This window comes from Portunus trituberculatus, chromosome 2, assembly GCF_017591435.1.
Source record: "Portunus trituberculatus isolate SZX2019 chromosome 2, ASM1759143v1, whole genome shotgun sequence".
NCBI classification, from domain to species: domain Eukaryota; kingdom Metazoa; phylum Arthropoda; class Malacostraca; order Decapoda; family Portunidae; genus Portunus; species Portunus trituberculatus.
In genome coordinates, this window is record NC_059256.1 from 387,951 (window position 1) to 446,419 (window position 58,469).

General features: G+C 40.6%; 2 protein-coding genes across 3 annotated transcripts in view; both read right to left on the reverse strand.

Annotated features, from left to right (window-relative positions):
- Window positions 1-6,270: 6,270 nt before the first annotated feature.
- LOC123507148 lies at window positions 6,271-24,658 on the reverse strand. Of its 2 annotated transcripts, none has more exons than XM_045259788.1 (4): window positions 24,530-24,658; window positions 21,174-21,443; window positions 13,501-13,908; window positions 6,271-8,338 (listed from the first exon to the last, which is right to left on the reverse strand). In XM_045259788.1, exons 2-4 carry the CDS (start codon window positions 21,195-21,197, stop codon window positions 6,557-6,559), a joined length of 2,214 nt encoding a protein of 737 aa, XP_045115723.1. In that variant the 5' UTR covers window positions 21,198-21,443; window positions 24,530-24,658; the 3' UTR covers window positions 6,271-6,556. The 2 variants fall into 2 exon arrangements, with proteins under 2 accessions (XP_045115723.1, XP_045115712.1); XM_045259777.1 differs by having other exon boundaries at window positions 6,271-8,341.
- A 33,112-nt stretch (window positions 24,659-57,770) lies between these two features.
- Window positions 57,771-58,469, reverse strand: part of LOC123501168 (kinesin-like protein KIF28P) — a 5,991-nt gene continuing 5,292 nt past the window's right edge. The window contains exon 5 of the mRNA XM_045249810.1: window positions 57,771-57,923. Within this exon, the coding sequence (XP_045105745.1) occupies window positions 57,771-57,923 (153 nt within the window). The remainder of the gene's footprint in view (window positions 57,924-58,469) is intronic.

The following is a 58,469-nucleotide window of genomic DNA, read 5'->3' on the forward strand; positions in this document are numbered from 1 at the left end:
TTTTGGTAACAGAGACATTAATACAGTAGGGAAAAGTTTATCTAATGTATAATAAATCAAGGTAAACTCAAACATCTTGGTCCTCACTTTCCTACCTTTTTCAGTCACAAATCATCTACAAATCCAGATGAATTTTTTTTTTCAAATAAACATCACTTCTTGAACTGTATCAGTGAGCCAGGAAACTTAACAACTTCTGATCACCTTCCAATAATATTTAAGCTCTCCACTACGCCTTTTATAACTGAGAAACAAAAAGTCTATAAGATAAGCAAAGCTGATTGGGATTTGTTTCACCAAAAATTAGACTCTCTAATAAATGTTACAAACTTACAGGATAATAACGTTGATCAACTCAAGATTGCAACATTAGACTAGATAAAAGCGGTTAAAAGTACCATGGACATCGCCATCCCTAACTCTTCTCATCAATTAAAAATTACTCCAGAAATTAAAAACTTAGAAATTCAATTCAATAATTTAAAACAATTCGCTTCAGCAAACGGCTGGACTTTATAAATATACAGAGAATACCAAAGAATTAAAACAGAATTAAAAGAGATGCAAAGAAGCTTACAACAAATCTTGGGAGGATAAAATAAATAACATTTCAGAAGATAGTAAAAACAGCAAACAATTTTGGAATAAGATTAAGATATTAAAAGGTAAGAAGGCAGTTCATACTAATTACATAAAAGACTCTGAAGGAAAAAAATATTTCTCAGATAAAGAAAAATATAGATTAATGGAGAAAACTTGGAGAGATATCTTTAGGATCACAGACGAGGAAGAAAACAATTTTGACCAGCAACTCTGATCATGTGAACGGGTTCATCAATGTAAATCACAATAGAGTTAACTCATTTCCAACTGTTGACCTAAGTAGACTAAATACCGAAGACTATCACACTAGAGAAATAACCTTGGACGAAATAAAATCATATATTTGCAGATCAAAAAAGAAAGCACCCGGGTCAACTAAGATGAATATTCAAATATTACAGAATTGCACTCAAAAGACGTTAGAACAACTACAAAACATATTTAATGCGTGCTTGTCAATAGGATACTTCCCTAATATACGTAAAGAAGCAATAATCAAATTTATCTTTAAAAAGATAAAAGTCCCGTAAATCCTATAAATTACCGCCCTATTTCATTGCTAGAAGTGCCGGGTAAGATCTTTGAAAGACTTATATTAGGCCAGACTAAACACCTTTTTATCGGAAAATAATATCATAAAAGAACGACAACACGGCTTCAGGATATATAAAGGCACTCATACTGCAATTACATCAACCTATGAAACAATCGCCAACTCTTTAGCTGACAAAAAGCAAGTTTACATGGTTTTAAGGGATGTCGCATAAGCCTTCGATAAAGTCTGGCATAACGGGTTAAAATATAAAATATTAAGATTCGGACTTCCTGATAACCTAGAGAAAATATTGTGCAATTTTTTAGATAACAGAAAAACCAACATTGGTAATGACTATAGCAAACGATCTTCCTCGAGCTGAATTTGGATGTACATGGACACCATGTACGCAAATGACATTACACAAATTATTATAACACAAAGTAAGTCAAAATTAATGATTAAAGGTTGAACGGGAAATCAAGAATAAACAAATTTGAAAGACTGGAAAATAAAAACAAATTAAGAGAAATTTAAAATTATACCAATTCCACAACGTAAAACTAAAAAATATACAGTAAATGGAAAAGAAATTGAGACGTGTAACAATGGGAAACTGCTTGGTCTTAATATTGTCTCTACTGGATTTATTGGCCACATCACAAAAAAACATTCATAAAGATAGAGGAATCTCAACTCCGAAGATTCAGTAGTTTAACACCTACTTTAAAAAAAACATTCTAATAAAAACTTTACTAGTACCAATTTTTACATACCCTTCAATACCGATATGTATGTCCTCATTAACTCAAAAGAAAAAGATACAACGTATCCTAAACAAAGCTGTCCGATTTATACACTGCAACGAAGAAGAACAATTGAATACGAAAGAATTACATCTAAGATACAAAATCATTCCATTGAATATTTTCAATCATCAAAAAGCTCAGAAAACATGGGAGACCATAAGATTAAATGAAAATGCGCTATATGAAGAACTCGTGGCAGATAGGAACAGGTCACATACATGGTTCCCCAAATGTAGTGCGATAATTAATATGGAGGAACCCGAGGCAATTTTCACGTGACAAATTTAATTTTTCTTCTAATTTTCACAGATTGATTCCTGCCGCAAGGACCACACCATGATTAACGGGCGCACCGATACAAGATGGAGCTACCTTACTTAATGTCCTTTTTCCTTCCATAAATACACAATGTATCACACCCTAACCTTACATCCTATCCACCATATCCTGCTATCCTATTCCCACCAACAAATTTAACCTTTTCTACAACTAATTACTAACTAACTACCCACCCTACCTATTCATACATTAAACCACATAAATCTGTTATTTTATTACTCACAACAAATAACTTTATTTATAATAAAAAAAAAAATAAATAAATAGACAGAATTGAAAGCTAACTCACTTTGAATAATACAATAAATGTTTGCCTGAAAAGAAAGTCAGAATTTGAATGGAGACAACTCTAACTCTGCTCAATGCTGTGCATGTACATGTGCATATGCATTTGTGCATGTGCATGTGTATGTGTGTATATGCGTGTGAATGGAGTCGGACCGTTGTAAATAACTCAAGGTCACAGCACAGGACAGTCATTACTACTAGGGTCTTAGTTGTGTCTCTCTCGGGGAGGGCTGTCACATAAAGTTACGCACATGGGTTACTGCACCAAAAAAAAAAAAAAAAAATACTCTCTCTCTCTCTCTCTCTCTCTCTCTCTCTCCCCAGCAGTGTGACAGGCGTTCCTTCCCCGAGAGTCTGTTGTTATAGGGAAAGCTGGGTTCTGCCTGAGCATTTGTGACCATTGAGTGTGTGTGTGTGTGTGTGTGTGTGTGTGTGTGTGTGTGTGTGTGTATGTGTGTGTGAATGGAGGCGTGTGTCTGACGGTTATGATAAAAAATAAATAAATAAATAAGCAAAAAAAATTATAATAATAATAGCAAAGTGGTCAAGCCCACTACCTATTCTCTCTTCTACTTTATTTCACTCCTCTTCCCACCCACTTTCTCTTTAGCTTGGCTTTCGTATTTTCACCATACTTAAAAAAAGGAAAAAAAAAAAGGCTTCCCTGTCCCCACCACCAGAAAAGCTCTCATGAAGTTCTTAGGGATGGCTGGTTTCTACAGACAATTCTGTAGAAACTTCTCCACTCTGGCCGCCCCCCTGACGGACCTTATCAGCACTTCCGTCCCCTTCCACTGGACCCCGACCTGCGACCAAGCCTTCCAACATCTCAAGGTGTTCCTCTTTTCGGAGCCAGTGGTCTGGACGCCAGATCACTCCCGCCCCTTCCATCTACAAGTGGACGCAAGTGGAGTTGGAGTGGGTGCTGTCCTCCTACAAGCGGACCCCACAAGCGGCATCCTCCATCCCATCGCCTATCACTCCGCTAAACTGAAGAAATACCATCTCAACTACTCCACCATCGAGAAGGAGGCTCTGGCACTCGTCCTGGCGCTCCAACGTTTTGAGTGCTACCTTCATTCTGGTCCTCAAACTACGAAGGTCTTCACTGATCACAACCCTCTGGCCTTCCTTCACGCCATGAACAACCGAAACCAACGCATTCTTAGGTGGGCCTTGTTAACTCAACCCTTCAACTTGGAAGTCCACCATATCAAGGGGATGGACAACATCATCGCCGACGCCTTATCAAGATCTCCCGTCTCGCCTCCTTCATGAGCCCATTACGGAGGTCTTAGGGGGAGGAAATGTTACGGCCCACCCGTAACATACTCCACTACAATCACCTTCTCCGCTTGTTACCTCGTTCGCCACCTCTCCACCTCCCCTTCCACGTCACCGTCTCATGAACCCTCCACGTCACCGACTCATGAAGCCCCGCTACAGTCCCGAAGTTGGATTCACGCGGCCCTATTCGACTCAAGCGGAAGTGTTAAGCAAGCTCCCGGCTTTCTGGAAGTCAGTCGAGGTCAAGGCCTCAACCAGTGAACACAACGCTTCTTGGACTACTGTGGGATCCACCTCACCCAGCACTTCACCACTGCGACACCTCATAAGTATCACTTCCCCTCGTCCCGTGTTTTCCACATTGCCTCCATATAGGATTACTATTATTGTTAGGTATTAAGTTGGGTTCTTTGTTATATTTATTTATGTGTTATATGTATATGTGTATGTCAGTTTCATGTCTTTCATGTTATATCAATATGTGTATGTCGGTTACATTATTGGGTTATGAAATAGCTTTTTAAGTGCCCCCCTTTGTATATCCTCACCAGTTGAACCTGCAGTTGTTGTTTTTTTATTGTTATTGTTCACCGGCTCCCCGATGCCAATCTTACCCGTTTAACCGGTGAACGTAACATATTGCATTATCAGTGTCATGAAATTCTCGTTTTAGCAAACTTACGTAACCTTGTAACATACTCAGTGGTTTCATCACTTTCATGTTTAATTTGTCTGAACGGCAAGGACTATGCCTTACCTTATGTTAATTAACTTGAGGTGAAAAATTGGTTTCTGAAGCTGCCAGGATTAACTAGGGAGTAAGAGGGTCTGGAAACGTGCTAAGTATCTATATACAATGTCTATTAGGTCTCTACAGTTGTATGTATTTTTGATGTCTTCAGTTGTAGTATGTTTTTCCGACGTCTCCCATTGCCATTTTTATTGGATTTCTATTCAGTTATCGGTTTCCACGGCGAGGACGCCTTAGCTTCGTTTGGCCTTCCAACATGAAGGAAAAGTAAAAGTAGATAGACAAAGTTGGAAGAGTTTGGCCAGGCAAGGTGCAAGCACGGAAGCACAGTTTTCGAGAACAATAGGAGGGACTCCATCGGGAGCATAAGTCTTCCGAGGGTTTAGGCCAGCGAGGGTATGGAAAACATCATTACGAAGAACTTTAATTGAAGGCATGAAATAGTCAGAGGGGGGAGGAGAGGGAGGGACAAGCCCAGAATCATTCAAGGTGGAATTGTTAGCCAAGGTTTGAGAGGAGAGTTCAGTTCAAGAGATAGATGTGATGGTAGTTGTGCCATAAGTAATAAACAATGGAGGGAAAGATGAAGAAGTAAAGTTATTGGCGATGTTTTTGGCAAGATGCCAGAAGTCACGTTGGAGTTGAGTTTAAAAGATTTTGATTTTTTTTTCATTTATGAAGGAAGGTTTAGCAAGTTGAAGAACAGACTTAGCATGAAATAGTGATATTAATGAATTTGGATATTACACAAATATATATAGACGACTTAGGCTTGGATGCTATCGCCCTGCAGGCAAATTTGGATGGGACGAAAGAATGGACAGGTAGATGGCGAATGCAGCCTAACATTAATAATCTAAGGTACTTAGCGTTGATAGAGGAAATTCACACAATAGGTACACAATAAACAACTAAGCCATGAGAGGTTCAGGATATGAGAAGGATTAAGGAGTTATAGTTAGCTCCGATCTTGGTCTAAGGAAAAAATGCATAGAAGCTAGAAACAGGGTACTAGGATTAATTTTCATGTATTAAAAGCAGAAATCAAAAAGTAATATTAAGTTATACTTAGCGCTGATCAGGCCATATCTAGGTACTACTACACGGTCTTGGTCCCAATAATATAGAAAATATGTAGCTCTATTACAATTACTTCAAAGGAGATTGAGAAAGAGAATACAATGCATGAGGAATAAATTTTAAATAGAAAGATTGAAGATGTTAAGATTTTACGTCGTAGGTTAAGAGGGGACCTTATAGAGGTCTTTAGGTTGTATATGGGTTATAACAAAGGGAACATAAACAAAGTTCTTGAATCAGCAGCCAGGATAGAACCAGAAATAATGGGTTCAAGATTGAAAAAAAAAAATGCTTCTCTAATTGTTGAGAATAAAAAAAAAAAAAACAACAACTTAGTAATAATATTTTTAGTGCTAAATCAATAGGGAGCTTTAAAATACGATTAGACAAATACATGGACGCGCATGATAGTGGAAATACGTAAGTGCGTTCATACAGGGGCTGCTGCCACGTGCAGGTCCGATGGCGCTCTTGCAGTTTCCCTAATTTTCTGATATTCGACTGGTATCATTTTATGCTATACTATTAAATTCAGAGGAAATGGGAACCGACCATGGCAATAAAGCAAAAGAAAAAAAATGTGTATATGGCATTTACTTCAACTTGGAGTACTAGATTCTTCAGACTGTGGTATTTTACAAGCTTACAGCTGTATACAGATGAGATCTTATTTTAAGAGTGTCTTCTCTCGCTAGGCGTCTCCATAAAAAATGTAGGTCTTTATATTAGTTTTACAACTAATTGTCTAAATAAACTATCAAACCTTGAAATTGAACATCGATCACTTGTGTTCCTTATTGTATTTCTGGGTAGGGTTTGAAAGTAGGACATAGCTAATGATTACACGGGTTGTATCTTGTGCATCTAATACTTCCCAGCTGAGGCTGAGCCATGACACAACTTTTCCAACTCCTCCTCTAGACACTGCACGATGATGGGTGCTCCATCCCCAGGCTTTCGTCCCTCACATTCCCCTCCGAAGTAGGCGGAGCTGTATTGAGTTGCCAAGTGCTCTCTCGAATCTTCTGAGTTCGCACACATAAGTCTGAACACCTCCACCACAAATCTGGCAGGTTCCCACTCATGGCCCGTGCCGAGCTCATGGGTGGGGTTTCCCTCCCATCCAACCCTCATCTTCTTGACACAGATGCCCTCCTCACATTCCTTGTCGTGATATGCCTCCTGTTCAGTTCCAACTTCCATTTCCTCTCTTCGTCTCCGCTCCAGCCATCGAAGGAATGCGTTCTTAAAGCAGAACCCACTCGGCACTGCGATGTTCCACTCACGTGTGGCAAACCATTTGAAAAAACTCTTTTTGTGCTGAGGCATCCAAGGCTCAGCCTTGAGGCGGGAAAGAAGTACTTTTCCCATAAGCTGTGTCTCACGCTCAGGGGAGCTCAAGGTCTCTAGTACTTTTGCCTCTGTTAAGGCGAAACTGCAGCGCCATGTACCGTCCGAAGCATTGCTGAGTTGCATGGTTGTGGTGTCCTCAGGAGTGAGAAATGGTCTAGAAACTTGTTCCAGCCACGGCACTTCTAGTACCGGCACCAAGTCCACACCGATAAGCAGAAGCGGATATTGTTGCCCCTGCCATGCCAGAGAGAGTGCCACGCCCACCTGTGTGCTTGTAAGGCCTGGTGGCACCAGGCTCAGTCTTTTCTCCTGCAGGATATAGCCAGTTAGGCAGCGGTGTACCTCCTCATACAGATTGGACATAAATTTATTTCCCTCAAGGTGGAGTTTATTTGTCTTTACAGAAATCTGTAATCTGCCTTTCAGTTGGGCTTCCTTCTTCTCTCTCTCAGTAACATTTACTGCTAAGTCATTCTCGTGAATCACTAGGTTTATATCAAATTCGTCAGGGGCGTACAACTTAGAACCGTCCCGAGAACTACCTGTCAGTCTTAGCTCGCCGCGGTAGTTTGGATTAGAGGATGAAACCTTATTCATGATGATGCTTAATTCCTCCATTACTGCCTCCTTTACTTCAAGTGCCTCGTCCTTTGAGAGATCCACAATCATCCGCTGAGCCTTCTCCTGGAGTTCTGGCAGGTCAATGGATTTCACAAGATTTCTTGTGATGCTTTCGGACCCATGACGATCAAATGGTGAATGTAATTTTCTGTTGTACTTATAATACATATTGTGATATATCTTGAAATTTTCCTTTACCTGCGTGGCGGTAGTGCCCGCTCGGCAAGGAGGATCCTGTGTCTCTGCGTGTGACAGGAGTTCATAAGTACTTTTGTGTCCAAACATGGCGGCCAGATGGCGAGGCGTCTGACCGTAGGAGTCGCGCTGCATTATATTTGCTCCATTGTTCAGCAGTAGCGCCACGCAGCCATCCTGGCCATGTGAGGCGGCCTGGTGTAGGGCAGTGGTGCCGCAGGTGTTATCTAATACTTCATCTACGGGGAAGTGACCCTCTTGCAGCATAAGATGAATAAACTGGTTGATTCCTTTGCGAGAGGCCAACAACAAAGCAGCGCGGCCATCAGGTGACAATATATTTTTATTCTCGCCTTTCTTTTGCATCTCAAAAAGAACTTTTTGCATATACAACGCTGCCCGTGCTGCTTTCTTCTCGTGATCTGCCTTCAAGCGGAACTCCATATTTTCCAGTCTCTCACGTTCCTCCTTGAAGAGCTTCTGTGTGTAAGGAGAAAGAGAGCAGTGAATTATATATAAGCATGTGAATAATCTACACCTAAACCTCATCTTTTTCTCACTCCAACATAAATGTCTGAGTCTTAGTAGCTCCTTTTCTCTTTCCTTTTAACTTATCTATCCTCATTTAAGTTCAAAAACTAGATATTGCATAATATATATATATATATATATATATATATATATATATATATATATATATATATATATATATATATATACGCAATGGCTTAACTTCTTCTTGTACCCACGCTCTTGCTAGAATTATTTATATATATATATATATATATATATATATATATATATATATATATATATATATATATATATATATATATATATATATATATATATATATATATATATATATATATATATATATATATATATATATATATATATATATATATATAAGTATTTTTTCTGAATGTGGTGCAAGTTGGAGTTAAAAACCGATTTATTACTGAGCTTAAAAAGACAGATGGTGAAGAGTGAAGAGTGAAGAAATTAATAAAATTAAAGAAAATGTACCGTCCGAAGCATTGCTGAGTTGCATGGTTGTGGTGTCCTCAGGAGTGAGAAATGGTCTAGAAACTTAACTGATTATATATATATATATATATATATATATATATATATATATATATATATATATATATATATATATATATATATAATGGGAACTATAATGTATTAGAAAAAATATATATATATATTTATTGCATTACGCCATGTGTTTATCCATTACCACAGTTTGATACAACAAGCCATGAGTTACAAGTTAGGCAACATAGGAATAAAATCATTCTTCGCAAAAATAAAATGAAAGAAAAGGATAGTAGTGGTAAGAGAGTAATAAGGAAGAACATTATCAAAGATATAATATAAGTCCTGAAGATTATAATAGGCTACTTGTAGACAGAGGCAGAAGAGAATTAATGATAATATATCACTGATGAAGGTTAGGCTACATAGGGACGTCTCTCTCTCTCTATCTCTCTCTCTCTCTCTCTCTCTCTCTCTCTCTCTCTCTCTCTCAATGAGGCCCCGTCGCGACTGCAGGGCTCGGAGGACACAAATGGAGAACCCATCAGCTGCCAAATCAACAGGAGTTCGACTGCAGGGCTCGGAGGACACAAATAGAGAAGCCATCAGCTGCCAAACCAACAGGAGTGGACAGGACAAGCGCAGGAGAGGAGGCATCTGTTGAGGCAGTGGCGAGAAATACCACAAGCTTAGTCAATGTCGGAGGGGCGAAGGACGCGTTCCCTCGATCGGCTGCCCTCCAATACCTCTGGATCCTGCTACTGGAAATGTGGCCAGCTCAGCCACATTTCAGGTGCCTGCTCTCAACATAAGGATCACGTGCAGGAGAGAAACGGGGGTGGGCGTGGCGCAAGGGCCGAACACCAGCCAGCTAGCCCATAGGCCCGCGGAATGTAAACTGCCTTCATACCGCAGCCAGGCCAGTTAAAATGAATGGCGTTTTGGATGGGGCACATAGTCATTGACACCTTCGTGCGGGAGGATGTGGTGTCCATGTAGCCTCTCCCTGGTGCTCAGTGACGGCTCTGTGAAGCTACGGGGCACTATGTGCGGCTGAAGAGCCCAGTGGAAATTAAAGTTGGTGTCGGGAGTGCAGAGGTTTGCCTGCCGGTGTATTTGGCCGACTTGGAAGAACCCTATTTGCTGGGACTTCTACAGAGCAAAGCATGTTTGAACTTTAGGAGCCTGACGTTGAGTGTATAGAGAAGAAATGCCTTTCCTTCTATACGACGCCGATGATAGGTAGTCACTGTTGCGCCAATGTACATCACTACTAGGACAGAGATGTAATTGCGTAGTGGATAAGGTGGTGAGCATAAAATCGGGCAGACGTCCATGCGTAGGTTCGAATTCCACCACTTACAGCCTTAAAAAATGCTATTTGTTAAGTGGTTTAAAGTCACATGTCACCATGATACCCAGGTTCTAGGTGGTTACACCAAAGATGCGTTTGAATGGTGATATGGGTACCACTATAAATATAATTGCCTGTGCCACTAATGGGTGGAAGCTGAACAGTGTGTCCCATACATACTCTTCAAGTACACCTACATGCCATAACATTAAGAAAATAAATAAAGTTTCGATTATCCCAAAAGATGTGGGAAGCAGACAGCATGGTGGAACCCACCAGGGAAGGAGAAGAATTTCTTAACGTACTGGTGGCTAACTTATCAAACGAGACCTATAGCTGGTGCCAAGATTGGCACCTGTGAAAAGTGGACAGCCAGATGGAACAGCTAAAGAACAAGGAGTCCACTGGGCTAACTGCCAAACTGGGACTGCTGTCTGAGCACTTGCAGGATCTGGCACAGAGGAGTACCATTCATATGACCGAACAGAGAGGATGCGGCTAACATTAATCCAGTATGCTGATGCTTTCAGTAGAGACGACAAAGGTCGCACATATTTGGTGAAGCTCAGCATCTATACTGACAACAGCACACCCATAAAACATGTTCCGAGGAGGATCGCACCTGCCAAGATTAGGAAGTTTATAAACGAGCTAGAGGTACGGGGGTCAGTGGAACTTTCTAACAGCTGGTGGTAAGCAACAGCGTCCTGGTGAAGAAGAAGGATGGCATGACATACTTCTGTGTGGAGTACCCGGTTCTGAACAAAGTTATGATAAAAGACTCCCAGCCCTTGCCCAGAATCGAAGACACGCTAGACGCGCGTTAATCAGGGTCACTTGGTTCTCTACTCTGTATCTAAAATCTGCATATCACCAAGTAGAAATGGTTGAGGAAGACAAACCGAAGACCACCACCTCCAAAGGCTGTGGCATTTAAATGCACTTCCTTTCGGTCTCTAACGCCCCCAGCTGCTTCAAGTGCCGTATGGAGAGGGTGTTCGATGGTCTACAATGGAAAACGGCATTGGTTTATATCAATGACGTCATTGTCTTCGGTTGGACCTTCGAGGGGAGAGGTGTTCAAGTGGCTGCGTGAGGCCAATCTTAAACTCAGCCCTAAAAAGTGTTTGCTTTTTCAGCATGAGGTGCTGTTCCTGGGACATGTCGCTGGGCGTAATTAAGTGCGAACTGATCCATGAAAAATACCAGTAGTTCAAGATTGGCCGTTGCCAAGGAATATGGCTATACACCTACTATCGGCGCTTCGTACAGGACTTCGCTACCGTCGCAGGCCCACTCCACCAACTCACAAGGAAGAAAGCAACATTTAAATGGACCGAGGTCTTTCAAGAGGGTTTCTATGGATTGAAGAGAGCACAGACAAAAGCTCAGGTGATGATGCCTTTATCCCGATCCGAGTCGTCCGTATGTGGTTGACACGGATACAATTGCAGAGGGCATCAGAGCTGTATTATTACAGGAGAAAGATGGGCAAGAACATGTGGTTGCTTACTACACCACCAATTTCAATAAAGCATAACACAACTACTGTGTCACGTGGAAGGAACTGTTTTTTTTGTGGCCTATAGCGCCTGTAGATATACTTGAATATGTATAGGAAGCGCTATTCAGCTTCGCAGGCAATTTTATTTACAGTGGTACCCATATCACGGCCTATATCACCACCCAAGCGTATCTTTGGTGTAACCACCTAGATCCTAGGTATCATGGTGACATGTAGGTTACTTTAAACCTCTCAACAAATGGCAGTTTCGTGAAGGTAGGTTGCAGGATTCGAGCCTACACGTAGACGTCTTTCCAATCCCATGCTCACCAACTTATCCACTACTCCACCGCCTCCCTATGCTGACGGTGGTGAAGAGCCTAGAACACTTTCACCCGTACCTATATGAAACAAAGTTCATTGTAAGAACGGACCATGCATCTCTGTGAAATACGACTACAGCATCGAGCACCGTCCAAGCAGGACCCACAACAATGCTGGCAGCTTCAGCAGCCGCCCCTGTGAGCTGGGCTGCACCCACTGTTTAGGGAAGGAACCTGATGCAGTAGTCCGACAACTGAGAATCCTGGGTGATACTGGTGAAACAATAAGTGGAGGAGAGAGCAGCGACAGGACACTGATCTTGTCCACGTAATCCGCTGGATAAACCTCATCTTTTTTTCCTGTTCTATGTGAGGAAAAGAGGTAACAAGAAGGGAATGGTACAAGGAGTGGTTGCAGAAACGAAATAAAATGGAAAGCCATGCAAGCATTTTACAAGAATTTAAAACTGGCTATATGAATCAGACTTCACAAACTATATGCGGATAGATTTAAACACCTTCTACGAGCCTTCCCGCTTTCCATTGGTAATTGGTAACAATGTTTGTCCGTCGAAAATTGTTTGACCGTGCGGACGCAACTTTAGACATATCAAAAGCTTTTGATCGAGTCTGGCACAAAGCTTTGATTTCAAAACTGCCTTCCTACGGTTCCAACCTTTTCTCTGCTACTTTATCTCGAATTGCTTTCTTGCCGTTCTATTAACAGTGGTGTGCATTAGGTGCCTTGTCCTCCACTCTCTTTTTATTATTCATTAAAAACTTTCTTCGCGCTATACATGATACAATCGGTGCTCAAAATAAGTATAGGAGCCTTACATCACCTGAATCTCATGCACTTTATATTTCTGCTCGAAATCATGGTTTGTTCTCCAATTTGCCAAATACTCCTTCATTATTAGAAAACGTCAAAATCTTTTGAAATCCAACTCCACTTCAGGCCAAAAATATCTCTAATAATGTTACTTATTCAGCCTTCCTTCTTTTATATCATTCTGTAGAAAGTATTGCCATCTCAGCTGTTTCTTGAGCTGTACTCTTCTCTTAAATATTCTTGCCCCCTCTTTTCCTCCCTCTGACTATTTCACGCTTTCAATTAAAATTCTTCACAATTAGATTCTCCATGACTTATATGACCGAAACCCTCGGATTGCTAATGAACCTGATGGGGTCTCGTATTTTGTTCTTAAAAACTATGTCTCTGTGCTTGCACTTTGCCTGCCAAAACTGTTTAAATTTTGTCAATCGATTTCTACCTTTCCTTTTCACTGGAAATTTGTCAATATTCAACCTGTTACTAAAAAGGAAGAAAGAGAGAGAGAGAGAGAGAGAGAGAGAGAGAGAGAGAGAGAGAGAGAGTAGGGGAGGGAGAGAGAACACAGATAGACAGCCTCACCTGCTCCAGTTTCTGTCGCTCCCCGTTTGACATCATGTATAGTGGAAGACGACCGTATGCATCTGGAACATAGGGACATACCCCAAAGTCCTTGATCAGCAGTTGTGCCATACCCTGGTGGCCAGCATCAAGGGCAGAATGCAAGGCACTTCCACCTGAAGCCAGATTGAAGACTGGCCATGCTCCTGTTCTATGTAGGAAAGCTGCAGTTACGGGGCAGTTAGCAGCTGCAGCCTTTGCCAAAAGGTCACTCAGAGCTGGCCTGTCAGTTCCTTTCCGCCAACGCCAGGCAGTTAGCCAAGGGGTATTTCCGTCGATGGTTTTTAACAGATTGTTGATGCCCTCAACTAGGGCATCGCTGACCTTTTCCAGGCGACGTCGCTCTGCACGCAGCCGGTAGCAATATGCCTGTATGGGAGGAGTGGTTGCGAAATGAAATACACGTCGAGAGAGAGAGAGAGAGAGAGAGAGAGAGAGAGAGAGAGAGAGAGAGAGAGAGAGAGAGAGACAGACAGACAGACAGACAGACAGACAGACAGACAGATAGATATATATATATATATATATATATATATATATATATATATATATATATATATATATATATATATATATATATATATATATATTATTCTCAATCTTTCATACCATACTCTGTAACTCCCTGCCTACTTATGTATTTCCATCTTCCTACGATTCAGCTTCTTTTAAGAGAGGATTTTGGCTAATCCTTTCACATCTTTAAGGAGAACTGCAATTCTAGTAGGCCATTTTTTTTCTATTATTTTGTTACCTTTGGGAGTTCACTCACTTACATAAAAAAGAGAGGTTGCCCACAAATGGTACTTGAGCCTTCCATCACCTGAATCTCATGCACTTTATATTTCTGCCAGGAATCATGTCAAGTCTGTACTTTAACTTTTTTTTTTATGTTTTGCCATATAGCTCCTGAAGGTCTAATTGAAGAGTATGGGAAGCATTGTCCAACTCCTTCCCATTAGTGGCGCAGGCAATTTTATTTAGGGCCCATATCATCTACCCAAACGCATTTTTGGAGTTAGGCAATTGCATCTCCGCCTAGAACCTGAGTATCATGGTGACATATTGGTAAGTATAAACCACTGTACAAATGATAAAGTTTCAAGGCGCAAGTGTTTAGATTCAAACCTAGGCATAAACGTATCTTACGCTCACCACCTTATCCATTACACCACCGCCATCTACGCTGAATATCCTTGGTCTGTCCTTTACTCATAATCTAAACTGGATACTTCACATCTCACATCTTTGAAGGAGTTGAAGGAGGAGGTTAAGAGGCTTGGGGTGGCAGTGGAAAAAAATTAGGCAGGAGATCAGTGTTAGGCCGAAGGTTGGACCTTCTGAGGGCGACAGGGTGGCTTGGCCCTCTGTCGGGAAGAGCAGAGTGGGGAAGAGGGAGCAGGCGAGCCAGACTGGGAAAGATAGTAGTCAGGATGGGCAGAGATGGCAGGTTGCGAGGGGAAGGAAAGCGGAGGCGGTTAGGGAGGATAGGACTAAACCTGTTGAGTATGAAAATCGGTTTGTTGGAGGGGGAGGAGGAGAGTGAGAGTGAGAGTGGAGTGAATGAAGTGGTTGTGGTGAGTGAAAAGAGAAAGAAGGGGGTAGAGGAGAGGAGGAGGGTTGTGCCTAGCACACCTCAGGTGTGTGTGGTGGGTGACTCAGGTTAGGTACTTAGATAGCACTTTCTGTGGGAAAGACAGGGATAGGAGGATGAACGTGTGTATGCCTGGTGCAGGTGTGAAGGCAGTGAGTGAGGAGGTGCAGAAGAGAGTTGGGGGGATGGAGAGGGAGGGTGTAGTAGTTTTGCACGTAGGTGGGAACGATGTCAGAGCAGGTGGGTCGGAGGAGTTAGTGGCAAGATTTCGGGAAATGTTAGGCAAGATAAGGGAGAGTGGTAGGAGGTGTGTAGTGTCAGGAATCTTGCCTCGTGTGTATGTTAGCAGGGAATGGTTGTCTAGAGCCATTGGTGTGAATGATCGGGTAAAAGGGATGTGTAAGGATGTGGGTGTCAGCTTTGTGGATGTATGGGATAGGTTCTATGGGCGAAGGGATTTGTATGCTAGGGATGGTGTGCATCTGAGTAGGAAGGGTGTGGATGTGCTGAGTGGATGTCTGGAGGGGAGTTGGGATGGAGTGTAGGGGTGAGGTAGCAAATGCATTCCAGAAGAAAGATGTTAGACATAAATTAGATAGGATAAACAGAGATAGTGAAAAGATTAGGAAAGATTTCCAGGTGCAAATAGGAGAGAATAAGATTAGGATTCCAAATAAGGAGACAGCATCTAGGAAGGTAGCAGGACTTAAATGTTTTTATGTAAATGCCAGGAGTCTTAGGAACAAGAAGGACGAGTTATCTAGTTATATAGTTGAGGAGGACTTAGATGTTGTATGTGTCACAGAGGCATGGGTAAATGAGGAAAAGTTTAGGGAAAATAGGAAAGAATATGAAGTAGATGGATACATTATGTATTTACACCAGAGAATTGGTAGGATAGGTGGAGTAGTTATTTATGTAAAAAAATCCTTCATTTCCAGTCAGGTTAATGGTATTAAGGTAGATAACAGAGTAGAGTCCTTATGGCTGGATGTTAGAGTAAACAAAAGTAAGGTTATTAGAGTAGGAGCTTTTTATAGACCACCTAACCAGTCAGCAGATGTAGACAACCTTATGGTAGATGAGATAAATAGGGGGTGTACTAGTCAGACAATTATCTTAGGGATTTTAATCTTAAGTCAGTAAACTGGGAGAGGATGGTAGGAGATGCTAGTGAAAATAAGTTTATGGAAAGTTTTCAGGATAACTATTTAGTGCAGATGGTAGATAAACCTACTAGGGGGAGGAAGGTTTTAGACATAGTACTAACAAATATTGAGCATTGTTTAAAGGAAGTTGAGGTAGGAGAGACTTTAGCAAACAGTGACCATCATATAATTAGATTTATCATTAATTCCAGTAGGGATAATATAGTGAATAAGACTAGAGTCCCAAACTATCAGAAAGGCAATTATGGTAGGTTACGTCAGTTATTAGGAGAGGTAAACTGGGAAGATAGTTTTGGAAATAAAACTGCACAGGAGATGTGGGATATTTTTAAGGTTGTAGTAAAGGGTATAGTGATGCAGTGTATCCCTTACAAAGATATAAGGCAGAGAAACAGGAAGCCATTATGGTGGACTCATGAGATAGGTAGCCAGATCAGAGAGAAGAAGAGGGCATATAGAGAGTTGCAGAAAAGTGGGGAAGATGTAGATTTGATTAGGTACAGACAGGTCAGAGATGATTTGAGTAAGGTTATAAAAAAAGTAAAAGGCAGGCAGAGATAAAACTAGCTAGAGCTGGGAGTAAAGATCCCAAAAAATTATATAGTTATTACAAGGTCAGTGATAAAAGAAATAAGGATAGGATTGGACCACTCAGAAAAGATGGTGTAGTAGTGGATCAAAATGAAGACATAGTAGAATTATTGAATGAACAATTTTCTTCAGTATTTACTAGGAAAGAATAGGAAATCCTGTTACAAACAGTGCGACGAGTAGTTTAAGAGCTTTAGAAAATATTGATATAAAACCGGGAATTATTAGGAAATTTATTCTTGAACTAGACGATAGGAAAGCTAGTGGTCCTGATGAGCTACATGCCAGAGTACTTAGGGAGGGTGTAGACAGTATTTCTGAAGCACTTAAGTTAATCTTTGAAAGATCACTTAGGTTTGCTGAGATACCTCAGGACTGGAAGTTAGCTAATGTTACTCCAATATTTAAAAAGGTAGGAAGGATGATGCGAATAATTATAGACCGATCAGTTTAACTAGTATAGTATGTAAGATACTAGAGAAAATCATTAAGGGTAGTATTTGGGAGCATTTAAATGAGAATAGATTAATTAGAGATACCCAACATGGCTTTAGATCAGGGAGGTCCTGTCTTACAAATTTGCTCGATATCTTAGAATATATTACCAAGGAGTTAGATGATGGAAATAGCATAGATGTTATATATCTAGATTTTAGCAAGGCGTTTGATAAGGTACCGCATAGGAGGCTAGTGTACAAATTGAGACTACATGGGATAGGGGGTAGGTTAGTTGATTGGATTAGTGAATGGCTTTCTGATAGGAAACAGAGAGTAGTATTAAATGGGGCAATGTCTGAGTGGAAGGAAGTGGTTAGTGGGTACCCCAAGGATCAGTGCTAGGACCTCTTCTTTTCTTGGTGTACATTAACGATTTAGATATAGGAATTAGTAGCAAAGTATCAAAGTTTGCAGATGATACTAAGATAGCATGTGCAGTACAGGGTGAAAAGGACAATTACAGAATACAACGAGACCTGGACAGGCTGATAGCATGGGCAGACAGGTGGCAGATGGAGTTTAATTCTAAAAAGTGTCAGGTTATGCATTTAGGTAAAGACAACACAAACTTTAACTATGAGATGGAGGGATGTTGGCTAGAGGCAGTAGAGGAAGGAAAGGATTTAGGAGTAGTGATAGACAGGACTATGAAATTTTCAAAGCAATGTTTAGAAGCAAGAAATAGGGCAAATAGGATCCTGGGTTTTATAAATAGAAATGTTAGTTATAAAAGTAAGGAAGTGGTGCGTAGCTTATATAATTCCTATGTTAGGCCCCATTTAGAGTATTGCATACAGGCCTGGTCACCCCATTATAGGCAGGATATCAACATGTTAGAAGCAGTTCAGAGAAGAGCAACTAGGATGATACCAGCATTAAAGCGCCTGGATTATAGAGATAGATTAAAGGAATTAAACATGTTTTCATTTGAGAGGAGATGTATAAGAGGATATATGATAGAGTTATTTAAAATGTTCTCAGATACAAACTACATAGATGTGAGATCTTTCTTTACCTTAGAGGAGGGAAATAGGACTAGAAATCATGGCAGGAAGATTAGAAAGCAAGGCTGCAGGTTAGGTATAAGGAAATATTTCTTTAGTCATAGGGTGGTAGACTTCTGGAATGCATTGCCAGAGAGGGTTGTAAATAACACTAGTTTGACAATGTTTAAAAACAGATTAGATAAGCACTTAAATTTATTAGATTTATAATTATGTATAGCACTGCATGATAGTTTTTATAAGAAATTTACTATAGTTAAACAAGACATGATCCCCATGCATGCATGTTAATGGGCCAAATATTTAGAATTGGTATATAATGTATTGAGTACTTGTAAGTGTATCTTTAAGTACTGATGACGAGGTCGCTGTGCGACTGATACAGGATAACCTAGATGGGCCCTGGTAGCCCTTTGTTATCCTATTATTTATGTTATGTTATATGTTATGTTACATCTTGCGAAAACAGTCTCTATGAAGTTTTTTTATCACCCCTCTAACTGCTAATAAGAGAACTTGTCAAGCATTCCTTCATAAACAGAAAATGTCAAAATCTCTGAAAACCCAAACCCCCTCGAGAGTTCTAGCATCTGGCGAAAAAAATCTACAATAACTTTACTTCTTCATTTTACCCTACTTTATTTCATCCTGATTTATTCAATCCCGATGGCATAACTGCCATCACATCTGTCTCTAAAGCTGAACGCTTCTCTCAAACATTTGCTATCAACTCCCCCTTAGATGATTCTGGGGGTGTCTCTCCCTCTCCTTCTCCCCTTCACTATTTCATGCCTACAATTAAAATTCGTTGTAATGATGTTTTCCATGCCCTCGTTGGCCTAAACCCTCGGAAGGCTTTTGAATCTGATGGAGTCTCTCCTATTGTTCTCAAAAACTGTGCTTCCGTACTTGTACCTTGCCTGGCCAAACTCTTTTCAATATGTCTGTCGACTTCTACCTATCCTTTATGCTTGAACCTTGCCTACATTCAGCCTGTTTGTTCATAAAATAAGTGACTGGTGTAATCCCTCAAACTACCGCCATATAGCTTACATTTTTTGCTTGCTTAAAGTTTTGGAATCAATCCTTAATATGAAAATTCTCAAATATCTTTCATTTCACCATCTTCTCTCTGATCACCAGTATGGCTTTCGTCAAAGCCTTCGCTTTACTGGTGATCTTTACTTCCTTACTGAGTCTTCGTCTTCCTCTTTTAGTGATATCGGCAAAACTTTTGCTATTGCGTTAAACATATCAAAAACAATTCATAGAGTCATGCACAAAGCTTTGATTTTTAAAACTGCCTTCCTACGGTTTCTATCCTTCGCTTTACTTCTTTATCTGAAGTTTCCTTTAAGACCGTTCGATTGCAGCCGTGGTAAATGGCCATGGTTTTCTAAATTTTATTAACGGTGGTGTTTCTCAGAATCCTCCTTCTATAATCTATTAATGATATTAACCAAACTTCTTGCCGTATTCACTCTTACTTTGATGATACCACCCTACACTTTCCCACGTCTTTTCAGAGACAATTAACCCTTCATATCACACAGGGATGCCACAGAAGGCCTGATTTCTGATGTTTCTAAAATTTCTGATAGGGAGAGAGAAAAAAATAGTAGTGTTCAATGCCTTAAGAACCCAATTCCTCCATATATCAACTCGACACATTCTTCCACACAACTATCCGCTCTTCTCCATTCATTCTCAGCTGGCCTCATCTTCTACGCTGAATATCTTCGGTCTGTCCTTTACGCATAACGTAAGCTGGAACCTTCACATAACATCTTTTACTAAATAAGCTTTTATGAAGTTTACATTTCCACCTGCTAACTCTGTACAGTGCCCTTATCCGTCTTTGTATGGAACACTTTTTATGTTTTGTTACATAGGGTGGAATCAAAGCTTTTCATCTCATGAACTCGAGCTTCTTTCTTACCGCGAATGTTGCTTCTTTTGGATCTCTCTGGAATTGTAAAAAGCGATTGATAGCAACACATTATTAGATGGTCATTTTATGCTTATTGTAATATATGCCCTTCTCACAGGTGTCGTGATGGGTTACGTGAGACGTGGGATTCATTGGCAAAAAGTGCAAGTCATGCTCAATCATGCGGCGTTGGCCTTTCATCGTACTGTGTGGGACGTGGGCTTATGTCCCCGTCAGCACCACCAGAAGTAGCAACATGAAAACACAATTCGACAACAAACGAGAGAGAGAGAGAGAGAGAGAGAGAGAGAGAGAGAGAGATACCATGTGTGTGTGTGTGTGTGTGTGTGTGTGTGTGTGTGTGTGTGTGTGTGTGTGTGTGTGTGTGTGCAGTTAAGCAGCAGAACGTAAACAAAATAATTGTACGGTTGAATTTTTATCTAGTCCGAGAAAAAAAAAGATACATAAAAGATATATAATCACATTATTTGAATGTTTTAGAATTGACAGGCGTTGTTGAAATGATAATGGCTCTGTAACTAAACTGAGGAACTTGCAAGGGTTCAGCTATTATGACATTAAACTAAGGTGTTCTTTTATTAGAAAAAAAAAAAAATGTTGTATATTCTCTAATGCTTAACAGGCCCGTCACGTGTAACAATAAAACATGAAATTGCGGTATTGGACCACAAAGGTTCATATTTCAGATTTAGAACTAACCTATTATCTAATATTTTCAAACTTTCCACGCTGTAAAAGAACCTTTACTTAATCCCGTTACCAGTGATGGTATTTGTCATCACCGTTACAGTGTGGCAGTACTGTGAGGCAAGCAAGGAACTACTCACGTTTGTGAGGGAAGCCAGTACCATATGGGTTACGTCGGGGCTTTGCCAAGCTTCTTGCAGCAGACTAGCGGACAGCGCTGCACCGCTAGCCAGCAACAGGCTGACGATGTTTGCACGGTCGGTGGTGACAGCTAGACTGAGGACAGAGCAGCCACGCTGGTTCTCTATGGGGGCACCTTTGCACAGGAGGCTGGAAACTGCCTGCACGTCATCTCCACGACTGATTGTTGAGAGCAGCTCCTCATACAGGCGCTCAGGGGACTCACCGTTCTGCCGGAAATTTAAGGGAAAATCATGATGTTGATTGTAATATATATATATATATATATATATATATATATATATATATATATATATATATATATATATATATATATATATATATATATATATATATATATATATATATATATATATATATATATATATATATATATATATATATATATATATATATATATATATATATATATATATATATATATATATATATATATATATATATATATATATATATATATATTATTTTTTTTTTTTTTTTACGTAGGGAAGATTGCCAGCCAAGGGCAAAAAAAAAAAAATAAAGTTAAAAAAAGCTCACTTGAGCGCTGGCTCTCCAAAGAGTACAAAAAGTGCCAAAACCGTCAGCCAGAATTAGGGGAGCAAATGCCTCGATACCTCCCTCTTAAAAGAAGACAAGTTTTAGGAATTTGGGAACACAGATGCAGGGAGGGAGTTCCAGAGTTTACCAGTGAAAGGGATGAATGATTGAGCGTACTAGTTAACTCTTGCATTAGGGAGTTGGACAGAATAGGGATGAGAGGAAGAAGAAAGCCTTGTGCAGCGTGGCTGCAGGAGGAGGGGAGGCATTCAGTTAGCAATATCAGTAGAACAGTTACCATGAAAATAGCGATAAAATATAGAAAAGGATGCAACATTTCGGCGGTGGTAAAGAGACTGAAGACAGTTAGTCAGAGGAAGGGAGTTGATGAGACGAAGAGCTTTCGATTCCACCCTATCAAGCAAAGCTATGTGACTGGAAACCCCCCCAAACATGCGAAGAGTACTCCATACAGGGACGGATAAGGCCCTTATACAGAGTAAGCAGTTGGAGGGGCGAGAAAAACTGTCGGAGACGCCTCAGAACACCTAATTTCATAGAAGCTGTTTTAGCAAGAGATGAGATGTGAAGTTTCCAGTTAAGATTATAAGCACAGGACAGACCGAGGATATTCATTGTGGAAAAGGGAGACAGTTGAGTGTCATTGAAGAAGAGGGGATAGTTGTCTGGAAGGTTGTGTCGAGTTGATAGATGGAGGAATTGAGTTTTTGAGGCATTGAAAACTACTAGATTTTCTCTGCCCCAATCGGAAATTTTAGAAAGATCGGAAATCAGGCGTTCCGTGGCGTCCCCACGTGATCTGTTAATTTCCTGAAGGGTTGGACGTCTCTGAAAGAACGTGGAAATATGTAGGGTGGTATCATCAGCGTAGGAGTGGATAGGTCAAGAAGTTTGGTTAAGAAGGTCATTGTGATCGGAGGAGACCAACGGAGATAAAAAAAAGGTGACAGCATAAGCAGAAGGGTTAGAGGTGAGGAAGAGATCAAGAATGTTGGGCGTGTCTCCAAGACGGTCAGGAATACGAGTAGGGTGTTGCACCAGTTGCTCTAGGTCATGGAGGATAGCAAAGTTGAAGGCTAGTTCACCAGGGTGGTCAGTGAAGGGAGAGGAAAGCCAAAGCTTGTGGTAAACATTGAAATCTCCAAGAATGGAATTCTCAGCGCAAGGGTAGAGGGACAGAATGTGCTCCACTTTAGAAGTTAAGTAGTCGAAGAAATTACTATAGTCAGAAGAGTTAGGGGAGAGATAAACAGCACAGATGAATTTAGTTTGAGAGTGACTGTTAAGTCGTAGCCAGATGGTGGAAAATTCGGAAGACTCAAGAGAGTGGGCACGAGAGCAAGTCAAGTCGTTGCGTACATAGACGCAACATCAAGCTTTTGAATGAAAATGAGAATAGAGAAAGTAGGAGGGAACAGAGAAGGGGCTACTGCCAGTTGCCTCAGATAGCTGTGTTTCGGTGAGGAAAAGAAGATGAGGTTTAGTAGAGGAGAGGTGGTGTTCCACAGATTGAAAATTAGACCTAAGATCCCGAATATAGGGTAGGCTGTTACTACCCTCTTGAGTTGTGAGACACAAAGGGAAACATTCAGCGAGACAACAACTAGCTTTAATGGAAGGTCCACAGCATCTCCTGAACTACTGCTATTAGATCTCACTGGTATATATATATATATATATATATATATATATATATATATATATATATATATATATATATATTGTTATGTTACGTATGCCACACGGCTGCGGTTAACTGCTACAGCTCACTCGAGTGTTATTCTGGCAAAATCGCCAACTTTACGGTCAATACAGTGGGATTATAAAACACTCCACTGAGTCCCCACTACTATAACTCACAGCCGCCGTAACCCTCAGGTTCTTTCAAGGTTGCCAACAGTGTATGTATAATTTCCCCCACTGTAAGGGAATCTCCTCAGCAACTCCTTCTCCTCCTGTACCCAACCAAGTAGAATTTATAAATGGTAGATGTTATGTGTAACAGGGCAAGGCCTTAATACCCCCTAGAGAAACCGCCCACAAGGACAATTCCACCCACTTCTCTATGAAGTATTAATGCCTCTCCGCACGCCTTGCACCCAGGCTGTCAGGGTTCACAGACTGGGACAAAACGTGCAGTATATATTACTATACTATCCTACTACAACAAGTGCTTACTAACACCTGTTAGACTGACATCCCTGGCCTACTACTACTGCAATATATGATGTGTACGGCACATCCGGTGATGTACACACAAGACCAGACACCACCTACAGGTGACACCCACTATACAGAGTCCAAATACTCGTCGCAGACAAGTCTGGCGGACGACAGCTACGCACCACTGGCCGACATGAAGCCTCTCAGCCTTCAATGGTGTGCGTGGCTACTACCACTACAATACAGTTTACTACTGAAACTATACAAAAGATGGTGGGGCACACAGCCCCCAAAACTGGTGACCACGGCCACCAACAAAACAAACAGGACGAGACAATGCCGCGTCTCTCCCACGCGTTGCCGTCACACTACAGGACGGACGCAAAACAGAAGTGCAGCCAAACCTACTACACCTCTCCCAGAGCAACAAGCCCGTTGCTCTAGCAGTCACGGTCTACCCAATAACAAGCCAGCTACTCAACAGGAGGGCACAACTCCCAGACCGATGACTAATGAGTACTGGTAATGCACAGCCCAGCCACACGTGTCTCTTACTGTGCCGAGAACGTACGTGTTAACTCCGCTGAAGACTGGCCGGTACTGAAGCGAAGCTCGCAGACACAACAAAATGGTAGAAACAAAGAGAGGGTGGCGGGTCGTCTGCTCAGCAGAACAGCCCGAGGGGCCTGCAATGAGTGGCCATAGGCTTCACATATAATGAAATAATAAATTAAAGGGGATTAAGACGGTCCCCAAAACAATATATATATATATATATATATATATATATATATATATATATATATATATATATATATATATATATATATATGACTTGGAAAACAGGGCGTCTATAGCGTACACGATACAGGAGAGAGATGTTCCACAATAGGACGGTTATCCTCATTATATCCACATCACAACGTTTTGGGAAAGTACATATCCCATCTTCAGGTACAAAAGGGGGATCTTAACAAAAACTTCAAGTCACAGAGAGACTTAGCTTGTTGGAGGTGGAGTCTTTGTAGTTTCCTTGCAGACTTGAGGGTCAACCCTTAACAAAAACTTGGAGTTTTTGTTAAGATCCCCCTTTTGTACCTGAAGATGTGATATGTACTTTCCCGAAACGTTGTGAAGTGGATATAATGAAGATAACCGTCCTTTTGTGGGTCTTCTCTTTCCTGTATCGTATATATATATATATATATATATATATATATATATATATATATATATATATATATATATATATATATATATATATATATATATATATATATATATATATATATATATATATATATATATATATATATATATATATATATATATATATATATATATATATATATATATATATATATATATATATATATATATATATATATATATATATATATATATATATATATATATATATATATATATATATATATATATATATATATATATATATATATATATATATATATATATATATATATATATATATATATATATATATATATATATATATATATATATATATATATATATATATATATATATATATATATATATATATATATATATATATATATATATATATATATATATATATATATATATATATATATATATATATATATATATATATATATATATATATATATATATATATATATATATATATATATATATATATATATATATATATATATATATATATATATATATATATATATATATATATATATATATATATATATATATATATATATATATATATATATATATATATATATATATATATATATATATATATATATATATATATATATATATATATATATATATATATATATATATATATATATATATATATATATATATATATATATATATATATATATATATATATATATATATATATATATATATATATATATATATATATATATATATATATATATATATATATATATATATATATATATATATATATATATATATATATATATATATATATATATATATATATATATATATATATATATATATATATATATATATATATATATATATATATATATATATATATATATATATATATATATATATATATATATATATATATATATATATATATATATATATATATATATATATATATATATATATATATATATATATATATATATATATATATATATATATATATATATATATATATATATATATATATATATATATATATATATATATATATATATATATATATATATATATATATATATATATATATATATATATATATATATATATATATATATATATATATATATATATATATATATATATATATATATATATATATATATATATATATATATATATATATATATATATATATATATATATATATATATATATATATATATATATATATATATATATATATATATATATATATATATATATATATATATATATATATATATATATATATATATATATATATATATATATACATTTTTTGCTTTTTGTGTGTTATTGTGTGTTAAAGTTCAAGATTTCATTGCCACAGAATTTTACATACATAAATCATAAGCAATATCAATAGTAAGTATGGCACTCTGTGTTAAGAGACGAATTGTATTTTTATTTATACAACACGAGGCATAGGCAATAGTGATAAGACAATAGCACAAGTACAGTTAGTCATTGTCAGTCCTAGGTAGAGTTTTCTCCGCCGTCAAGATCGCAATCAAGATCAAGATCTTTTCCGCTATTTTGGAGAAAAGATGCTATATTTATCAGTCACGATAGAAAAAAAATTCATAATTTACTTGACAAAAAGGAATAATGTGTATTTTTTATACTGGAATGTTGTGTTTTTCTTTATATATTTCAAAGGCCATCAATAGATATTTAATGGATGTCCTGATGTCAGCACAATGGAATGTAAGCAAACGCAGAGGCCAGTAATCAGCACCCAGATAAAGGGTTGATTACGGTGCAACAGGAAAGATAATTTTGAGGCTCTTATATTATTTGCACAAGTGAAGAAAACAATGTTTATCATCTACGGTCTGAAATTTAATAAAGATGAGGCAATCATGCCCTATTTGCTTCAGCCGCAAGGCAGTCCGTACTATTAGTAAATGTTGTGTAAGTAAAAAAAAACATTTAATTTATAGTTCCACCCAACCAGCGGAATTATCAAGGGCCCTAGATTTAGGGATAATCACCCAAAAATCCTTATAATGTTTAGATTATCAATTAATAATAATTAGAATCTAACTTAATAATAAGCAAATGGCAAACATCCTTATATATATATATATATATATATATATATATATATATATTTTTTTTTTTTTTTTTTTTTTACATTACAAGGGCACTGGCCAAGGGAAAACAAAGTGTTGGAAAAAAAAAATCCCGCTGGTTGCCAGGCCCTGTTAAGAGGAAAGTAGGAGAAAGAGAAAAAACAAAAAAATCTAAAAGGAGGGTCCAGTTAACGTAAGAGGTGTCTTGACACTCCTCTTTTGAAAGAGTTTAAGTCATAGGCAGGTGGAAATACAGACACAGGTAGAGAGTTCCAGAGTTTACCAGTGTAGGGAATGAAGGAGTGAAGATACTGGTTAACTCTTGCATTAGGAAGATGGACAGAATAGGGATGAGAAGAAGTAGAGAGTCTTGTGCGGTAGAAGACAGATAAAGATGCAACATTGCGGCGGTGACTTAAAGAATCAAGACAGTCAGTTAGAGGAGAAGAGTTGATAAGACGAAAAGCTTTAGATTCCACCTTGTTTAGTAAAGCTGTGTGTGGATCCCCAGACATGAGAGCCATACTCCATACACGGGCGGATAAGGCCCTGTACAGAGCAAGCAGCTGGGAGGGAGAGAAAATGGACGAAGACGCCATAGGACACCTAACTTCTTGGAAGCTGATTTAGCAAGAGTAGAGATGTGAAATTTCCAGTTTAGATTTTTAGTGAAGGATAGACCGAGTGTGTTTAATGTAGAGGAGAGGGAAGTTGAGTGTTATTGAAGAAGAGAGGATAGTTGTCTGGAAGGTTATGTCGAGTAGATAGTTGTAGAAATTGAGTTTTGAGGCATTGAACAAAACCAGGTTTTCTCTGCCCCAATCAGAAACAAGTGAAAGATCAGAAGTTAGGCGTCCTATAGCATCTCGCCTTGAGTCATTTAATTGTTGTTGGGTTGGGCGTCTGTTGAACGCTGTTGAATAATGCAGGTGGTATCATCAGCATAGGAGTGGATAGGGCATTGAGTCAGATTTAGGAGATCATTGATGAATAATAGAAAGAGAGTGGGTGATAGGACAGAACCCTGTGGAACACCACTGTTGATAGTTTTAGGGAAGAACAGTGACCGTCTACTACAGCAGCAATAGAACGATCGGAAAGGAAACTGGAGATGAAGGTACAGAGAGAAGGATAGAATCCGTAGGAGGGTAGTTTAGAAATTAAAGATTTGTGCCAGACTCTATCGAAGGCTTTCGATATGTCAAGGCCGACAGCAAAGGTTTCACCGAAGTCCCTAAAGAGGATGACCAAGATTCAGTTAGGAAAGTAAGAAGATCACCAGTAGATCTGCCTTTACGGAAACCATACTGGCAATCAGAGAGAAGGTTGTGAGCTGATAGATGCCTCATTATCTTCCTATTAAGGATAGACTCAAAGGCTTTAGAAAGGCAGGAAATCAAAGCTATAGGGCGGTAGTTAGAAGGATTGGAGTGGTCACCTTTTTAGGGACAGGTTGAATGTGAGCAAACTTCCAGCAAGAAGGATAAATAGAAGTAGAGACACAGATGAAAGAGTTTGACCAGGCAGTGAGCGAGTTCGGAAGCACAGTTTTTGAGAACAACAGGAGGGACTCCATCCGGACCGTAAGCCTTCCGAGAATCAAGGCCAGAGAGGGCCAGGAAAACGTCTTTATAAAGAATTTTAATTTTAGGGATGAAGTAGTCAGAGGGTGGAGGAGTAGGAGGAATATGCCCAGAATCATCCAAAGTTGAGTTGGTAGCAAAGGTTTGAGCGAAGAGTTCAGCTTTAGAAAAGAAGAGACAGCTGTAGAGCCATCTGGATGAAGTAAAGGAGGGAAAGACGAAGAAGTAAAGTTGTTAGAGATATTATTGGCTAGATGCCAGAAATCTCGAGAGGAGTTAGAATTGGAAAGACTTTGACATTTTCTATTGATGAAAGAGTTTTTAGTAAGTTGGAGAATAGATTTGGCATGATTACGGGCAGAAATATATAGGGCATGAGTTTCAGCAGTTGGATGGCTACGGAACCGTTTGTGAGCCGCCTCTCTATCATTGACAGCACGAGAACAAGCAGAGTTAAACCAAGGCTTTTTAGCTTTAGGGTTAGAGAAAGTATGAGGAATGTATAGCTCCATGCCAGAGATAATCACCTCTGTTATGCGCTCGGCACAAAGAGAAGGATCTCTGACATGAAAACAATAATCATCCCAAGGAAATCAGAATAGTACTGCCTTAGTTCCTCCCACTTAGCAGAGTTAAAATGCCAGAAGCACCTCCGCTTAGGCGGGTCCTGAGGCTGCACTGGAGTGATAGAACAGGTAACGGAAATTAGATTGTGGTCGGAGGAGCCCAACGGAGAGGAAAGTTTAACAGAGTAAGCAGAAGGGTTGGAGGTTAGGAAAAGATCAAGAATGTTGGGCGTGTCTCCAAGGCGGTCAGGAATACGGGTAGGGAACTGCACTAGCTGCTCTAGGTCATGAAGGATAGCAAAGTTGAAGGTTTGTTCACCAGGTTGGTCAGTGAAAGAAGATGAAAGCCAAAGCTGGTGGTGAACATTGAAATCCCTAAAATGGAGATCTCAGCAAAAGGAAAGTGAGATAAGATGTGCTCCACCTTGGAAGTCAAATAGTCAAAGAATTTTACATAGTCAGAGGAATTAGGTGAGAGGTATACAGCACAGATGAATTTAGTTAGAGAGTGACATTGAAGTCTTAGCCAGATGGTAGAAAATTCTGAAGATTCAAGATTGTGGGCACGAGAGCAAGTGGTGTCGTTACGCACGTATGCGCAACATCCAGCTTTGGATTGAAAATGAGGATAGAGCAAGTAGGAGGGAACAGAAAAGGGGCTGCTGTCAGTAGTCACAGACAACTGTGTTTCAGTTAGGAAGAGAAGATGAGGTTTAGTAGAGGAGAGGTGGTGTTCCACAGATTGAAAATTAGAACGAAGGCCACGAATGTTGCAGAAATTGATAGTGAAAGTATTAGATGAAGTGTCAAGACACCCAAGGTCGACAGCAGAGGGCAGTCCGACCTGGGGACATTTATGGTCCCCTCCCCAGAGGGGGACTCCGAGGCAGGGCGTGGTGAAGCCATTATTAAATTTTGATTTGAAGAGAGTGTAAAAGTGTAAGGTGTTGTAGTGTAGTGTAGGAAGTAGTAGAAGTTGTCTTTAGAGGGCAGGCTGCAGCTGCTCAATTGTATAAATGAGACCACAAAGGGAACCGGGAAGAGAGGACACGGGAATCACTCAGTCTGCAGCACTGCCTACATCCCCGTAAGTACATCTCCTGGAGTATTCCACCGGGCGGCAGGTGACTGCTGCCTACTCCATGAATATATATATATATATATATATATATATATATATATATATATATATATATATATATATATATATATATATATATATATATATATATATATATATATATATATATATATATATATATATATATATATATATATATATATATATATATATATATATATATATATATATATATATATATATATATATATATATATATATATATATATATATATATATATATATATATATATATATATATATATATATATATATATATATATATATATATATATATATATATATATATATATATATATATATATATATATATATATATATATATATATATATATATATATATATATATATATATATATATATATATATATATATATATATATATATATATATATATATATATATATATATATATATATATATATATATATATATATATATATATATATATATATATATATATATATATATATATATATATATATATATATATATATATATATATATATATATATATATATATATATATATATATATATATATATATATATATATATATATATATATATATATATATATATATATATATATATATATATATATATATATATATATATATATATATATATATATATATATATATATATATATATATATATATATATATATATATATATATATATATATATATATATATATATATATATATTATATGCCATACTAGATTAGTAGTATGTTTGTTTGTTTTTTTCTTTTTCTTTCCCGATTTTTAGGAGGTAGGAAACTAATGGTTGATATCTATAACACAGTTGAAGACAAACTTCTGATCGTGGTTGGGGATAACAACATCGCAATTTTAGGCGTTAAGAATGCCCGTGACTGGGACCAATGTACAGTTATTATCAATGTTCCTATAGGCTCTTTTTTTCTGGGAAATCAGTTTATTATATATTGATATTCATTATACATTTCATTTTTCATATATAATAAACTGATATTTTTTTTTTCTACCAGATACTAAGCATCATATATATCATTGATCATCCTCATAATGGGCAGTATATTAAAGATGATGTAGGTAGAGACATATATATACTCGTATATATATATATATATATATATATATATATATATATATATATATATATATATATATATATATATATATATATATATACTTTTTTTTTGACACATTTTATTTCCATATTGTCCCAGATGATTTCACTGAAATGCAAAATAGCTGCTAGAATAATTGTATACACATGCAGCAACAGACTGGTCTTGGAAGTGCACATTTATAAACTTGATACCAAAATTCATTAGAGACATGCAGCTAGTTCCTATGTTTTGGTTAATTCAGTTCTTGTACGATTGTATTACAGTCAATCATTATTAAGTTTTGCGATCACAACAAACACCTGCATGTTACAAAAAGAAAAAAAAAGAAATATGCTCTAAGTATCGTAAACATTCGATTTCATCCAGTCTAGAACAGTGAGCTCATGGTTGGAGAGTCAGAACATCCTGCAGTTGCAGAAGAGTAACAACTTCCAGTGAACCGATCCTCTACAATCATTGCATGGTCTTGCCAAGATGACATTTGAGGAGTTTCATCACTAGTCAGAGAAAGGATTCAATATGTTGATATGTAGTGCAGACTAATTCAAACATTAAAAAGTAGTTCACTCCCATCTCCTTTAGTAATATTATTATGTTTTATTTTCATTGTGTATGGAAGAGTGAGAAGCAATTTGCTTATTTATTTCAGGTTTCAGTTTATGAATAAGTAAAGATTCGAGAATTTTGATGTCGCTCAGCTTTCATTAATATTTTAAAGTTGTCATCTGTTAATTTACTTGATTACGAGATCAATGATAAGAATAAATTACTTAAATAACTTGACATTGAACGTGCGGCAAATAAATCGAAACTCCGTAATGCTTTATCTCTCTTGGATTATCACCGTTTATATAATCGTCTTATTAAAACCAATGAATTTAAAATCAAATCTATTAAAGTCACCCATTCAACAAAACTAAATGCTCTCGGTATATCAACTAAACATCTCATAAATAAAAATAAAGCAGCCATCAACCTATCCAAACGTAAGTTAACGGATACAGAGAAAAATGCTTTATCCCTAGGACTGTCTTTTGCATTACCTAAATTGAAATCAGATTTCGTTACCCTTTACTTTAGTTTGGAAACATTATTCCTTATACTATAAAAAGTAAACTTAATCAGATACGTGTAGTGATGACTTTCAAAGTATTACGTCTATTGACGTCTATTACGTCCCATGACTCATGGCGAGATTTTCCAAAACTGCCTCATAACCTCTTTGATGCCCTTAGAAACCTACAATCAGATAAATCAAGTCTCATCACCTCTCCCATTAAAGGTAAGTGTGCCTCATATTAGATAAAAAAAATAATACCTAATTGAAGTAGAAACCATTTAAAATGATAAATCTAAGTTTAGACTAATTTATGAGGATCCCTTTAGATTTATAATTAAATTAGAAGATTAATTATTAACTCGCCTCTTAAGGAAATACTTAAAGTTAAAGATAATAACTAAAGATACCATATAGGTGTCCTATATGGTCTACCTAAAATCCATAAAGTAAAGAACCCTATCCGACCAATTCTAAGTACTATCGGAACATTCAATCATAATCTAGCTAAATGCTTTGTACCTATACTTGCACACTTAACTACCAATAAATACACACTTAAAACTCAATGGAATTTATTAAAGAAATTAAGCAAATTAATTCAAATAATAAAGTTATGGCAAGTTTTGATGTACAATCCCTTTTTACAAATATTCCACTTCATGAAACTATTGAAATCATTAATAATGAACTATTTAAGAATTCATCTACATTAATGAACTACACTCGAAAACAATTTACAGACCTTTCAGAATTAAGCATGAAAGAGTCCCCATTAATCTTCAACGAAAAAAGTTTGTCCAAACTGATGGCGTACCCATGGGTTCTTGCTGGGACCCTCATTAGCAAATACCTTCTTATGCTACCATGAGAAAAGATGGTTATCTGAATGTCTCGAATCCTTCAAACCAGCTTTCTATATACGATATGTTGATGACTGTTTCCTCCTGTTCCACAATATTGACCACGACACTCTCTTCTTAAATTGCATAAATTCACAGCATATAAATATAATTTTCATTTGCGAATTAGAAAAGGACGCCTCTATCTCTTTCCTGGATGTTATAGTTTCCCGTAGTAACGCTAAACTTACGACATCAATATACCGTAAACCTACTTTTACTAGACTGGGTATGAACTTCAACTCCTTTATTCCCAGATTATTTAAAATTAATGCGATTAAGACCCTTGTTTATATATGTTACCAATTTCTCCTCAAATTAGACTATTTTCCGTAATGAAATAAAATTCCTGAGGAATTTCTTTCAAAAAAATATTTACCCACTAAATCTAATAAAAAAAATTGTATATCTAATTTCCTGAATAATATATTTACTGCCAAACCAGATAATGATGATAACCCAAGTAAGAATTACTATATTAAACTACCATATTATGGACACCTAAGCTACGTAGTGCGAAGGAAACTGAACCAGTTACTTTAAATTCATTACCCTAATATTTCTTTTCGGTTTATTTGTACCAACCCTTATAACATTAAATCTTTTTTTTCCTTATAAAGACAAAATCCCCACTAACCTAATACCCAATGTAGTATATTAATATACTTGTTCGGTATGTAAGCACCGATACATAGGCGAAACGTCCAGAAACCTCACTCTGCGTATCGCTGAACACGGGTAAATCTCCCCGTACTGGATTCAAGATAACTAACCCCAAACTCTCCCCTATTCGCTCACATTGTCTAGATTTACGGCATAAATTAACAGATGACAACTTTAAAATATTAGTGAAAACTAATTACCAGAGCGACATCAAAATTCTCGAATCGTTATTTATTCATAAACTGAAACCTGAACTAAATAACCAAACTGCTTCCCACTCTTTAACTATTCTCTAGCTATAAGCTTCGTTCATATCTCAATTATGGTTTCACAAAAGGTTCTTGTTGAGACCTCCCTTTTCCTTTACCTCTCACTCACCTCACAGTTCCACTAACAGAAGTGTAATGACCCACCGTAGATAGAAAACAATATTTTGTCTCTTATAAGTGTTAAATTATAAAAAAAAAATACTTTGTTAATTTTTTAGACATATATTGGTAATTTAATTCATATTTCATCTCTTTTATAGTTAAACCTGATGATGCCGAAAGACTCGGTGACACGTTGTTAAGAAATAAACTTTGGCCCTCCATCGCTGATGCCTTATACGTCTCCTTACCCTATTATAATATATGTATACATAATATACAAATGTATTAAACCTTATATTACATTTGTGTTACTTTTGGGAGCAGCATTTTCAGGTTTCACCCCATGGAAATCCATCTCTCATTATGCCACTGTATGAAAAGGCTGTGATATTTAACAGAGTATAAAATATTGTGATGTTTCACTTTAGTATTTTTCACTACTTACTCTGAAAAAAAAAAAAAGATAAATATAGCTACTTCTCTGAAGATTTTTTTTTTTTTTTTTTCATTACATAATGAATATGTCCAAGGACCATAAAAAAAGAAAAATACATCAGTACCAATCCGTAGATATGTAATACTGTGTAACTAAAACTAAAATGGTCAAAACAATTGTGATATCTATCATTGTCAATATCATTGTAATGATATTGACAATGATAGACTTTTTTTACTAACAATATATTAGAAGAACTCAGGATTATTCTTAGTGATGTTACGAGTCTATTTACTTAAAACAATGCTACATATCTGAACCGTCTAGAAACCAACTACTCCCTGAATGCAAGTTCAACTCCTGGTACATCTGATGTCATCATTGTCAGTGTTGTTGTTCATGTCATCCTCTTCAGCATCAAGCATCTGGATGGGTCTCTCTTTGCAGATATATGTGCAGCGATGCACAGACACACAATCTGGCAGACTTTGAGAGGGGATTCACTCTAATCTCATACATGCAGAACATGAGTGTCGCTTTAGCTGACCAATTTCTCTCGACTTTATTTTTTGTCTTCATTTTAGCGCTGAAATAAATGGTATGGCGCTTAGCAGAAATAACTAATGAGGATGGAAAAAAAATAATGAGGACATAAATTGTCATACTGTTATAATCTACAACTGAAAGGATATAGCTTCACCTACAATGTGCATGTTTATGCTTAAAGGTTAGCCTGGTTGGACTAAATCTTAATATACCTAACCTTCCAGTAATAATTGGAGACCTATTCCTAACTGAACCAATCTACGTACGTAAAGTGGTTTTGAACAAATCAGTTAGGAAAATATGTAAGTTTTGTTAAGTTTTGGCAAGATTAAATTTGGTTAGGTTAAGTTTATTTAGGTTAAATTTGGTTAGCATAACTTTGAATATGTTAAATTTAGAAAATTAACTTTGGTTAAGTTAGATTAGGTTAGGTTAAGTCTTACTAGGTTAACTTGGCTTAACATGAATTTATTTAGGTAAACTTAAGTGAGGTTTAATTGGGTTAGGTTAAATTGGGGTAGGCTGGATCACGTTAGATTATTTGCTTCACAAATTATAAGATGTCAATAGATTATTTGTTTCAGTACACTTTAGCAATATGATGATGTCCACAAGGCAGTTCCTCTTCACCACCCTTGAAATGATGCAATATTAATTTTACCCATACTGCCTGTCATGCTTATCCGTGCTTTCATACAGCAGTCTTAAAGCTACTTGTCTCAGCATTTACTAAATATTTACTCAGACTATTCACCACTATGTTAATGAATGAATATCTTCCTAGATGTCCTGCATATCGTTGATTTTCTAACTCATAATCATTGCCATGTGTTCTATTTCATTCATTTATTTCTAGAACCTGATTGGATTCTTTAATTCCTTTCACCCATTTGAAAAAAAAATGCGTTTTATTAAAATTTATCCTTTCCAGCTCTACAATACACAGATATTTCAAAAGTATTACTCACCTTAGTGAAATCATCACCTTCATCTCGGTGTTCCTCCGTGTCGGACATTGAAGAACGTCTCGTACCATGTCTATCACAAATATGATCAGAGCACGATCCAGGTGATCCTTCTTAATGAGTTTTTCGTCGTTACAATCACCTAGCACGTCTTTCCAAGAAAGAAAAGACTTCAAGTGACTTCAGTCTTGTTTTTGCGCCGTTTTTTTTTTTTTTTTTTTTATGTCCTAGGCAGGGGTTCCATACTTGACCAAGGAATTTTTCGATTTAGGCAAATTCCTAGGACGCAAAATTCCTAGGACGCAAAAGCTTTCATAAGTAGGTCTTAACATTTCCTTGGCAAAATTTGTGTCCTAGGATATGTTTTTGCCCTAGGAACCTTTCAAAAGTAAGGCCAAAAAAACAATAACATAAACGCATACACACACACACACACACACACACACACACACACACACACACACACACACACACACACACACATTCTCCTCCAAACTCTATCCATTAAAAATACTCTACCTCTGCTACAGCCTGAAGTGTAAACACTTAACCAAGTATGGCGACTTCAAGTCCAGCTTCGGAGTTCCCTTCTGGTTAGGACCCAAAAATGTCTCCAGATCGGACTGGCCTCTTGTTAGCGTTGCAAAATGTCTTCACACTTCCCTTAACTTTTTCTCCATTAGCTTCTGCAACATTCGCGGTCTTATATCTAATTTTCAATCTGTGGAACACAGCCTTTCCTCTACTAAACCTCATCATCTGTTCCTCACCGTAACACAGCTGTTCCGGGCAACGGAGAGTAGCCCCTTCTCTGTTCCCTCCTACTTTCTCTATTCTCATTTTTGCTCCAAGGCTGAAAGTTGCGTGTATGTGCGCAATGACTTAACTTGTTCTCGTGCCCACGCTCTTGAATCTTCCGATTTTTCCATCATCTGTCTTTGACTCAACAGTTAATCTAAACTAAATTTATCTGTGCTGTCTATCTCACCCCATGTCTCTTCCATTAACGCCCGCACCCCTCTTACAAATGTCTTCAACAAAGTCCGCCGAATTGCCGGAAGTATTCTGCTACTTTCCCACCAGTTTTGTTGTCTGCTGGGCGGATGGTGGCAGACCCTGTCGCCGGCCTTTTCGCGGAGCACTTTGCCAGTGTTTCCCGGAAGGATCTTGCAGCCCCGGGCGCACGTCAGCGCCAGAGAATGGAATCTCTCGGCATAAATTTTTCTTCCACTGGATGGGAGTCTTATAATATCTATCCTCTTCTCTGCCTCCGAGTTGGAGACTGCTTTGTCCCAGTGTCACGACTCTTCTCCTGGCCCAGATGATATTTCTTATGCCTTCTTCAACCACATGTCTGACAGTGCTTTCAACTTTTTATTAAATCTTTAAAACATGATTTGGCATACCGGTGACTTTCCATCTTCTTGGGCTGTCACAGTGGTTCTCCCATTTCCGAAGCCTGGGAAAGATAATCTGCAGGCTACGAACTACCAGTCTTCGATGCTCCGGTGTTGGTTTCGCACCCACCGTCTTCCTGATTCTGTCCCTTGTCTGTCAATATTGCGGGACTCGTGCTCGCAGGCATATGTCACTCGACCTAGTCTCCCTAAACCTTTTTGGAGAATTATCTATCGACCCCACTCCTGTGTACTCTTTCCATCTCCCACGAATTGGTTATTGTTATCTCATTATGCCCTCCTGCCATGGATGGCAAAAAGGATTTTCTGCCAGCTCGGTTTTTAGAACACTTTTTTATCCATTCTGATGATATCCCCGTTTTTACTGATGGTTCCAATTCCGATGCAGGTGTTAGGGTATGAATTGTAAATAATTATTTTTTCTTTGTTTCTACACACAGCCGTGAGAAGCGTGGCTGATCTTAGCGAGAAGCACATCCTTTCATTTTCATGTAGAAGCTCTTCTTATCTTAAGTCAGTATACGTTCCCACAAGCTCAGTGTGGGAACTCTGAATGCTAGATTATATATATATGTAATTATAACAGCATAGACATATATTTAGTACTACTGTCATATATTTTATTTCTTTCATTTATGATTAAGTAATATTTAACTATTGTAACCATTGCATTTGTAACTGTTCTTTAATATATGAGTCGGTCACCGGTGTCAGTGTGTTTTTGCTGACGAGAGATTGACAAGACGGAGCACCGTTAGTTGGAGTCTGACGAACACACGAGCTGGCCGTTCTGCTTCCCCGGGCCAGATGGGAACCGCCTTGTCGTGGTGGGGGGGGCTTGCGTGCCCCTGTGGCCTGGCGAGCTAGGCTAGAGGGGGCTTAGGCCCCTGCTCTGCCCTTTCGAGGGGGAGACGGCTACCCATGCTAGTACGGTCGCCAGTAAGGGCCAGACTAAATGGTTCCTACGTACGATCGTCCAGTAGGGGCCGTCCTGTGCTGGATGGTTGGGTGTCCAAGCTGGGATGCTTTTGGAGGGGGTCTCAGCTCTGTCGTGGACAAACTTTCGTATCTTGTGGGGCCTTTTTATAAACGACTGGTCCGCATGGGGACGAGGTACGCCGTCCACGGCACCCAGCGCTCCCTCCCATTGTAGTCCCAGTAGGTGGTTTCCTTGCCCCTGCAGCCATTTTTTGTGTAACTTTATACATATGATTAAACAGAAAAAGCTGTCAGGTTCTCGCGAGGTGGCTGACCTGGCCTGCGAGGTCTGAGTGGGAAGGAGGATTCCCCTCGTAACTTTTCTGTCATGTGATGAAGCCCGTCTGGCTTATGAACATGTAGCATCCCTGCCCCTTGCTGACTCTGGCTTTAAGACAGAACTTCTCCACTCTCGCAATATTTCGGACAGTGACACGGACTACATCCCAAATGTTTTTGGCCACTATTCAGACAATTCAGTTCCTGAAGTCCGCCAGATCCCGCCTCCACGTTGGTTTGTGGCCTACTACAGAAATGGGCACGGGAATTTCATCCACGTCTCCCAGTACTTGTCCAAAGATATCGGCACGATTCCTGAGGGAAACCTCAAGAAATACGGGAAAGGGGTGCTCGTGCGAGCAAAAGACTTCACGCAGGCAAGGATGTTGCAACATCTCCCCTGCCCTAATGACAGCATGTTTGAGACTATTAAGGCACATCCCACCTTTAATTACAGTAAAGGTTGTGTGTACAGTCAGGATCTCTATGAATTTCCCGAGGAGAAAATACTGGCTATGTGTCCTAACTCAGTCCAGAAGGTCACTAAGATGAGGAACTCCTCCAACATGGTCCTTCTCACCTTTTTGGGTCCACCCTCCTGACCGTGTTAATATCGGACCTATTAATCTTAGGGTGAGGCATTTTGTTTCTCGTCCTCTTCAGTGCTTCTCATGCTATGGGTACGGTCACGGCAAAAGCTCGTGTAAGGAAGCTTCGATGTGGTAATTGCTCTGCACTAGACTCACATTCTGAGGAGCATTGCAATGCTGCAGCTTATTGTTTCCATTGCCGTGATGCTCACCAGGTACGTTCCAGGCAATGCCCTAGGTATCGCCTGGAGCAGGACATTCTACAGCTTGCTAACACTCAGTTCATCAGCCTCGGTAGCGCCCGCCGTGAACTCCTGTACCGCCAGAAGGCCGGTACTGGTGCGACATCTTATGCTTCATTGGCTTCGCACTTCAGTTGAGTCTGCCGGTCCAAAGACAACCCTTCTGCTACCTCTCGCTCTGTTGGGGCGGGTGGTCCTGTTCATCTGGCCAATAGGTTTGCCTTTTGACTGATGACTCAGTTGAGTCACCTGCAAGAAACGACGAGAATAATACGGACTTGACCAAAGTAACCCACGTAGTGGATGTCCATTTGCCTCCTGCATCGCCTAAGCCTTTGAAGGGCATGACCAAACGGCACCGCGGCTCCGCGGAGTCGTTAGATTTAGCTCAGCCTAAGCAGTCTAAGGTTTCTCCCGGTGCACATAATCGTGAGTCCTCCAGGGACCGCTCTACTAGGGTAGCTCCAGTAGTTTCTGTTCAGCCTCCTGTGACACCCTCTGTCTCAGATCGGGCTTCTTGTGATGAGGACGGTCTTTGCATGGAGACGTCCGATGATATTGTCACAGCCGTCCCTCGTGGACCCTCTCTATCAGTCCATCCTGACCCTCGTCTTCCGATGACCGGTAGGAGTGATGATGGTTCGCATCACTCACCGGTAGGCCGAAAGGCTGCGGTCCAACGACCCGGTACATCTCAACTCCCGGTGTCTTCTCGTCGGTTGATTATTTCTAGTCAGGTTAGCCACGGGCAGCCCATTCAAAAGGCTCGCCCGTCCACTGCACCTAAATAGTCATCTTCAAGCTTCTACAGTGGAACTGTAGAGGCCTTCGCGCCTCGTGGAGGGAACTCCGAGCTTTATTGTCGGAGTTCTCTCCAGCCTGTGTAGCTCTACAAGAGACTATGCTAGGTGATAGTACTTATTCTAGTCCTCCTGGCTATCGTGCCTTTTTTAGCACTCCTTTCCCTGACCAGGGCCACCACAGTGGCACAGCTAGTCCGTCAGGATATACCTGTTGTCCCTTGCAACTCAACTCTCCCTTCAGGTGGTTGCTGTTAAGGTCTTTATGGGACGATTCTACACCATTTGCAGTTTATATCTCCCTCCTCGGCTTCCTGTCTCCAGGGGTGAGCTTGACGGCCTGGTGCGTTAGCTGCCTCCGCCTTTTTTTTTGTTGGGAGATTTTAACGGCCGTCACCCATTGTGGGATGAAGGTGCTAGTAATCCTCGTGGGGTTTTAATCGGTTCTTTTATTGAGGATGAGGGATTGGAGGTTTTAAATTCTGGAGATGTTACACATTTCCACAGTCCTACTGGGACTTTTACAGCTATCGATCTTTCTATTTGTACATCTAATTCTTTCCTTGATTTTAATTGGCGGGTCCTACCGGATTTACACGGTAGTGACCACTTTCCGATTTTATTGGAATCTGTGAATCTGGGTTTTAGACAAGGCAGATTGGCCTCGATTCACAGACCTTAGCTCTTTTATCCGTCCGTTGGCTGACTTTTCTACTTGTGCTGAGGCTGTTGATTATTTTACCGATTTTTACGATTCAGTAGCGCTTCAGACAATCCCTAGGACGTCCGGCCGCTTTACTAAGCGTCCTGTTCCTTGGTGGAACGCAGCATGCACTGAAGCGGTGAAAGAGAAACGGGCAGCTTTCTCTCGTCTCCGGCGACATCGTGGGGACCCGCAGTGCCTGGAAGCTTTTCGGCGCTGCCGAGCTCGAGCCCGCCGCGTTTTGAAAGAGGCACAAAGAGCCTCTTGGAAAGCTTATGTCTCTTCCATTAACGCCCGCACCCTCTTACGGATGTCTTTAACAAAGTCCGCCGAATTGCTGGGAAGTATTCTGCTCCTTCCCCACCAGTTTTGTTGTCTGCTGGGCGAACGGTGGCAGACCCTAGGACTGTCGCCGACCTCTTCGCGGAGCACTTTGCCAGTGTTTCCCGGAGGCATCCTGCAGCCCCGGGCGCACGTCACCGCCAGAGAATGGAATCTCTCGGCATAAATTTTTCTTCCACTGGAGGAGTCTTATAATGTCCCTTCTCTGCCTCCGAGTTGCGGACTGCTTTGTCCCAGTGTCATGACTCTTCTCCTGGGCCAGATGATATTCCTTATGCCTTCTTGCGCCACATGTCTGACAGTGTTTTTAACTTTTTATTAAATCTTTATAATATAATTTGGCATACCGGTGACTTTCCATCTTCTTGGGCTGTCGCAGTGGTTCTCCCATTTCCGAAGCCTGGGAAAGATAATCTTCAGGCTACGAACTACCGTCTTATATCTTTGACGTCCTGCATTTGTAAAGTGTTAGAAAAGATGGTAAATGTTACTCATGTGGTACTTGGAGAGGGGGAAGTACTTGTCATCGGTACAGTACGGCTTCCGAAAGATGAGGTCTACTGCTGATGCTCTTTTATCCCTAGAGTCTTCTATTTGTGGGGCCTTCGCTAATCACCACCATCAAGTAACAGTTTTTTTTACCTGGAGAAGGCCTACGACACAGCTTAGTGTCATGGCATTTTACAGTCCTTGATTAATTTTGGCCTTCGTGGCCACCTTCCTATTTTTATCCAGCAGTTTTTATCTAGACGTCTCTTACAGGCTCGAGTGGAGAGTGTTCTCTCTGAGGCTACTGCTCTAAATGATGGTATCCCACAGGAAAGTATTCTTAGTGTTACACTATTCGCAGTCGCCATAAATGGTGTTATAGATACTCTCCCAGATGGCATTCACAGCTCCTTATATGTTGATGATTTATGTATTTCTTTGCTGCTGCTAGGATGTCACTGATTGAGCGCAAGCTCCAACTGGCGATCAATAGGGTGTCCAGTTGGGCCAACATGAACGGTTTTCGATTCTCCACCTCAAGACCGTAGCCATGCATTTTGTCGCAACCGTGGTGTCCATCCAAACCCGGATTTATACCTCGCCAATAGACGCCTCTCATGCGTGGAGGCGACTCGATATCTTGGCCTTTTATTTGACAACCGTCTCACCTGGGTTCCCCATTTCCGTTCTCTTAAGGCGTCTTGTCGGCAGGCATTATCCCTTCTTCGGGTTTTAAGTCACACCTCTTGGGGTGCGGACAGGGACACGTTGCTGCTGCTTCACCGTACACTTTCCAAGCTGGAATACGGCTGTGAGATCTACTCATCCGCAACGGATGCACGACTACGCACGCTTGACTCCGTGCATCATGCTGGGGTCCGCTTGGCTACAGGTGCATTTCGGACATCTCCAATACCTAGCCTTCTAGTGGATGCTGGTTTCTGGCCGCTCGACCTCCGGCGCCAGTCTTCGATGCTCCGGTGTTGGTTTCGCACCCACCGTCTTCCCGATTCTGTCCCTTGTCTGTCAATGTTGCGGGACTCGCGCTCGCAGGCTTATGTCACTCGACCGAGTCTCCCTAAACCTTTTGGTCTTAGAGTTGCAAATCTCATGGCGGAGTTATCTATCGACCCCACTCCTGTGTACTCTTTCCGGGTCTCACGAGTCGGTTATTGGCAGCTTCCTGTTATCTCATTATGCCCTGCCATGGAAGGCAAGAAAGATTTTCTGCCAGCTCTGTCCCACACACGGTTTTTAGAACACTTTTTATGTATTCTGTTGATATCCTTGTTTTTACTGATGGTTCCAAATCCAAATTTAGTGTGGTTTTGCCCTCTTTTTATCGGTCTGGCAGCCTTCCTTCAGTGGCATCCGTCTTTACTGCGGAGCTTTCTGCCATATTCCTAGCTTTACAAATAATTTTTACTCTCCCGGTTTCGTCTTTTACAATTTTTAGTGACTGTCGCAGTGGTCTTACTTTTCTCTCTTGCACTATATCCTTTAACCCTTTGGTTTTATCAGCCCTGGAGTGGCTATATCTTCTTACACAACGAGGATATCGTGTTGGGTTCTGTTGGGTCCCTGGTCACGTTGGTGTTCCAGGGAATGAACACACAGATCGCCTAGCTAAAGAGGCAGCAAGTCGCGCTCCATCTCCTGCCCCTGTTCCGTTTAGAGATGTCTTTCCTCTAATTCGTGAGGCAGTTGCAGCAATTTGGCAGAGGAGATGGCTAACGGGGCTCGCATCCTCGAAAATAGAAGAGATCACTACTTCCATTATCCCTCAGTGATCATACTCTCATGTCCGGGATCGCCGTGCACAGACTTTATTGGCGCGACTGCGTATAGGTCACACGTACCTTACACAAAGGTACCTCCTGACCAGGGACCCTCAACCTTATTGTGATGACTGCTTGGTACCGCTCACCGTGCGGCACCTGTTAGTAGAGTGCCCTAGTTTGATAGAGTTACGACACCGCTACCTCTAACGCTGTCGCGGTAGAGATAGTGGTGTCTATTATATCTCAAAGGTCCTTGGACCAGAGTGCCTGGCCCAAGGCCATGACGTTTTCAGATTTTTGGGAGAAGCTGGCCTTCTCCCAAAGCTATGAATTTTATTCTTATTTTATTATGTATTTTAATATTTTATTTAGTTTTATTGTCCTTTTTTAGTTTTAAACTACTGTATTGTTTTTAACTGTTTTTAGACATTTTAAATTTTTGAAGCGGCGCCATATGACCTTGGCTGTTGCTGCGCCTTTTTTAAAATCCATCCATCTAGTCTTAGCTTTACAGATTATTTTTACTCCCGGTTTCGTCTTTTACAATTTTTAGTGACTGTCGCAGTGCTCTTACTTCTCTCTCTTGCACTATATCCTTTAACCCTTTGGTTTTATCAGCCCTGGAGTGGCTATACCTTCTTACACAACGAGGATATCGTGTTGGGTTCTGTTGGGTCCCTGGTCACGTTGGTGTTCCAGGAATGAACACGCAGATCGCCTCGCTAAAGAGGCAGCAAGTCGCGCTCCATCTCCTGCCCTGTTCCGTTTCGAGATGTCTTTCTCTAATTCGTGAGGCATTTGCAGCAATTTGGCAGAGGAGATGGCTAACGGGGGTCGCAACCTCGAAAATGGGAGAGATCACTACTTCCACTATCCCTCAGTGGACATACACCCATGTCCGGGATCGCCGTTTACAGACTTTATTGGCGCGACTTCGTATAGGTCACACGTACCTTACACAAAGGTACCTGATGACCAGGGACCCTCAACCTTACTGTGATGACTGCTTGGTGCCGCTCACCGTGCGGCACCTGTTGGTAGAGTGCCCTAGTTTGATCGAGTTACGACACCGCTACCTCTACCGCTGTCGCGGTAGAGATAGCGGTGTCTATTATATCTCAAAGGTCCTTGGACCAGAGTGCTCTGGCCCAGGGCCATGACGTTTTAGGTTTCTGGGAGAAGCTGGCCTTCTCCCAAAGCTGTGAATTTTATTTCATTTTATTCTATGTATTTTAATGTTTTATATAGTTTTATAGTATTTTTTTTTTGTTCTTAACTTTTTACTTGTATTGTTTTGAATTATTTTTACTTAGTTTTTTAGATACATGATTATTGGCAGTCAATTTATAGTAGCGGCGCGATATGACCTTTGTTGTTGCGGTGCCAAGAAATTAAAATCCATCCATCCCTTTGTGGACATACACTCATGTCCGGGATCGCCGTGCACAGACGTTATTGGCGCGACTTTGTATAGGTTATACGTACCTTACACAAAGGTACCTCCTGACTAGGGACCCTCAACCTTATTGTGATGACTGCCTGGTGCCGCTTACGGTGCGGCACCTACTAGTGGAGTGCCCCAGTATTTTTGTTTTATTTAGTTTTATTGTATTTTAGTTTTTAGCTATTGCATTGGTTTTAACTGCTTTTAGTAGTTTTTATCAACAATTTTGTGTTTTTACATTATTGTAGAGGCGCCAAATGACCAGAGATGTTGCGGCGCCTTATAATAGAATCCATCCAATCCCCCGGGCGTTTGCCAGGGAGCTGTGGACTGTGTGTGTGTACAAGGTTATCTTTGTGTAGTGTAAATAACTGTATTGTTAATATAAGGAATACCCAAGCTGTGTTTTCGTTAACTCCCCTGAGAAGACAGTGTGAGAGAGTTCCTGAACTAACGACACTGCTACTCTTGTGCCCTCTTCGTGGTAACATAACATTGACCACAACATTGGTGGCTTGCGGTGGCACGAATAAGTAAACCAGTGAACAATAGCTTTAGTGCAGTGAAGGCGTGAGTGTGTAACGGCTGTTATATCCCATAACGCACTCTCTCTGACGCCCTGGCAACTCAGTTCAGCGGCTGACTTATCCGCTAAGTCAGCAGATGTTACCAAAACAATCTCTCCCACTACCGCCTAGCTCTGCTCAGTTGGGGGGTGACTCGGACTTTCGCTCCTGACATAAATTTCTGAAGTGATGTGTAGTTTTCTTCCGAGGGATTGACCCGGGAAATGTTACTCATTATAAATTCAGAAAAACACTCCTAGTGTTCTGAGCGAGCTACAAACAGCTAGGTGACTGGAGTGGTACTCGTATTACAGCATCGATTACCCGTCCTCATCGCATCTCATCAATCAGCTGGACATCCAGAGTGGTATAAGACTTCTACTCTCATCACTTCTAACTCATCGCTACATGGAGAAGTATAATACTACACTACACAACTAAAAGCACTCACTGTGTCGCACAGACTTTTCAAATATTTCCGTATCACGGCTACGGAGTTGATCACATATAATTCAGTTGTGGAACACTTCTCAGATTTCTACATAATTTCAGAACTTGAAGGGTTTACAGAGGACTAAAGCGACTGCTTTAGTCTCTGAGAAACAGACTGCTGCCCTGTCAAGGTCACCTGAGGAGCATCTGTGACCTTTGCTTGTACATATTTTCTCACATCATAGGTGAGAACAAGCACAAAGTTAATACTACAATTACACAAAAATAGCGTCACACATTACTTTATTGTTATGCTGAAAGTTATGTTATTCTTTTTTTTTATATAGTATAACTACGTTAACATAGCGTTTCATTCATTTTCTTTGAGTGTTCATGTACATACAACTGTAGTGTTTGGGTAACTGTATTTTCTAGTGACTGCATGCTATTTTATATATTCTTTCTTTTATATCATATACTACTATTGTAATTTGGGGTAAATCATTTCTGTGTGCCAGTGACTGCTGATGGCGAAGAAGCCCGACAAATTTGATGAATACTTAAAATTACATGAAGACCAAATTTTGCGGGAAGAAGCTAAAATCAGACAACAGTGCGAGAGTAACCTCATTGATGAAGAGGAAAACATAAGCCTTTGAAGGGCCTGACCAAACGGCACCGCGGCTCTGCGGAGTCGATAGATTTAGCTCAGCCTAAAGCAGTCTAAGGTTTCTCCCGGTGCACATAATCGTGAGTCCTCCAGGGACCGCTCTGCTAGGGTAGCTCCAGTAGTTTCTGTCCAGCCTCCTGCTGACACCTCTCCTGTCTCAGATCGGGCTTCTTGTGATGAGGACGGTCTTTGAGCATGGAGACGTCCGATGATAATGTCACAGCCATCCCTCGTGGACCCTCTCTGTATCAGTAGTCCTGCTGATCCTCGTCTTCCGATGACCGGTAGGAGTGATGATGGTTCGCATCACTCACCGGTAGGCCGAAAGGTGCGGTCCAACGACCCGGTACATCAACTCCGGTGTCTTCTCGTCGCTTGATTATTTCTAGTCAGGTGAGTCACGGGCAGCCCATTCAAAAGGCTCGCCCGTCCACTGCACCTAAATAGTCATCTTCAAGCTTCTACAGTGGAACTGTAGAGGCCTTCGCGCCTCGTGGGGGGAACTCCGAGCTTTATTGTCGGAGTTCTCTCCAGCCTGTAGCTCTACAAGAGACTATGCTGGGTGATAGTACTTATTCTAGTCCTCCTGGCTATCGTGCCTTTTTTAGCACTCCTTTCCCTGACCAGGGCCACCACGGTGGCACAGCTATTCTAGTCCGTCAGGATATACCTGTTATCCCTTACAACTTAACTCTCCCCTTCAGGTGGTTGCTGTTAAGGTCTTTATGGGACGACTGTACACCATTTGCAGTTTATATCTCCCTCCTCGGCTTCCTGTCTCCAGGGGTGAGCTTGACGGCCTGGTGCGTCAGCTGACTCCGCCTTTATTCTTGTTGGGAGATTTTAACGGCCGTCACCCATTGTGGGATGAAGGTGCTAGTAATCCTCGTGGAGTTTTAATCAGTTCTTTTATTGAGGATGAGGGATTGGAGATTTCAAGTTCTGGGATGTCACACATTTCCATAGTCCTACTGGGACTTTTACAGCTATCAATCTTTCTATTTGTACATCTTATTCTTTCCTTGATTTTAATTGGCGGGTCCTACCGGATTTACACGGCAGTGACCACTTTCCTATGTTATTGGAATCTGGGTTTTAGACAAGGCAGATTGGGCTCGATTCACAGACCTTAGCTCTTTTATCCGTCCGTTGGCTGACTTTTCTACTTGTGCTGAGGCTGTTGATTATTTTGCCGATTTTATACGATCAGTAGCGCTTTAGACAATCCCTAGGACGTCAGGTCGCTTTACTAAGCGTCCGTTCCTTGGTGAAACGCAGCATGCACTGAAGCGGTGAAAAAGAGAAACGGGCAGCTTTCTCTCGTCTCCGGCGACATCGTGGGGACCCGCAGTGTCTGGAAGCTTTTCGGCACTGCCGAGCTCATGCCCGCCAGGTTTTGAAAGAGGCACAAAGAGCCTCTTGGAAAGCTTATGTCTCTTCCATTAACGTCCGCACCCTCTTACGGATGTCTTTAACAAAGTCCGCCGAATTGCTGGAAAGTATTCTGCTCCTTCCCCACCAGTTTTGTTGTCTGCTGGGCGAACGGTGGCAGACCCTAGGACTGTCGCCGACCTCTTCGCAAGAGCACTTTGCCAGTGTTTCCCGGAGGCATCCTGCAGCCCCGGGCGCAGGCGCACGTCACCGCCAGAGAATGGAATCTCTCGGCATAAATTTTTCTTCCTGGAGGAGTCTTATAATGTCCCTTCTCTGCCTCCGAGTTGCGGACTGCTTTGTCCCAGTGTCATGACTCTTCTCCTGGGCCAGATGATATTCCTTATGCCTTCTTGCGCCACATGTCTGACAGTGCTTTTAACTTTTTATTAAATCTTTATAATATGATTTGGCATACCGGTGACTTTCCATCTTCTTGTGCTGTGGCAGTGGTTCTCCCATTTCCGAAGCCTGGGAAAGATAATCTTCAGGCTACGAACTATCGTCCTATATCTTTGACATCCTGCATTTGTAAAGTGTTAGAAAAGATGGTAAATGTAAGACTCATGTCGTACTTGGAGGGAGAAGTACTTGTCATCGGTACAGTACGGCTTCCGAAAGATGAGGTCTACTACTGATGCTCTTTTATCCCTAGAGTCTTCTATTTGTGAGGCCTTCGCTAATCACCACCATCAAGTAACATTCCTTTTTGACCTGGAGAAGGCCTATGACACGGCTTGGTGTCATGGCATTTTACAGTCTTTGTTTAATTTTGGCCTTCGTGGCCACCTTCCTATTTTTATTCAGCAGTTTTTATCCAGACGTCTTTTACGGGTTCGAGTGGGGAGTGTTCTCTCTAAGGCTACTGCTCTAAATGACGGTGTCCCACAGGAAGTATTCTTAGTGTTACACTATTCGCAGTTGCAATAAATGGTGTTATAGATACTCTACCAGATGGCATTCACAGCTCCTTATATGTTGATGACTTATGTATTTCTTTGCTGCTGCTAGGATGTCACTGATTGAGCGCAAGCTCCAACTGGCGATCAATAGGGTGTCCAGTTGGGCCAACATGAACGGTTTTCGATTCTCCACCTCAAGACCGTAGCCATGCATTTTGTCGCAACCGTGGTGTCCATCCAGACCCGGATTTATACCTCGCCAATAGACGCCTCTCATGCGTGGAGGCGACTCGATATCTTGGCCTTTTTATTTGACAACCGTCTTCACCTGGGTTCCCCATTTCCGTTCTCTTAAGGCGTCTTGTCGGCAGGCATTATCCCTTCTTCGGGTTTTAAGTCACACCTCTTGGGGTGCGGACAGGGACACGTTGCTGCTGCTTCACCGTACTTACCTCCGAAGCTGGAATACGGCTGTGAGATCTACTCATCCGCAACGGATGCACGACTACGCACGCTTGACTCCGTGCATCATGCTGGGGTCCGCTTGGCTACAGGTGCATTTCGGACATCTCAATACCTAGCCTTCTAGTGGATGCTGGTTTCTGGCCGCTCGACCTCCGGCGCCAGTCTTCGATGCTCCGGTGTTGGTTTCGCACCCACCGTCTTCCTGATTCTGTCCTTTGTCTGTCAATGTTGCGGGACTCGCGTTCGCAGGCGTATGTCACTCGACCGAGTCTCCCTAAACCTTTGGCCTTAGTTGCAAATCTCATGGCAGAGTTATCTATCGACCCTACTCCTGTGTACTCTTTCCGTCTCCCACGAGTTGGTTATTGGCAGCTTCCTGTTCTCTCATTATGCCCTCCATGTATGGCAAGAAGGATTTTCTGCCAGCTCTGTCCACACACGGTTTTTAGAACACTTTTTATTCATTCTAATGATATCCTGTTTTTACTGATGGTTCCAAATCCGACGCAGGCGTTGGATTTTCTGTGGTTTTCTTCTCTTGTCGGTCTGGCCCTTCCTTGGTAGCCTCCGTCTTTACTGCTCTCTGCCATAGTCCTAGCTTTACAGATTATTTTTACTCTCCCGGTTTCGTCTTTTACAATTTTAGTGACTATCAGTGCTCTTACTGCTCTCTCTCTTTATTTCCTTCACCCTTTGGTTTTATCAGCCCTGGGTGGCTTTATCTACTTACACAACGAGGATATCGTGTTGGGTTCTGTTGGGTCCCTGGTCACGTTCGTGTTCAGGAATGAACACGCAGATCGCCTCGCTAAAGAGGCAGCAAGTCGCGCTCCATCTCCTGCCTCTGTTCCGTTTCGAGATGTATTTGATCTATATTTGTGAGGCAGTTGCAGCAATATGGCAGAGGAGATGGCTAACAGGGGTCGCAACCTCGAAAATGGAGAGATCACTACTTCCACTCTCCCTCAGTGGACATACTCCCATGTCCGGGATCGCCGCACAGACTTTATTGGCGCGATTGCGTATAGGTCACACGTACCTTACAAATAGGTACCTGCTGACCAGGGACCCTCAACCTTACTGTGATGACTGCCTGGTGCCGCTCACCGTGCGGCACCTGTTGTGGAGTGCCCTAGTTTGATAGAGTTACGACACCGCTACTCTCTACCGCTGTCGCGGTATAGATAGCGGTGTCTATCATATCTTCAGGTCCTTGGACCAGCGTGTCTGGCCCTTGGCCATGACGTTATTCGGTTTTTGGGAGAAGCTGGCCGTCTCCCTTATTTGTGAATTTTATGAATTTTATTCTTATTTTATTATGTATTTTAATATTTTATTTAGTTTTATTGTCCCTTTTTAGTTTTTAAACTACTGTATTGTTTTAACTGTTTTTAGACCTTTTAAATTTTTGAAGCGGCGCCATATGACCTTGGCTGTTGCTGCGCCTTTTTTAAAATCCATCCATCTAGTCTTAGCTTTACAGATTATTTTTAATCTCCCGGTTTCGTCTTTTACAAATTTTAGTGACTGTCGCAGTGCTCTTACTTCTCTCTCTTGCACTATATCGTTTAACCCTTTGGTTTTATCAGCCCTGGAGTGGCTATACCTTCTTACACAACGAGGATATCGTGTTGGGTTCTGTTGGGTCCCTGGTCACGTTGGTGTTCCAGGGAATGAACACGCAGATCGCTTCGCTAAAGAGGCAGCAAGTCGCGCTCCATCTCCTGCCCCTGTTCCGTTTCGAGATGTCTTTTCTCTAATTCGTGAGGCAGTTGCAGCAATTTGGCAGGGGAGATGGCTAACGGGGGTCGCAAACTCGAAAATGGGATAGATCACTACTTCCTCTATCCCCTAATGGACATACACCCATGTCTGGGATCGCCGTTTACAAACTATTGGCGCGACTACGTATAGGTCACACGTACGTCACAAGTACCTGATGACCAGGGACCCTCAACCTTACTGTGATGACTGCTTGGTGCCGCTTACCGTGCGGCACCTGTTGGTAGAGTGTGTTAGTTTGGTCGAGTTACGACACCGCTACCTCTACCGCTGTCGCGGTAGAGATAGCGGTGTCTATTATATCTCAAAGGTCCTTGGACCAGAGTGCTTGGCCCAGGGCCATGACGTTTTAAGGTTTTTGGGAGAAGCTGGTCTTCTCCCAAAGCTGTGAATTTTATTTCATTTTATTCTATGTATTTTAATGTTTTATATAGTTTTATAGTATTTTTTTTTTGTTCTTAACTTTTTACTTGTATTGTTTTGAATTATTTTTACTTAGTTTTTTAGATACATGATTATTGGCAGTCAATTTATAGTAGCGGCGCGATATGACCTTTGTTGTTGCGGTGCCAAGAAATTAAAATCCATCCATCCCTTTGTGGACATACACTCATGTCCGGGATCGCCGTGCACAGACGTTATTGGCGCGACTTTGTATAGGTTATACGTACCTTACACAAAGGTACCTCCTGACTAGGGACCCTCAACCTTATTGTGATGACTGCCTGGTGCCGCTTACGGTGCGGCACCTACTAGTGGAGTGCCCCAGTTTGACTCATTTAAGACACCGCTACCTCTACCGCTGTCGCGGTAGAGATAGCGGCGTCTATTATCTCTCAAAGGTCCTTGGACTAGAGTACCTGGCCGAAGGACATGACGTTTTTATTGGGGGGAAGTTGTGAATATTATTTTATTTCATTATATGTATTTTTGTTTTATTTAGTTTTATTGTATTTTTAGTTTTTTAGCTATTGCATTGGTTTTAACTGCTTTTAGTAGTTTTTATCAACAATTTTGTGTTTTTACATTATTGTAGAGGCGCCAAATGACCAGAGATGTTGCGGCGCCTTATAATAGAATCCATCCAATCCCCCGGGCGTTTGCCAGGGAGCTGTGGACTGTGTGTGTGTACAAGGTTATCTTTGTGTAGTGTAAATAACTGTATTGTTAATATAAGGAATACCCAAGCTGTGTTTTCGTTAACTCCCCTGAGAAGACAGTGTGAGAGAGTTCCTGAACTAACGACACTGCTACTCTTGTGCCCTCTTCGTGGTAACATAACATTGACCACAACATTGGTGGCTTGCGGTGGCACGAATAAGTAAACCAGTGAACAATAGCTTTAGTGCAGTGAAGGCGTGAGTGTAACGGCTGTTATATCCCATAACGCACTCTCTCTGACGCCCTGGCAACTCAGTTCAGCGGCTGACTTATCCGCTAAGTCAGCAGATGTTACCAAAACAATCTCTCCCACTACCGCCTAGCTCTGCTCAGTTGGGGGTGACTCGGACTTTCGCTCCTGACATAAATTTCTGAAGTGATGTGTAGTTTTCTTCCGAGGGATTGACCCGGGAAATGTTACTCATTATAAATTCAGAAAAACACTCCTAGTGTTCTGAGCGAGCTACAAACAGCTAGGTGACTGGAGTGGTACTCGTATTACAGCATCGATTACCCGTCCTCATCGCATCTCATCAATCAGCTGGACATCCAGAGTGGTATAAGACTTCTACTCTCATCACTTCTAACTCATCGCTACATGGAGAAGTATAATACTACACTACACAACTAAAAGCACTCACTGTGTCGCACAGACTTTTCAAATATTTCCGTATCACGGCTACGGAGTTGATCACATATAATTCAGTTGTGGAACACTTCTCAGATTTCTACATAATTTCAGAACTTGAAGGGTTTACAGAGGACTAAAGCGACTGCTTTAGTCTCTGAGAAACAGACTGCTGCCCTGTCAAGGTCACCTGAGGAGCATCTGTGACCTTTGCTTCGTACATATTTTCTCACATCATAGGTGAGAACAAGCACAAAGTTAATACTACAATTACACAAAAATAGCGTCACACATTACTTTATTGTTATGCTGAAAGTTATGTTATTCTTTTTTTTTATATAGTATAACTACGTTAACATAGCGTTTCATTCATTTTCTTTGAGTGTTCATGTACATACAACTGTAGTGTTTGGGTAACTGTATTTTCTAGTGACTGCATGCTATTTTATATATTCTTTCTTTTATATCATATACTACTATTGTAATTTGGGGTAAATCATTTCTGTGTGCCAGTGACTGCTGATGGCGAAGAAGCCCGACAAATTTGATGAATACTTAAAATTACATGAAGACCAAATTTTGCGGGAAGAAGCTAAAATCAGACAACAGTGCGAGAGTAACCTCATTGATGAAGAGGAAAATGAGATAGATAACCCTGACACTCCTGAGTCAGTTACTGAGGCTGAGAGGCTTATAGATTCATATTCAGTTCAAATTTCTCAGCCTTCCGGTTCATTACTTGAAATTCTATGTCACTTCTAACTTCCATCTTCCAGCTGACGGAATTCTGGGATTGTAAGTTATGAAGCTTCTTCACATGCAAGTCCTTCCAAACCATAATTCAGTCACAGTTCAGGGAAAGACACTTCAAGCAATGCAGGAACCTATGCCCTTATCTCTTCGTCATGACAACAAGCGAGGCGGTGGGGATAAACATGGTGAGAGTCCCTCGTGTATACTACCGTCGGTTCATGTGTCTCCTCCCATTTTCGCGTCACCTCTCAATTGGAGATGCGTTAAAGGCACTGTGGTGGGTAACCATGAGATTCCGGATCGCGTAGCAATGCGTATCCCCATCACAGTGCCTGATGGACCAGTTAACAGTGACATATGCTTCACTGGTCCTTGTAAACTTCAGCGCCTTGCAGTGGAGTCCAGACTTCCCACCGTTCAGGAAGGTAATGTCGCTTCTGCGTTAGTGGTGAACGTTACGGGAGGACCAGTACGTGTGAAACATGGTCTCTACCTTGGAGATGGATTAATTTATGATCAAAAAGTATTGCCTACTCCTTTAGACTTTCCCAAAGCTTGTGTCGCAACGGTGTCATCCACCTCTGACAGCGAGCTGGTGTCGGGCCCACCTCTAAGCTCACTTGTCAATGTTGTGGATTACCCAGAGCTGAAGCACTTGCTGTTGGATATTCTCGAAGAACGTTGCAACGTGATAGCGTTGCTTGGCGAGCCCCTTGGTAGTATGGAGCATGCTGAACACCTTCTTCTTCTCAAACCAAACACTAAACCAGTTTACATTCCAGCCTACAGACTACCTCACAGTCAGAGGAAATTGTGGATGAGCAAATCAAAGAGATGCTCCATCAGGGAGTGATCGAACACTCACATTCCCCTGGAACAGTCCCTCTTCCTCGTTCCTAAAAGGATGGTAGTTTTCAGTCATTGATTTTAGGAAAGTAAATGAGGTAACAGAGGATGATCGTTACCCTCTACCGGTCCTGAGTGACTTGCTTATGTCCTTAGGTGGTGGTAATACCATTTTCAGCAGTCTTGACTTGCTGTCGGGTACTGGCAGGTACCTATGGCGAAGGAGTCCCGGAAATCACTGCGTTTAGCACGCCATCAGGGCACTATCAGTGGTTGCGCATGCCGTTTGGCCTAAAGTCTGCGCCACTTACATTCCAGCGGATGATCAATACATTGTTTGCAGACATGTTAGGTAATTCTGTATATGCCTAATTGGATGACATCATCATCGCCAGTAAATCTGTTGAATCTCATCTTCAGACTTTGCGTTCAGTTTTACAGCGACTGCATGAAGCCGGCCTTCGAGTAAAACTGTCAAAATGCGAGTTTTGAAGTCCAAAATCACCTTTTTAGGGCACGTTGTCGATAGTGAGGGAATCCACATACTGGACGATAAAGTGTCCGAAGTCAAAAAATTTCCACAACCAAGAACCATCGAAAATGTGAGATCATTCTTAGGTTTAGCAGGTTACTACAGACATTTTATTAAAGATTTTGCTAAACTTGCATCACCACTCAACCAGTTACTCAAGAAAGACGTTTAATTTCATTGGGGTGCTGCACAGGAGCGTTGTTTCCAGGATTTAAAAACAGTTCTCACACAGGCTCCCGTTCTAGCATTCCCTGACTTCTCATTACATTTTGAACTCTACACAGACTCATCCTCGTTAGGGCTCGGCGCAGTGCTGACTCAGAGGACACATAGGGGTAAAAATCGTGTGATTGCTTATGCGAGTAAGGTTCTTAACTCTGCGGAAGCGAACTACTCAGTCACGCATCAGGAAGCTTTAGCTGTCATCTGGGCTCTTACCCATTTCCGAGATCTAATACTTGGGTACCGAATCACAGTTTTCACAGATCACGTCGCCGTCACAAATCTTTTCAAGGGACGTAATCTTAGTGGCAGGCTTGCACGCTGGTATCTTACATTGCAAGAATACTCTCCTCAGTTCAAGTACCTTCCAGGCCGTGCGAATGTCGTAGCTGACGCTCTATCACGGAATATTCCAGTGAGTGCAGTCTCTCAAGCATCCCCAGTACATAATTTTTCTCTCCAGGAACTCAGCATGGAACACAGCATGAGACATGGGGGAAAGTAATTTATGCTCTGGAATCTGGTGATCTTTCCACTTTGCCCTCCTTACATGTACCCTTCTCACAATTCTTTTTATCACCATCTAATGTCTTATGTAGGCGAGGCCCAAAAGAAGATGGAGGCAAAGATCTTTTGGTTATTCCAGAAGTTTTTGTTCCAGTCATTCTACAACTTATGCACGATCACCCTACAGCTGGACATCCAGGTCGTGACAAAACCGTCCGTCGTGCATATTATTGGCCTCGTATGAGAGTAGACGTTGTCGATCATGTTTCGCGCTGCGTTAGCTGCGCTAAGCATAAGGGCATTACGTCTGGTCCTGCGCCTATGCTAGGATACCCACCACCTGCACAACCATGGGATGTAGTTGCAATGGACCTTCTGCAGCATCTTAAGAGTCGCCAAGGCTCCCAGTACCTCTTGGTTTGCGTAGATCATTTCTCTCGTTTTGTAGTTTTGTCCCCGGTAAAAGCTAAGACAGCGCCTGCGATTGCACATGTGCTAGTTACGCACTTGTTCTGTCCTTACACCAACAGGCTCCCGTTCTAGCATTCCCTGACTTCTCATTACATTTTGAACTCTACACAGACTCATCCTCGTTAGGGCTCGGCGCAGTGCTGACTCAGAGGACACATAGGGGTAAAAATCGTGTGATTGCTTATGCGAGTAGGGTTCTTAACTCTGCGGAAGCGAACTACTCAGTCACGCATCAGGAAGCTTTAGCTGTCATCTGGGCTCTTACCCATTTCCAAGATCTAATACTTGGGTACCCAATCACAGTTTTCACAGATCATGTCGCCGTCACAAATCTTTTCAAGGGACGTAATCTTAGTGGCAGGCTTGCACGCTGGTATCTTACATTGCAAGAATACTCTCCTCAGTTCAAGTACCATCCAGGCCGTGCGAATGTCCAGCTCTATCACGGAATATTCCAGTGAGGTGCAGTCTCTCAAGCATCCCAGTACATAGTTTTTCTCCAGGAACTCAGCATGGAACAAAAGCATGAGACATGGGGAAATAATTTATGCTCTGGAATTTGGTGATCTTTCCACTTTGCCCTCCCATGCCCTTCTCACAATTCTTTTTATCACCATCTAATGTCTTATGTAGGCGAGGCCCAAAAGAAGATGGAGGCAAAGATCTTTTGGTTATTCCAAAGTTTTTTCCAGTCTTCTACAACTTATGCACGATCACCCTACAGCTGGACATCCAGGTCGTGACAAAACCGTCCGTCGTGCATATTGGCCTCATTATGAGAGTAGACGTTGTCGATCATGTTTCGCGCTGCGTTAGCTGCGCTAAGCATAAGGGCATTACGTCTGGTCCTGCGCCTTGCTAGGATAACCACCTGCACAACCATGGGATGTAGTTGCAATGGACCTTCTGCAGCATCTTAAGAGTCGCCAAATCCTCTTGGTTTGCGTAGATCATTTCTCTCGTTTTGTAGTTTTGTCCCCGGTAAAAGCTAAGACAGCGCCTGCGATTGCACATGGCTGGTTACGCCCTTTCTGTCCTTACACCACTCCCTTAGCGATAATGGCACGGGTTCAAATGCCTTGCTATCGGAGATCTGCGCTAAGTATAACATCAAACAGACGTTTACCGTAGCTTACCATCCAAGTTCAAATGGCCTGGTAGAGGGCGAATCGTAAAATCCCTTGAAGCCCTCCGTTATGTCACTAGCTTACATGACAACTGGGAAGGCTATTCCTGAGGTTGCGGCTTGCATTAATGGTTCGGTATGTGAATCAACTGGAAAACTCCGCACTACATTGTCTATGGGTAGATAAGAGATTGCCATACGACTTGTTGGCGGGTCCTCTAACCTGTCTATAACATTGGATGACTACTCTTCCCAGCATCTGCGATTTTCAATTCATAAAAAGGTTAGGGA

What these genes read in the sequence shown, in the direction of transcription:
- LOC123507148 (XM_045259777.1), bottom strand. Translation starts at nt 21,197, where the DNA reads ATGGTACTGGCTTCCCTCACAAAC. An exon ending in TACTGGCTTCCCTCACAAAC is followed by an intron (nt 13,909 to 21,173) that starts GTGAGTAGTTCC and finishes CCTCCCATACAG; the next exon opens with GCATATTGCTACCGGCTGCG. An exon ending in AGCGACAGAAACTGGAGCAG is followed by an intron (nt 8,342 to 13,500) that starts GTGAGGCTGTCT and finishes CCTTACACACAG; the next exon opens with AAGCTCTTCAAGGAGGAACG.